The sequence below is a fragment of the Marmota flaviventris genome, chromosome 6 (assembly GCF_047511675.1).
Source record: "Marmota flaviventris isolate mMarFla1 chromosome 6, mMarFla1.hap1, whole genome shotgun sequence".
Taxonomy (NCBI): Eukaryota; Metazoa; Chordata; class Mammalia; order Rodentia; family Sciuridae; genus Marmota; species Marmota flaviventris.
In genome coordinates, this window is record NC_092503.1 from 76,439,780 (window position 1) to 76,511,868 (window position 72,089).

General features: G+C 39.4%; 1 protein-coding gene across 1 annotated transcript; it reads right to left on the reverse strand.

The window, feature by feature from the left end:
* Positions 1–15,972: 15,972 nt before the first annotated feature.
* On the reverse strand, positions 15,973–35,385 carry Mrap2 (melanocortin 2 receptor accessory protein 2). The gene is made up of 3 exons (XM_027928013.2): positions 35,259–35,385; positions 27,104–27,203; positions 15,973–16,366 (listed from the first exon to the last, which is right to left on the reverse strand). Exons 1-3 carry the CDS (start codon positions 35,383–35,385, stop codon positions 15,973–15,975), a joined length of 621 nt encoding a protein of 206 aa, XP_027783814.1.
* Positions 35,386–72,089: the final 36,704 nt, after the last annotated feature.

The following is a 72,089-nucleotide window of genomic DNA, read 5'->3' on the forward strand; positions in this document are numbered from 1 at the left end:
AAGAAACAATAAGAGAGGTAAATAGGGAGCCTACACCCTGGGAACAAATCTTTACTCCTCACACTTCAGATAGAGCCCTAATATCCAGAGTATACAAAGAACTCAAAAAATTAGACAATAAGAGAACAAACAACCCAATCAACAAATGGGCCAAGGACCTGAACAGACACTTCTCAGAGGAGGACATACGGTCAATCAACAAGTACATGAAAAAATGCTCACCATCTCTAGCTGTCAGAGAAATGCAAATCAAAACCACCCTAAGATACCATCTCACTCCAGTAAGATTGGCAGCCATTATGAAGTCAAACAACAACAAGTGCTGGCAAGGATGTGGGGAAAAGGGTACACTTGTACATTGCTGGTGGGACTGCAGATTGGTGCAGCCAATTTGGAAAGCAGTATGGAGATTTCTTGGAAAGCTGGGAATGGAGCCACCATTTGACCCAGCTATTCCCCTTCTTGGTCTATTCCCTAAAGACCTAAAAAGAGCATGCTACAGGGACACTGCTACATCGATGTTCATAGCAGCACAGTTCACAATAGCAAGACTGTGGAACCAACCTAGATGCCCTTCAATAGACGAATGGATAAAAAAAAATGTGGCATTTATACACAATGGAGTATTACTCTGCATTAAAAAATGACAAAATCATAGAATTTACAGGGAAATGGATGGCATTAGAACAGATTATGCTAAGTGAAGCTAGCCAATCCCTAAAAAACAAATGCCAAATGTCTTCTTTGATATAAGGAGAGTAACTAAGATCAGAGTAGGGACGAAGAGCAGGAGAAGAAGATTAACATTTAACAGGGATGAGAGGTGGGAGGGAAAGGGAGAGAGAAGGGAAATTGCATGGTAATGGAAGGAGACCCTCAGGGTTATACATTGGAGGGGGTAGAGAGAGAGGAGGGGAGGGGAGGGGAGAGGTGGGGAGGGGGGAGGGGGGAGGATGGGAAAGGCAGCGGAGCACAACAGACACTAGTATGGCAATATGTAAATCAATGGATGTGTAACTGATGTGATTCTGCAATCTGTGTATGGGGTGAAGGTGGGAGTTCATAACCCACTTGAATCAAAGTGTGGAATATGATATGTCAAGAAATTTGCAATGTTTTAAACAACCCACAATAAAAAATTAAAAAAATAAAAAAATAAAATAAATCAATGAAACAAAAGGTTGGTTCTTTGAAAACAATAAAATTGATAAACCCTTACCCAAGCTAACAAGAGAAAAAAACTTAAATTACTAATATTTTTTTATCAAAAACTAAATATCACCATGGACACTAATGAAATACAGATGATAATCAGAAATTATATTCAAAATAGTTGTGATTGGATAATAAATACTCCAATAAAACAGAAAGTCTTCAAATTTCTAGAGACATATGACCTACCCAAATTGAATCAGGAGGCCATAGAAAATTTAAACAGATCAATTTCAACAAAAATTGAAGACACCATCAAAAGCCAACCAACAAAGAAAAGCCCAGGACAGGCAGATTCTCAGTCAAGTTCTACCAAATGTTCAATGAAGAACTAATCTTCCTCAAATCATTCCATGAAATAGAAAAGGAGAGAACCTGGCCAAACTCATTCTATAGCGTTAGTAGCATCCTGGTGCCAAAACCAGACAAAAATACATCAAGGAAAGAAAATTTCAGACCACTATATCTCATGAACACAGATACAAAAATTCTTTATACTGGAAAATCACATACAAAAGTATATTAAAAAGATAATGTACCATGATTAAGTGGGGTTCATTGCAGAAATGCAAAGTTGGTTCAACATAGGGAAGTCAATAAAGATAATTCATCACATCAATAGACTTAAAGACAAGAATCATGATTATCTCAATAGATGCAGAAAAAAAATGTGACAAAATTCAGCTTCCACTCATGTTTAAAACACTAGAAAAGCTAAGGATAGTAGGACTATAACTCAACGTTGTAAAATCTATATATGTTAAACCCAAGGCCAACATCATTCTAAATTGATAAAAATTGAAAGCATTCCCTCTAAAGTTGGAACAACATAGGGATGCCCTCTTTTACCACTTCTATCCAACATAGTTCTGGAAACTCTAGCCAGAGCAATAGGGCAAAAGAAAGAAATTAAAGGGATAGGAAAAAAGAGCTCAAACTATCCCTAATTGCTGTCAACATGATTCTATATTTAGAAGACCCAAAAAACTCCACTGGAAAACTTTAAGAACTCAAATTCAGCAAAATAGCAGGATATAAAATCAATACCGACAAATCGATTGCATTCTTATATACCAATGATGAATCGGCTGAAATAGCAATTAGAAAACTATACATTTACAATAGCCTCAAAAAAAAAATACTTGGGACTCAATCTAACAAAAGAGGTAAAAGACCTCTACAATGAAAACTAGAGTACACTAAACACACAAGTTGAAGAAGATTTTAGAAGATGGAAAAATCCCCATGTTCTTGGTTAGGCAGAATCAATATTGTCAAAATGGCCATACTTCAAAAAGCACTATACAGATTTAATGCAATTCCTATTAAAATTCCAATGACATTTTCATACAAATAGAAAAAGCAGTTATGAAATTCATTTGTGAAAACAAGAGGCCCAGAATAGCCAAAGAAATCCTTAGCAAGAAAAGTGATCAGAGAGCATCAAAATACCAGACCTTAAATTATACTCCACAGCTATAGTAACAAAACAGCATGGTATTGACACCAAAATAGACATGAAGACCAGCGGAATAGAAGACTCAGAGACAAACCCACATAAATACAGTCATCTCACCCGAGACAAAGGTACCATAAATATACATTGGAGAAAAGATAGTGTCTGCAACAAATGGTGCTGAGAAAACTGGAAATCCATATGTACTAGATAGAAATTGAACTCCCATCTCTCACCCTGAACAAAATTCAACTCAAAGAGGATCAAGGATTTAGGCATTAAACCAGAGACCTGCACTATTAGAAAAAAAAAAATGTAGCCCCAAAACTCCATTATCTCGGTTAGGAATTGATTTCCTCAACAAGACTCCTAAAGCACAAGTAGTAAAAACAAGAATCAATAGATGGAATGGTATCAAATTAAAAAACTTCTTCACAGCAAAGTAAATAATCAAGAAGTGAAGAGAGAATATACAGAATGGGAGAAAATCTATACCACCTGCACCTCAAACGGAGTATTAATCTCCAGGACATACAAAAAACTTCACACCAAAAACACAAATAAACCAGTCTTATAAATGGGCAAAGGAACTGAACAGGCACTTCACAGAAGAAATATGAATGGTCCAAAATATATGAAAAAAATGTTTAACATCTCTAACAATTAGAGAAATGCAAATTAACAACCACACTGAGATTGCATCTTACTCCAGTCAGAATGGCAATTATCAAGTACACAAGGATCAATAAATGTTGTCAAGGATTTAGGGGAAAAGTTTCACTTATACATTGCTGGTAGGACTGCAAATTGGTGCAACCACTCTAGAAAGCAGTATGGAGATTCCTCAGAAAACTTGGAATGGAACCACCATTTGACCCAGCTATCCTACTCCTTAGTATATACCCAAAGGAGTTAAAATCGGTGTACTACAGTGATGCAGCTAGAACAATGTTTACAGTGGCTCCATTCACAATAGCTAAACTATAGAACCAGCCCAGTGGTAGAGCGCTCGCCTAGCACGGGCGGGACCCGGGTTCGATCCTCAGCACCACAGCATTGTGTTGTGTCCATCTACACCAAAAAAATAAATAATAAAAAAAGAAGAACCAGCCTAGGTGCCCTTCAACAGATGAATGGATAAAGAAAATGTGGTGTCCATATACACAATGGAATATAAGAATGAAATTATGGCACCTGTCAATAAATGGATGGAACTGGATGACTATCATGCAACATGAAATAAGCCAATCCCCCCAAAACCAAAGGCCAAATGTTCTCTCTGATATGTGGACACTAAAACACAATAACAGGGTGTAGAGGGAAGAATAGAAGTTCATTGGATTAGACAAACAGGAATAAAGAGAAAGGAGGAAGGATGGGAATTGGAAGGACAATAGAATGAAACAGACATAACTTTCCTATGTTCTTTCCTAAATACGTACCAGTGAAACTCCACATTATGTACTACCACAAGAATGGCAAGTTATATTCCAAGTATGTATAATATGTCAAAATACACTCCAATGTCATGTCTATCTAAAAAGAATTTAAGAAGGAAAAATTATATTATTACAAGGGGAAAATTAATATAATTTACTATAAAAGGAAAAAAAAAGAAAAGAAAAAGAGCCTGGGTGTACAGTGTTAGATTCCCCTCTGGGTTCTATCCCCAGTACTGGCAAAAAAAAAAAACAAAACAAAACAAAAAAACCATGAATAATTTCTTAGCATCCATCCTGATTGATCAAAGATTAGGTTCTAGTCCTAATTAACCTATTTCTCCCCCACTCTCTTAGTATAAATCATAGTAGGTCTGTTTTTCTTTCTCTATGTTTGCTGAAAGCTTCAATCACAACCACCTAAATAGTACAAATAAGGGAAAACAATTCTCTTTCCCACTCAAACCTAAGGATTGTGGTAAGAATTAAGGTTATTAAGGAAAAGTTTTTATCATGGAAAATCTATTCTATAGGAGGAGGAAAAATGTGGAGCATCAGGTTTATTAGAAAAAAAAAATTGAGTCCTTAGTAAGCTTAGGTAAAAAATAAATGGAGTACTTCTAGAGAAGCAAACAAAAATAACAGGTTAATTGTGCATCATGCACCTTCCTGAAGCCGGAAAGTGAAAATGTCAAGACCACAGTGGGAGTCTGGCCAAATCAACTCATCTCAGTAAAGGATGCCCTGCACTTGACCTCCTCCTGGACACTCCACCAATGATCCCACCTTGTAGTATTGTCATCTCAATGAGAAAACTTATGCAGCTACAGAGGACAGATAATAGAAATGAAACTACACATGCTTTTTGTATCTTCTTCTTGGAGTCTGGAAAGAATTTTTTGGGGAAAATTTGTGAGGTAGATAAAAGTGAAGTCACAAGGAAAAGAATTTTGAGTTATTTCTGAACGGCTTTATCAGAAAAAGAAAAAAAAAAAAACTGGGTGGAATGATCCCATCATCTTGGGGCTGTCCATGAGAACAATATCATCATGGGTGAAAGAAGCCCTAATGAGAAGGGACAAGTGCCCAGTCCCCTGGTTTGGGATCAGAGTCTTCACAGCAGCCCAGCCTTTCACAGATAGTAGGGACAGCAAAAGATTAAAAAATTAAGATCATTCCTTTGTCCCTTGGCTTCCTATGAACTCAACTCTCCCCTCCTCTCAGGCTCCCAGAGAACAAAACTGCTCTCAGGAACAACTATCCAGCAGGACAACAGGATTAACTTCTTTATCCTTCCTCTGTCCTGCATGGCAGCTCCTGTATCCAATTCCACGGTCCTCAAAAATTTCAATGTTTAAAACCAGTTTCTTTGCCCCGTACCCCAACCCCTGACTTAAAACCAGCTGTCCATTTCCGTGGGTTTCAATGTCTCCAGTCAGCCAGTTTTAAACTTTGAGGAATCCTTCACTTACTCTTCCCAATGCAGAAAGATCAAACCTGTAGCCAATTGCTTACAAACAATGCTTAAAGAGTCAGCCTCTGTGTCCACAAGTTCTGCGTGCATGGACTCAACAACACATGGACTGAAAATATTGGAGGAAAAAAAACTGCATCTGTACTGAACAGGCTTTTTCTTGCAATTATCCCATAAACAATACAGTATATCAAGTTTTATATTGTATTAGGTGTTATAATCTAGAGATACCGTATAAGGGAGGATGTGCATAGGTTATATGCAAATACCACACCATTTTATATAAGGACTGTAGCATCTGAGGATTTTGGAGTCCAAGGAGTGTCTTGGAACCAATGCCCCATTGATACTGAGGGACCACTGTATCTGTCTCTCCATTTCCATGACTACAGCCCTATCACCATTTTTTTTTCTTGCTTTTCCAGTAGGGGCTTACCAGATTCCTTTACCCCATACGTATCTCCTGCCAAACTGTATGCAACATTTCCAGGTTGTTATTCCTAAAACTCTGCCTGACCCATACCACCTTCTCACTTCACCCTGTTGTTCTTTAGGTGTTAACGCCAAGAAGCCTCTGTAACCTTGAAGGGTCGTCTCAGTTTGACCCTGGCCTTCCCTTCTCCATGCCATACCAGACCTCTAATCTCACATATCAATCCTCCTATATTAATTTTCCATTGCCGCTGCAGCATATCACCACACATGTAATGATTTAATGCAAAATAAATGTATCGTTTACAGTTCTGTTGGTCAGAGGTTCGGTGCTGTTCTCCTTTAAGTCAGAGTTTCTGCAACCTGTGTTCTTTATGGGAGCTTAGGACAAGCTCTGACTACTTACCTTGCCATGGTTCTAGAGGCCACGCACACTCCTTGGCTTGTGCCTCCCTTCGTCCGTCTGTCTTCATTCCATCTCTCTCTGAGATCCTTCCGCAGCCATGTTGCCCTCTGACTCTAAACTCAGCTGGGAAAGGTTCTCTGAATTTAAGGCCCTGCCGCGTGATGAGATTGGACCCACGTGGATGATACAGAATCTCTGTCCTATCCCCATACCCCAAGATTTTTAATTTAATCACACTTGCTAAGACCCTTTTGCTGTGCACAATAACATCTTCGCAGGTGAAAATCCTGGGGAGAGGAATTGTTCTGCTTACTACACACCCCCTCCTCCAAGCCATCTATTAATCTGCTTACTACACACCCCCTCCTCCAAGCCATCTATTAATCTGCTTCCAACTTTGCTTTCAGCCTCCCCTTTCCACCACCCATCTTCCTCCTGCCTCACCAGGTTTTCATGATTATGTCCTTCTCTTAATGAGATAAGTATTCAGCACCTAATGTCCTTCTGTGACACACATCCCTTCTGTGACCCTCTCTTTATTTCCCTAAAATCTTCCATAGGAATCAGTTCTATGATGACACAGCCCTTTCATGACTGAGAAAGAGGGGACCACTACAAAGCGGCCACAGAAATGGACCAAAAGGCGTTGATGTTATGGTGCTTAGTAAAATCAACCAAGATTTACTTTTGAATTTTACAACACTGTATTAACTATTTTAATGTGAGTTTTCTTTAACCATTAACCAAGATTCTACTTTAGTACAAAAATCTGGGAGCACTTCTGATAAATTGTTTACTAGCCTTTAAACAAACCTGACGCATTATTGAAGATTAGTGCTGTGCTGTAAATAAATAGGATTCACTTAGTCTCACCAGATGTCATGAATGTGGAACGACTTAGGAAGAACATAAAAAATGATTCATAAGTGACCTTAGCTTTAAATTGCTTGTAGAAAAAAAACTACACCGAGTGTCACATCAGCATAATGCCTGAGGACAATGGGAAGCTGATTTTCTTACTCATAGTTAATATAGTCATACTGCTAATTTGTTAGGCACTAAAACAATTTTCTCATTGTGTTTGTTCCTAATAAGTATGGAAGAGTTCAGACTAAACACATTCCCAGGCTGCCAGATCTCACTGGACTGTATTTCTCCCCTAAAAAGTATATGCTTATGTCCCAGACTAAAACTCTTCCTAATAACAGGCTTTCAGAGGGTGAAAGCATAACAGCATTTTTCTCAAAGAGAAGGGTAGAGTAGAGCTGGAAGACCTGTGAAATACAGTTGGTCTGAATAGACTTACTGCTTCCCTTAAAGATATCATTGATATCTTTAAGGCTGTGATGTTCCCCCAAGAGTACAATGATGAGAGAATACTTTAACAAGAGCTTGTTAAAACACAGCTGCATATAATCACATTCATGAGTCAATTAGAGTACGTTTGAATATTTGGAAAATAAGTATCTCATTATTCTTTGAAAGTGCAGTAGTGCAATAGAAATAATAAAGACTGAGACATCTTGGAGATATCAAACAACAGAATAAACAATTCTAAATCTGTTAGATTCCTTATCAATATGATGAAAATGAGCTAGTTGTCTTCCATGGGTCTCTTATTGCAAGGCTTACTGCAGCAAAGAATAAAACTCGCTGTTTGTTTCAGCAGACATAGAGAAGATGCCAAGATTCTGATCTAAAGAAATTTACTGTGTAGTAGGAAAGATCAGACATAATTATATAGCCAAATATGAATAGATACAATAAGAATATTGTGAAGTGTGAACAAAGCATGGGAGAAAGTATCTCCTTTCTTGAGATATTTATTTGGAAAAGGTGGCTTTGGACTTATATTTTAAGAAATGGGCAGAATTTGGGCAGAACTGGATATAAGAAAGGAAAGTTATAAACTGATTTTAAAACTCATATAGAAATGCAAAGGATGCCAAATAGCCAAAACAGCTATAAATAAGACCAAGGTTTGAAGATTTATTACAAATCTATGGTAATCAGGAAAAGTAGAATTAACATGGGGGGTGGAAATAGAACAGAATAGAATGTCCAACACATATACAGATTGCTGATTTTCAATAAAGATTCAAAGACAATTCTTTGGGGGGAAAAGGGTATTTTAAACAAACTGTGCTGGAAGTTAGAAACCCTCATATCTCATACATATAAATAAAAACTCAAAATAGATCCTAAACTATAAAATTTATATTAAAAACTAGATAATTATATCTATATGACCTTGGGTTCAGCAAAGATTTCTTTGACATGACACCAAAACTATAAACTACTGAAATTAAAAAAAAATTGAAGATTAGATGTCATCAAAATGAAAAAAGTTTGCTCTTTGGAGACAGAATTAAGCAAATGAAAATAGAAAGCCAAAAATCTTGAGAAACTATTTGCAGATGTGTTAAAGGACTTATTTCCAGACGGAGCTCTCAAAATTTAATAATCAGACATCTAATAATTCAATTATCCAAAAACTTGAAAAAGTACTTCCCCAAAGATACACAGACAGAAAATAAACAGAAGGAAAGATGCTGAATCCCATTAGTCATGAAGTAAATGCAATCACAACACAAGGTACTCGTAAACATGCATTTTAGAAAGCATACAATTTAAAAGATTAATGTTACAACATGCTGATAAGGAAGTTGAGCAAACTGAATCCACATTGACTGAGAAATGTAAAGTGGTGCAACCATTTTGGAAAATTGTTGGACTGTTCTTAAAAAGTTTAAAACCTATTTTCCATATATCCCAGATAATGCTTTTATAGGTATGGAAGAAATTAAAGCACAGTCTTTTATAAATACTATAAAATAATTAACCCTTAATAAGTTCAAGGACACAGAGGAGATGATAGACAAAACATGATATTTTCATCAGTGAAATATACTAAAATATATTTCTAAGAAACATCAAAGAGATATTTGAGAACTGAAGAAAGGAGTGTTCTTCCAGTTCTGGAGACATGATAGACTAAGCTGATTTGGATCTCATTTAAATAAAATTCTTAATAATGCTAGATAGAGCAACAACAAAAATGATACAGAGCTAAGCAAGAGGGAAAGAGAAGTTTCCAGGGGTCAATAAAGAAGAGACTTAAAGCCAGACTAGTCAGCTTATGAGCTGATGGTACAGCTCCCTAAAGAGCTGAAATTCTAATATCCAGAAAAGGGGCTAATCCCAGGTGTAGACCCTCTTGGTGCAACATTTCCAGGTTGTTATTCCTAAAATTTGCTTGACCCATACCACCTTTCCACTTGGTTTACTGAGACTCCCTGCATAAAAGCTATTGGAAGGGCTGTAATGGTGGTGTGGGGAGACAAAGATTAACTTTGAGGTCATTGTAAGGACTCTGGCTTCTGCATGCAATGAAATGAGAAGCCAGTGCAGGATTTGAGTACAGAAGTGTTATGGTTTGGAAGTGAGGTGTCTCCCAAAAGCTCATGTATGAGACAATGCAAGAAGGTTCGGAGGAGAAATGATTGGGTCATGAGAGTCTTAACCCAATCAGGGAACTAATCCCCTGATAGGGATTAACTGAGTGGTAACTGAAGGTGGGTAGGGTGTGGCTGGAGGAGGTGGGATTGGGGTTGTGGCTTTGGGGTATATATTTTGTATCTGGCGAGTGAAGTCTCTCTGCTGTCTGATCATCATGTGAGCTGGTTCCCTCTGCCACATTCTTCCGCCATGATGTTCTGCTTCACCTTGAACTCTAAGGAATAGAGTACTATCTAGGGACTGAGACCTCTGAAACCATGAGCCCTCAAATAATAGTTCCTCCTCTATGATTATTCTGATCAGATCTTTTAGTCACAGTAGTGAAAATGCTAGCTAAAACAAGAAGTAACTTACATTGCAAAAAGATCTTGGAGATTTCTGTATCAAGGATTTTTATAGAAGGGTTACAAGATTACTAAGATTAACTTAGCACAAAGGCGGATTAGAGCCTAAGAGACATTGCCCATTATTGTTGGTAATGGGTGCTATTCCTTTACTAGCCAGCACTCATTCCCAGCTACTGGGGATGTTGGCCAGTGTTCCCTTCTCTCAAGAATTATCCTTAATCAAAGCTGAAACTAAGTTACAATGATAAAAAGGGCATGTCTGCCACAAGAGGGGTCTGACTCTGTTGTGCAATTTGTGCCACAGAGCTTCCTGTGAGATCAGAATGAGTCTCATCTCTAGCTGAGATGACATTCTTTTTAAAAAATATTTTTAGTTGTAGATGGGCACAATACCTTATTTTACTTATTTTTAACTGGTTCTGAGGATCAAACCCATGCCTCACACATGCAAGGCAAGCGCGCTCCCACTGAGCTACAGCCCCAGCCCTGAGATGACATTCTTGCTAGCTTGCCCTGCCTGAGCTGCTGCCATCCCTCCCCTTCCAGTAAATCATTTCAATAGAAATCTTCATCTGAGGCTGCGTTTCTGTGGAACCTGACCTAAGGCTTAGGTAATTGTCTTTCTACTTATTATATTTTTAAAATTCAATTCATCCTCATCATTTCGCTGGCAAAGACTGGCATTTCCAAACTCCTTGTGGGAGGTCTTAGACTCCGTGGGTACAATTCAGACATACCTGTGTACAAACTCCCCTATTCTTATACTTGACTGTAGTCTGGTGTCCAAAGAGATGTTTTTGAAATGAAGTTTAATACTGTGTTAAAGTTTTAATATCCATCTTTATTAATTTTATTATGAATACACACTCAAGGCAATATGGGTCAAATTAGGTTCTCATTCATTTAAAAAGCAAACTATAATTACATGGACCACCCAACCCCACCTCCCAGGGGCCAGTTCTAACTCCTGAAGTAACAAGGCAAACTAAGACAAAGTCTCCTAAGCATATAAAATCTGTAGCCTATGTGAGGAATGAGAAAAATAGATTCTCTGATTGCATACAGTAGGAAGATGCAGAAAAGGAGGAAGAAGAATCTTTGCCCATAGACACCAGAGTGGAAAAGATTCTACAAATGTGAACATATCCCTCCTCACTATCTTTGAACTCCATGAGATGCCTTCCCCAGTCCTAGAACTTGTTTTCTCTTGAAATGGAAATATGTAATTCCCAAGTTGGGCATATTTCTTTAGAGTTCTCTCACTAGCTATACAGTTACAAAATGAACTTGCCAAGGCTTGCCCTCACCTGGAATCACAAGTTTTCACAAAATTTATTCAAAAGCCCTAACTTTTAGGAAAAATAGTATACTCTTTATATCCCAAACGGGTCTGCCTCAAGAATCAGCAGAGGCTACCAACTTTCTACCTCTGATCATGGGATGGCTGAGGTCACCTCCCTTAAGATACCTAAAAGCCTGGCCTACATAAAGGCTTTCTCTTTCTACCATGCACCATTTCTGGGTGGCATTGTGGATTATTGTCCTGCTATAAGATCATTTCAGTAGTAATGAAACACTTCATATACACAGTCTGTGTTCTGGTAATCTTGGACTGCTATCAAAAGTGGGGGAAATATTCCCTGAATTTAACCTGAGGTGGTTATGCATCTCGGAAAAATAATTCAGGAATGTTTAAAAGCACCCTAGTTCTTTTTGAGATTTCTTCAAAGTTGTCTTTTTCTAAAAAATCCAGATGACTTATACAATATACGTTTTATTCATTTTAGGTTTAGGAGCCAGTTCTCCAGGGAACTATCAGTTTCTATATTTCGTATAGCTTTTGTCTCAATTGTCTATTCATTGTTGTTTGGAGACAGAATGATCTTAGAAGATGGAGATTGTGTTTTCCTCCAGCAGAAATCAGGCTTGTTTAATATCTATTATTAAAAAAGATAATGTCTCCTTTAGGAGTAAAGTTCAAGTAGATTTGCTTGCAGCCCTTGCTAAAACATGAAGTCGGTTAATCTCAGGGCTATATTTGGAAGTGTTTTGAGGTACCATGATAGAAACTGCCTAGACTGCCTTAAGCAGACTGTCAGTAGCAGTATAGATGCTAATGAGTCTGTTAGTGAGGACTCAGAGGGGAATGGTAAGCATGGTAGGGGGAAAAAACATGTTTCATGATACACTTAAATCATGAGCAGACCATTGGTACAAATATGTGCATTAAAGGTGCTGCAGGTGGAAATGAAAGACATATGATTGGAGACTAGAGGAAAGGGGGATCCTTCTTTCATAGTGACAGAGTTCTTAGGAGATTGTGCCTTGCAGTTAATAATAATAAAATAAAATCCATGAACAATGAACATGGGATATTTAGCTAAGGAGATTTCCAAGCAAAGTCTTAAATATTAGGCCTGATTATTTTTTCTTGCTGCTTATAGTAAGATGAAAGATGAAAAAGATAAATTGAGGGAAGAACTGTGAAATGAAAAGGAACCAGGACTTGATGATTTGGGAAATTCTAAGACTATTCAGATCCCAAAAGACACTAAAATTTAAAAATTCACTCTCAGGGAATCATGCTAAGGAGAGAAAATGAAAGTTATGACAACTTTGCTAGAATTTTGAAAGGAATAAAAAGGTAGAATATCTGAATACACAAAGAGCTCTTTGAAAAGATTAGGAGTGTGATTTATGATCCTTTCATTTTAATGAGAAAAGTCTGGGAATAGAGATAAGCTTATTAGGAATGATCCATAGAGGAGTCTCCCTCTAAGAGAATGAGTTCCTGTGATATATTCAGGAGACCAGCAATGTTCTTGAAAGTGTTATACCAGTCAATACTGCCAACTGAAAGGCACAAAAGCAAAGGAAGTCTATCAGAAACCCAAAATTCTACATGAAGGAAACAGGCTGGTGAAACTACTCGGCTATAAACATGCACCACCTTTCAATAACAAGGAAGAGTGAGCTTCAGGCTCAGAAGATGCAGCCACAAGCCACAGGAGATTCCAGGCCTGTCAACCCAATGGAATTTCCTCAGTTGAACTTGAAATATCTTGGGACTGATGACTCTTTTGTTTTCTCTTTTGAATGGGAATATTTATAGCTAGTATCTTGTGCTTGTTGCACCTTGTATTTAGGGAGCAAATAAGTTATTTTCTAGTTTTAGAGGTCCACAGATGGAGATTACCTTTTCCAAGGTGGCTCAGACCGGAGATTCACCAATATCTGACTTAGATGGTTAAGATAAAAAAACTTGGGAATTTTTAGCTGATAAGATATAGTTAATGTATTAGGCTTTGAGCTGATGCTGTAATTGATTGAAACTTTGGGATGAGGTGAATATATGTTGCATGTAGAATGGACATGAATCCTTGGGGTAAAAGAAAGACCAATAGGGACTTCATGTGTCTGTTGGTTTCTAGAAATTTTTGCAGATATGATCAAGTGAAGAATCTTGAAATGAGGAGATTATCCTAGGTAATCTAATGTCATCACCATAATTCTATAAAAGCAGGGGAGGTACAGCTGTCAGAGACAGTGACAGAAGAGGTCACAGTGACATGGATCATAAGTCAAGGAGTATAAGCAACCTCTGGGAACTTAGAAATGTAAGAAAATGAATTCTTCCACAGAGCCTGCAGGTGGAACAGAGCCCTGCTAAAACCTTGACATTAGCCCACTGAGACTATTTTAGACTTCTGTACTCCGTAACAGAATACATTTGGGTTGCTTAAAGCCACTGAATTTGTCATAATTTGTTACAGCAGCATTAGGAAACAAACCTAGAAACCCTGTATATATGAAGCACATGCAGCCTGCTATGCTGTAATAAAGTTCTTGGTCTCTCTGACTAGGATTCTTGGTTTCTCTGGAAGCATCCATGACACAGTGACAAGCTAACTTATAAGGGGGTAAAACTTTAGACACTTCATAATTCTTAACACTTGGTTCATAAAAATGATGGTAAAATGTTTTTCCAACTTTTGAATATCATTTAGTCTTTTAATAAATATACTTCTAAATGAGATACCTTAAAATCAACCTTAATAAGAAATAGTCCAGAATTTGTATTTGGTTAAGTAAATTATGAATAATATTCATATTATAAATTAATGAAATCAGCATTCTTGCTTTTTTTCTTGAATAAAAATATTCATGAAATAGCCAGTATCTATTTTTAAGAATTAGTTAAATTAGGTTTAATTATAATAAATAATTCATGCTTTGTTCTACTGTTTAGTGATAGAGTCTTAAAGAATAATATTTCCTTAAAAGACATTATGGGAAAGGGATTTATTTTGGTGGAATAATTCCTAAATGAAATTCCATGCATGACTAAGGTTATTTGTATCCCAGAATGAGTCAGCACTACCTACTGCAAGAAATTAGGAGGCGTTACAGATGTGAAGTAGTTTTTTTAGGATAAAAAACTGGATGTGTGAAAATAAAGAACCAGAGAAGATTCCTGTGTGGTCATATGCATTTATTCTGTAGCTTAAACAAGACAGGTAGTGAATAAATCCACAGTGAAAATGCCACCAAGTGATTAGCAGCTGGCCATGCATACAGCTGATGGTGTTGTTTTCTAATGCGAGCAGTTCATTTGATTCCTTCATGAAATTAACTCTGTGTTGCCCTCATGTTAACATAATCCAGACTACCTTGGGTATCTGTTTGTTATGTACAACACCCTGACCATCTCAGTTCAAAGACAGATGGCTGTCATGTACACATCTGCCAAGTAACAGACAGCATGGAAAATTGTGTATATATGTGTGTATATGTGTATACATACATACATATGTATATAGGTGTTTACATGTATACACACAAACACATGTATGTATAGTTGTGGTGGTGTTGTTCTGAAGCCAATGGTACAGCACTGTGTGACAACAGATACACCAATACAGATACACAGAAGGTATTCCACCAACTCAGCTGACAACTTCCCTGCATTTCTTTGAGACAGAAATGCTATGTGAGGTCCCATGAGTTGGTACTCATTCCAAGGGGAACAGATCTACCCCCAGGTTTAAGCATGGGTGGCTGGAGAACCTCAGAAAATTTTGTTTTAGCACAACCCAGCAGTCAGGTTGGCCACAGTGACTGTGAGTCTCCTGACATCCTGGTAAAGGTCTCTGACTAAAGCATGACTCAGTTAAGGGTTGACTGAAAGATATAGAGACTTGAGAACTCCATAAGAGATAGGAGTGCCTAGTTTATACTGCTTTATGCATATCTCAGCTTGTCTTGGATGCAAAGCCATAAATTCACAGAATATTAGAGCTGGGATAGATCATCTACTCCAGACCCAACCCCTGAAAACTAAAAATGTGGCAGCCCAGAGAGGAAAAGCAACTTGCTAAAGGGAGAGTAATGGTGGAAGGGTCAGATTAGAAAGCAGTGTGCTAATCCTCAGGAGTGCTGATGTGAGGCATCTGGCCAAATTTTTCAACAAGGAAAATGAGATAGCTTAAAATAAACACTTTAATAATAATAAAAAAAAAACTCCCAAATGTGTTAAAAAGCAAAACATCAGCTCTCTTCTTAGGGCGTTCTCCCTTTCTCTCTTCTCTCTCACACACACATACACACACACAAACGCTTTTGGTGGATGGAGATATCATGCCATACAAAGACAGAACCCACATCTTCAGGAAGACACAGAGCATGTGTTAATCTAGGTTTTTGTGGGAGGATTGGGCAACTGGCTTATTTTCTAGAACAATGGGTGGTTCGGAAATCAGAAGATCATCCTCCCCAAAGGAGGAGCTCTGGTCTGTGTTCACAAAGTTGGGGATGTCAAACTTCATGAGCCTGTTCAGCTCCTCCTCTGGCTGCCTGCCTCTTTGGATGGCTTCCCGGAGTTGGACCTCGCTGTCGATGGCTGTGGTCTGGTGACAGGCTTTGGCCCTGTCCAAGTGTTCCACTTCGTTGATGTAGCAGTGAAAGAGAGACCGGGTCTCATCATTGCCCTGGCGAGAAAACACCTTGTCTGGCTCCAGAGGTTTCCCAAAGTCTGACACAAAACTGTTCATTCTGAATCTTTTCTCTGAAGACTCTGCATTGCTGTATAGAAAGTAAAAACAAAAGATTGCTTATGCTGCAGCTCATTCACGTGCAGGATCATGGTTTTCTATGTGTAGGGCATGCCAGCATATTTCCACCAAGCACCTACCAACGTCCCTTTAAGGACACACACACAAACATCAGAAATGAAAAATATCACTTTTGAATATGTACAAATAAACCCAAGACAAAAGCATCAAGATGAGAAACCCTGGATCATCTGGAAGACAGACAGCTTCCTAGGGAATCCCCCAATATTCTGCACATACACCAGTGTATCTCAGGGGATTCTTCAATCTTCCACATCAAACTTGCTTGAAGTGCTTCTTAAAATACAAATCACTGGGTCACAGATTCTCAGGTTCTTTGCAGATAAGCAAAGTAATGTATTTCACAGAATCTCCAAGGATCGTTACTGTACTAAAGTTTTAAACCACTGGCCTACATCATGCTGGCCTAAACAATACTTACTTTAATGAATGTATCATCTTCTTGGAGATTCCAGTTTTTAAATGCTCCCTTCCCATCCCCACATGAAAGATAAAGTGCCAAGACCAAATTCTCATGGATCCTATTTACAGGTCTGGAAAATCACATATCTATCTCTAACCTCCAAATTATCAAGAACCACCCAGATTTCAGATTGTCAGAAATCCTGGAAACTTTGCAATCCAGTAGATAAGGTATTTTATACAGCTCCACCTGCTAATATGATTGCCTGGGTAACATCTAGCCAGGAATTCTATCCAGAAGCCTGACAGTGATGGTGGTGGTTGTTTACTTGTTTGATTGTTTTGTTAGTAAGAAGCCTGGTTAACAAATTTCCTTGCCTGCTAATCTAGACAAATGTGTCAAGAAGATCAAGAGTACCACATCCACTGTTTCCTGTATTTAGAATTCACTATAGACTCTGGATGTGTGCTTTAATGCAAATTTAAGTTGCCTTCTTTGTCTTTCTATAAATAACTTTTCCTTCAATTGTCACTTCCTTGGGTTTAAAAGATGTTTGAGAAAGGGAATGAGTGTGCCAGCAACCCATGATTAATTAGCTAAAATGTCACCCAGGATAGGGGACCTTAAAGCATTTAGAAAGCATATGATTAAGACAGCTGGCTGCAGTGATGTACACTTGTAATCCCAGCAGCTAGGGAGGCTGAGGCAGCCTCAGTAAGGTGAGTTCAAAGCCAGCCTCAGTAAAAGTGAGGCACTAGCAACTCAGTAAGACCCTGTCTCTAAATAAAATACAAATAGGTATGGGGATGTGGCTTAGCAGCTCAATGGTGGAGTGCCCCCAGGCTCAATCCCCAGTATGCCAACCACCCCTCCCCCCACAAAAATAAGATTGCCAAAGCCAATGCCATTTCCAGATTCTGGGACCGAACAGCTGGGGAAATACTTTTCTGCCTGCCCAGGGCACCAGCTGAGCACAAAAGTAGACCCAGAAGCCCACTGTGAGAAGTGGGCATTCTTCAGACAAGCACTTCTTGAAACTAAGAAGTGGCCCACAAGCCATCTTTGCTGAAAGACCATCATGCCCCCATGAACATGCATGCCCTATAGGCTTTGTCTCGAGGATCTCTTATTGTGACAACAGTGCAATGTGTTTGATGTCCCCCCCCCCCCCGCCCAGAACAGAGAAAAGTTCATCTCTGTACTCTTAGTGCGGTAAATGTTAAATAATAAGTACATCTTCCTTCTCTTTTTTTCATTAACTGATAAACTAAAGGGGTCATTAATATCTCTCATCTGCAAAATCACCTTATATGGTTTCAGTTACCTGAGGTCTGAAAATATTGATGGAAATTTCCAGACATAAACAATCCATAAGTTGTAAAATGCCATTCTAAGAAGCATGATGAAATTTCACATAGCCCTGCTCTGAAGGACATGATCATTCCTTTATCCATTGTATCCATGTTTTGGATGCTACCTGCCTTGAGGCAGCTGAAGAAGAGAAAATGAGAATATACACATCCTCATGACTTTTATTACAGTATAGTATTATAATTGTTCCCTGCATTTCTTTGGGACAGAAATGCCATGCGAGGTCCCATGAGTTGGTACTCATTCCAACAGATCTATCCCCAGGTTTAAGCATAGGTGGTTGGAGAACCTCAGAATATTTGTTTTAGCACAACTCAGCAGTCAGTTTTGCCACAGTGACTGTGAGTCTTTTATTGCTCTGACATCCTGGTAAAGGTCTCTGATTAAAGCATGAGTCAGTTAAGGGTTGACTGAAAGATAGAGACTCGAGAACTCCACAAGAGATAGGAGTGCCTAGTTTATACTGCTTTATGCATATCTCAGCTTGCACTATTGTATTGTATTCTACTATTTTGTTGTTAATCCATGCTTAATTTATAAATGAAGCTTTATTGTAGGTATGTATGCATATGAAAAACAATATACACAGTGTTTAGTATTATTCAAAACTTAGCAAAACACATGCCCCATAGATAAGAGGAACTATTGTATATAGAAAAACTATGACCATGAACACTACTTGGTTCAATTCAGTTACTATGCCACCACTGGGTACTATTTTAAGTATAAAATAAATTCAATGAGTTTTTCTATTAATATATATACCCGTTTAACCACTATTCCAATCAAGACATAGAATATTTCTTACATTCAATTTCCACCCCTCAGGTAACAATATTCTGACTTCTACTCCACTGACTAATTTTGTCTAATTCTTGAATTTCCAGTCAACTTCCACCTCTTATAGGTAATGTTTTGATATTTATCACCACAGATTAGTTTAGTCTATTCTTGAAATTCATATAAATGAAATAATAAATGTATAGTATTTTGTGCCTGGATATAATGTTTCTAAGATCCATTCCTGTTGTTGCATGTGACAATAACCTGTGCTTTTTCCTACTGAGTAGTTTTCCATTGTATAAATATACTACTATCTGTTTATGCATTCTCCATTGAAGGTCATTTAGGTTATTTCCAGCTTGGAGTAGTTGTCAATAAAGCCATGCACACTATTGGAAAGTGTCTTCAAGATCATTTGACCCAGCTATCCAACTCCTCAGTTTATACCAAAAGGAATTCAAACCAGCATACTACAGTGATGCAGCTACATCAATGTTTATAGCAGCTCAATTCACAATAAACAAACTATGGAACAAACCTAGATGCCCTTCCACAGATGAATGGATAAATAAATGTGGTACATATACACAATGAAATATTACTCAGCCTTAAAGAAGAATGAAATTATGGCATTTGCAGGTAAATGAATGGAACTAGAGAATATCATGCTAAGTGAAATAAGTCAATCCCCAAAACCATAAACTGAATGTTTTCTCCAAGAAGCATATACTGATCCATAGTACAGGGGGGGAACAAAGGAACTCTGGAATGTGCAGAGGGGAGTGAGGGGAGGGGTGGGGCAGTAGGAATGGGAAGGAAGGATAGTAGAATGAGACAGACATTATTACAGACATTACATACATATATATTACTGGTGTGACTCAGCACCATGTACAGACAGAGGAATGAGAAGTTATGCTCCATGTGTTCTACTATCATGTTTAGCTAATTAAAACAAACAAACAAATAAATAAATAAAAAGAATATATGGTTTTTATTGCTCTTGAATAAATTCCAAAGAGTAGAATTACTAAACTACATGGTAAATGTATGCTTAACTTTACAAGAAACTATAAAGAGTTTTTCAAAGTTGTTGTTACAGTTTAGATTCTCACCAAAATGTATGAAAATTACTATTGTTCCACATTTCTGCCAAGTCTGGCCATTGTTAGTCTTTCTAATGTTAATCATTCTAATGGAAATGAAATGCATGTCTCTGATGTATAATAAAACCAATAAATTACCTTTTCTGAACGTCTGTACAAATCTTTTGCCCACCCTAAAAACTGAAATATTTTTTGTTATTATTGATTTGTAAAAGTTTTGTAATGTATTCTGAATACAAATTCTTTGTTACATATACATATTAAAAGCATTTTCTCTTAACCTGTGACTTTGCATTTTCATTTTCTCAATGATGTCTTTTGATGAGAAGAGTTCTAAATTTCAATAAGTGCAATTTTTCAATTCCTCTTTTATGTTAGTGCTTTTTATATCTTCTCTAAGAACTAACTGCCTGTCCTAAAGTCACAAAGATGTTTTATGTTTTCTACAACTGTGCTATGCCATACAGTAGCCACTACCTATATGACTATTTAAATGAATTCAAATTAAATATAATTGAACATTTAGTTTCTCAGTCATATTACTTACATTGAAGCTACTCAACATTCACAAGTGGCCAGTGACCACCTAACTGGACAGCATAGAATGCACATCTCATCACTGTGAAAAGTTATATTAGCATGGTCCTAGGATCTTTTACTTTGGGGACATGAACCATGTTGAATATGGGGTCAAGATTTATTTGCTGATATGTTGTACCTGTACCTGTTTATCCAGTAACTAAAAAATATTTTCCTTTCAATTGACCTTATAGAAAATTCATTATATTTCTAGTAACAAACATAAGAAAATGAAAAAAATATTCCATTCACATTGGCATAAAAAATAGAACACCTAAGAATAAATTTAACAAAATGTGTTCAAGACCTGTATACTGAAAATTTCAAAACATTACAAAAGTATATTAGAGAAGGCCTAAGTGTATGGAGAGACAGACCATGCTGGAGCATTGAAAAGTTTTGAGTAGAAAATCACATAAACACAGACATAAGCTAAATCAGTTTCCTTCTTTGAACAGCTGAAAGCCCTTCAGTTTTGGTCTATTTATGTTCATTCTTTAATACCTTTCAATGGTTGATTTTCATATTTTGTCCATATCCTATAATTGATATCTGTAAGATTATTCTGCAACAAGGTCTTCTACCATTACTAGAACTGGAACACACATGCCTAATTCCTCTTGGCCCTTCATGAATGATCTAAGGTGTCATCTCCTGTAAGAAGCCCTCCCTGATTCTCCCAATCTAGGTTAGGATGTTTCTCTCTGTATCATGCCCATTTCTTTACTTCTCTGTCACCCTCACCAAGATTGTACATTCTTGAGGGCAGGCACTATGTTTCTTACCTATGTCAAACGGTACCCAGGACAACACTAGGCATATAGTAGGTGCTCTAAACACTTTTGTTAAATGAATGACTGAATGCATCAGTCATAAAGAGATCTTAAAAGCCAAGCAACCCTTGCATTGACAGGATACCTCTTCTACAGCTTCTATGAGGTTGGAAATAAATTCAAGGGCATGCACAGTTAAGGTTTAGAAACAGTAGCAGATGAACCTAGGAGAGATGATTGACCCCAACTGTGCACTCCAGAACCCATGATATGAATAAGAATAAGAAATGTAGGGATGTCAACTGGCTAGCAACTGATAACTACAATTAAGAAATGAATATGAAGTATTGCCAAAAGTGATCTATAGATTCAATGCAACCCTCATCAAAATACCAATGACATTCTTCACAGAAAAAAAAAAAGAGTCCTAAAAGCCATGTGGAAGAACAAAAGACCCAGCATAGCCAAAGTGATTCTGAGCAAAAAGAGCAATGGTGGAGGCATCACAGTACTCAATCTCAAATTATACTACAGAACTACAGAAACAAAAACAGCATGGTATTGGCATAAAAACAAACATAAAGATGAATGGAATAGAAGACACAGTGACAAATACACATAGATATAGTCATCTGATCCATCACAGAAGTGGCCAAATCACAGACTGGAGAAAAGATAGCCTTCTTAACTAACTGCACTGGGAAAACTGGATAGCCTTATGTAAAAGAATGAAACTAAATTTTTCTCACCCTGTAAAACAATCAACTCTAAGTGGTCGAAGACCTCAGAATTACACTGGAAACACTGCAACTACTAGAAGAAAACATAGGATCAATACTCCAACATTATGGTGCAGGCACTGACTTCTTCAATAAGACTCCTAAAACTTAAGAAATAAAACCAAGAATCAATAAGTGGGAAGGTATTAAATTACAGCAAAGATAATAATTAAAAGCATGAAGAGAGCAATTACAGAATGAGAGAAGATCTTTGACAGCTATTTTTCCAGCAGGGGATTAATATCCATAATATATAAAGAACCCCCCAAAACACCAGAAAATCAAATAACCCAATCAATAATTGGGCAATTGATCAAAACAGATATTTCTCAAAAGAAGAAATACAAACTATCAACAGATACATGAAAAATGTTAAAGTTGCTCAGCAATCAGGGAAATGCAAATAAAAACTACACTGAGATTTCATCTCTTCAGTTAGAATGTCGATCATCAAGTATGCAAATAACAATTGGAAAGGATGAAGAGGAAAAGATATACATTGTTGATGGAACTGCAAAAATTAGTACAACTACTTTGGAAAGCAGTATGGTGAGACCCCCCAAAACTCAGAATGGAACCAACATATGACTCAGCTATCCCAAACCTTAGTATTTACCCAAAAGAACTAACATCAGCATACTATACTGATGTATGCATACCAGTGTTTATAGTAGCACAGTTCTCAATAGGCAAGCTATAAAACCATCCCAGATACCCATTAACAGATGAATGGATAAAGAAAACGGGAGATATATATATATATATATATATATATATATATATATATATATATATAGAGAGAGAGAGAGAGAGAGAGAGAGAGAGAGAGATGCCTTTTACTTAGCAATAAAAAAGAATGAAATTATGTTATTTGCTAGTAAATAGATGGAACTGGAGAATATCACATACTAAGAGAAATAAGCCAGATCAGAAAGTCAAAGGTCAAATATTTTCTCTCATTTGTAGAAGCTAAAGAGGATCTCAGAAACAGAAAGTAGATCATCAGAGTAGAGAAAGGAAATAGGAAGGAAGAAGGGGAGGGCATGGGGAAGAACTGGAGAACAAAATCTACCAAAGCATGCTATATCCATGTATGAATATACCACAATGAATCTTGTGTCTGCATATAATTATATTGCACTAATTAAAATAATAATAATAGAAGTGAAATCAGTTGAAAATTTCTTAGAAAATTGAGACTCACTAAAAATGTCAATACCTTTACTTCTGCCAGTTTCCTTTACTTACCCATTCTATATTATGTCGTCATGAAATTGAGATCTAACTATTGTGTTACAGGAAGTTCTCCTGTATCTTCCTAAGGTTTAAAAACCACTCCTGTTTATTTTGATAGAAACCTAAATCCATTTATTTTTTTACTGATTTGTTTTGTGAATTTGTACTCTACATTTTCAATTTGGACTTAACTTACTGACTTCAAGATCACTGAGCTACCCCAGCCAGAACAAAGACTGTTCACACTGTTCTGACTCTTGGCCTTTTCTTCTCACCATGGGCTGCACTGTGTATTCTTTGCACATGTGGAATTTTCTAAACCTGAACAGAAAGTAACTCACAAGAAGATCCATTAAATCCTCTAGTATCTGCATAGTGATTGTCATTACTCTCCTTGGCCTGCCTTCCCACACACAAACTTTCATCAGCTCCCCAATCTCTTTTGCCTGATATTCCTGACTTCCCACTCTCTTATCCCCTTGTCTACTTCTACCAGTCCCTAGCTAACCCTAAGGTCCAGTCACATGGGAACTGATGGCCCTTCGGTGTGCCTCTGCTTCTGCTATCCTTCTACCTAACAGACCAACCCACTCCTTTGTCAAAATCAAATTCCTTCTTCAGGATTCAACTCCAATGTCCCTACCTCCATGGAGACTCTGATCTCTCAACAGGAAGGAATATGTCCATCCTCTGTGTTCCTGCCATACTTTCCTGACCTTCTCTCACAGAATGCCTTATTTTCTGTCTTGAGTCAGAGCTATGTATATGGTCTTTTCTCTCCTATATAGTGACATGCATATTAGGCTCATCTTTGTATCCTTCAAGCACCTTGTAGTATTTAGACCTCAATCCATGCTTTAGGAAAGATTGTGAACTGAATAGCTGTATTGTAGTGGCACTCCCTTCTCCACAGAAAAATCTTAACTAAGTTTCTCCAGAAATCTTCACCATAATTGATTTTAGGACTATCCGCTAAAGAGTCTCTACAAAAGAGTTCAATGTAGTAAATTTTCTATTTTCCTGTTGTTCTATTTTACTTGGCCCTGGCCTGGAAAAAATCAGCACTCCAGGTGCTAAATGCCCGCTTACTAGTTTGTCACAAGTATTTATCCAGTATAGTAGTTTGAGAAGTGTGTTTGCAAATGCAAAGTGTAATTAAAAAAAAAAAAAAGACAGATCCTTTAACAAGGCCTCTAGCCTTGAGCTGGGGCTTCACAGAGATGTCTACATTTCTAAGACAAGAAAAGTTACCAATTAGGCTCCATGGTAACAGCTGACAAGGGGAGGGAAGAAAGGGGAGAAGAAGCTCTCCCCTTCTCAGACACTGTCCTTGATGGGTTAACTTGCTCAGAATAGTGAAAGAAAAAGCTGCTTTTATGTGAACCTCTGCAGACTGTGAACTTCTGAGTCCCTCCCCTTATACACTGGGAATAAAGTTCTGAAACTACCTGAACTCGGAATTCAGGGGGATTGATTGGTTACAGCAATAGCTTTGCCCTCCGAACCTGGCTATAGCTAAATAAGCCTGCATCCTGTTCCTATTTGGTGTTTTGCCTCATCTGTCTCCTGCAACAGTATCTGTGGGTTTGCCCAAAGCCCTGACTTCTATGAAAGGCACAGCAAACCCCCAGTTTGTCTTTCTGTGATGGAAAGACCAGTAAAATGAGGAGGATAGACTGCCCTTAGCCCCATCTGCAGAGGGACAACACAGGTAATGTTCTGAGTTATTTCCCTAGGGATCGTCCAGATTTATAAGGGTGTTTATGGATAAAGTGCTTGCTGCTAATGCTGAGTCTTTTCATGCTGAGGACTATTCCACCCACTCATGAAAATCAAATGCAAATCAGCATTGGAACACCTGGTATTTCCTGGAAGACATGCAAGCTAAACAGAGACCTACTAAGAATAACACTTTCTGTGAGAAAGTAATAATAACTATCAAAATTTATGGAGCCAAAGTCTGTAGTTAGTGCTTTAGGCTATGTCATGATCCCTAAGAGAGGTGCTGAATGAACTGTTGTATAAAAGGGGTTTTGGTTGCTTTCATGGAGTGCTAACTTACCAGGGATATGTCAGTCTATACAGAACAGGGAAGATTCTACCACCTTAGAACTACCCTCAGCATAGCCCTGAGCAAGCTGTAGCTGTGCACTCAGTAAACACTGCTTAATTGATAGGGAATTAAAAGCCACTCCTGAACAAAGGCTTACAGATGGAGCCAGGTATATAAAGGCATCAGACTTTCTACCTGTTCACAGTGGTAGACATCTTGGGATATCAGGACTTCTGGGACAACCACTCACTACATATACACTTTACCAGCTAGTCTTAGGGCCAAGACCATTATCGAAGCTTTTGACCACTGACATTTTCTTGCTATTAGCTCTAGTTGGATATACCCATCCTTTAAGGGAGCACTGTATTCAAGTAAATGACAATTTGAGACAAAATGTGATTCCCATTTTTAAAAAGTAAGGAGCAATCCTGTACTCACCCCTAAATTAATAATACCCCTACCTAGATGAGGGGCACATTGCAAAGGCTACAAAAGGAGGGTATTTGAGATATACAATGGTTAAGGCTTGATAAATTTTTAAGAACTCCAAAATATTCCACATCAAAATGTAATCCAGGCCTTTCCCATCACTCTCTACCTGGCAGATTTATGATAATGGAGCGATAATGCTCTAACAAGGCAGCATTCAGAATTCAGAGCAAATGACTCCTCAGCTGAAAAGCAAGAGGACTGGTTCTTTATACTCTCTGTCTATATAAAGTATCCAGATGAGAGCTTTTTTTTTTTTCCTTTCACAACAGAAATTATTCCAAAGGAAAACTGATCCTAATCAAAGCTGTTTCTTAGGCTTAAAAGCTTAACAGTCAGGTTTCTAACAGTCTTTCCCACTCTGAGGTCTGCTCTGAGGACCCTGTGGTCCCATATACCTGATTTTCTTCTCTTTAAAACACAAAGCAAGACCACCCTACCAGGGGCAGTCAGGTGGGCATGGCTAGTTCCGACCAATGATAAGCAGCAAGAGGAAGGGGTGTGTGCCACCTTGGAGAACACCAACCCAGGAGGCTGAGGGTGGAGACATGCTCTGTCTCTATTCCTCACTGATTATTTTCCTTTCATTTAAAATGTTTGTTGTGTAGAGGATTTTTCCAACCCCTGGTGTCTAGGGATAGCTGAGGGATAGGCAGAATTGTTCCTTTTGCCCTGGCATTTATTACAATTCCAGTGCAGGCTGAAGAATAAAGAACTTGCCAAAAACTCTGTGACAAGACACAATCATAAAAGAGTGTTGCTGCCAGGCAGTGAGGAATAGACACCAAATATAAACATGTTAGGATTTGTGTGAAAATACTTCCATTTACTCTCCCAGGACTCCCTCTACTCTCTTCATCATCCTTCTCTGTGCTCTGGGAAACTGGCCTTTGAAGAAGCCTCCGGTTATTGATTGTGTTCAGTCAACAAAGACCAATGGTAAGAATGCAAAGGAGAGGGCAGAGGCCACAGCCAGAGGAAAGTGGGATCCCACCTCATAGTAGAAAGTCCATAGCCAACCCCCTTCTTACACTCCCTGGAAGCAAACCCAGCATGGTACTAGATTCTGCTTCTTTAGGTCCCTCTGGAGTGAACGGACATTACAGACTTACTCTTGGTGTGGGGCGCCTGTCTTGGTCAGCAAGGTCAGCACAAAAAACATGAAAATCACGAAGACTGCAAGGCCAACCCAAAATCCAATCACGATGGAATCTGCAAGATGGTTAATACTGGGATTAGTATTTCACAGGAGCTTAAAACAGAACATTCAAGGAATACAAGCTTTTCGGAGATGCCTTAGTCCATGATAGGAAGTCAACAATCTCATTGCAGAGCATGAAAGAGAAGGAAGAAGCTGTGGCCTTCAGGTTTCCATCTCGGATAATGTGGCAATGCTTAGGCTTATAGAAGCTCAGTTCCCACATCTCAGTGAAGAACCCAGGACAAAAGAAAGGTCACCTAGATTCTACTTTACTGTATTGAATTAAAAAATACATGAGTTTGCAGAGACTGCTATAGAGTTTAAAATGAATGGATTCCAACCCACCCAATTGTGTTTTCACTTATGTTCATGCTGGAACAATTCAGGTCCCTGTCATTTCTTGCAGAGAATGACTCTCAGTCTCTTGAGTGTTCTCCCTGCTTTCTGTCTTCTTGAGTGTTTCATCAAAGCCTCTGATAAACCAGCTCTCTTAGGAAGGACCATCAACAAAAGTAGACCCGACTCACTTTTCCAGATTGAAAGAGTTTCTGCATATAGAGCACTTCATATAGTGTCTGGCATCAGACAAATTATCTATGTTACAGGTGCAGGCTGTCATTAGAATTATCATCCTTTTCTCCCAGTTTACCTCACTTTAATTCCTATTTGTTTCCAATCAGACTAAGGGACATTGTGCCACTGTATTTACCTTAGCTCTTGGCCACAGCTCCTCACATCCACACCTGTAGAGTTTCTTACCACTACCTGTGAGCAACTTTGCCAACCTGGAGCTGATGACAGTCTATCCTTTAAAGACTACCCTGATGCCATCCCCTTCACAAACCCTCACTCACTTCCCTACCTGATGGCTTTCTGCCTCCTCTGAAGCCCATGACATTTTCTTCTTTGTTCTCTAAACAGGCCTCTCCTTGGTTCTATCTTGAATCATAGTCATGAGACTATGAGAGACAATCCCTGATTCAGAATTTTCAATTTTATGATGATGTGAAAGCAATATGCATTCAGTACTAACCCCAATGGAATTTTGATCTTTTCCTAGGCTGGTGATATGCTATATGACACTCTCTCACTTACAATGTTTTCAATTTATGGTGGGTTAATCAGGATGAAACCCCATTGTAAGTCAAAGAATGTCTGTATATATTTTGGGGACACAGTGATTAGACAAGATTGTCTACAGAGCCTGGCACATATATACTAGGATCTCAAATCTGAAAAGCAACAAAGTTGAGTCATTCTGCGTTCTCCCTCCCTTCCTTCCCTCATCCCTCCCTTCCTTCCTTCCTTCCTTCCTTCCTTCCTTCCTTCCTTCCTTACCGGGGACTGAACCCAGGGGTGCTTAACCACTGAGCCACATCCCCAGCCCTTTTTATTTTTTATTTATTTTTATTTTTTATTTATTTTTTTAAAGAGAGAGAGAGAGAATTTTAATATTTATTTTTTAGTTTTCGGCGGACCCAACATCTTTATTTGTATGTGGTGCTGAGGATCGAACCCAGGCCACACGCATGCCAGGCAAGCGCGCTACCGCTTGAGCCACATCCCCAGCCCCTTATTTTTTATTTTGAAATGAGGGTCTCCTTAAGTTGCTTAGGGCCTCACTAAGTTGCTGAGGCTGGCTTTGAACGCGTGATACTCTTGCCTCAACTTCCCAAGTAGCTGGGATTATAAGCATGCACCACCATGTCCAGTTCATTCTGAATTTTCTGAACTATACTAAGAAGATTACTTTTGTGGGAATACAGTAAGAATAATTAGCATTTAAAAATGATTAGAGCTTTTATGCTAAATGATAAAATACAAATGAATTATTCTAATTAAATTATTCATATATAGCATTTCTTCTAAAGTTAAAAAAACAGCTCAATTTACTCTGCATAATTCATACTTTCCTACTACATGTCTACTGCCTAGAGGTTAACAATGTTTATTCAGCACTCTGGATGCAAACTAATGTATTATTCCTAGAGTCTTAAATGTAAGTACCATACAAATAATAATGTCTTTATACTTTGCCTTTTAATATAGTGGAAATGAGGTGTAGAACAAGACATCCGGACAAGGACCAAAAAACACATGTACTGCATGTACTCAAGGGCAGTACATGAAACAATAAAATCTCAGTTTTCTGGGCCTGGACTATGTAGAAGCATTGTGCAGATAACATTTCTATACAGTGTACTTTATCAACTGCTGTGAAGAAAAAAGAAAATTATAAAATTATATAATTCTAAAATGTTATATTGAAGTTCTCAACTTATAATTTAGTCTTGTTTGGGTGGTTGATATTTTTCAAATCTGTCACTGAGAAGATATACCTATTAGTGCCCCATTTCACACTGTGAATAGTACACTAATCCCCAGCAGGTCTCTACTTCCCTAGTCAAGCAGGAAGCAGAGGTGGAGGATCAGGTGCATTTAACATGGTCCAGTTTCTACCCCTTCTCTCTGTGCCACAAGGAACCAATCAAAAAAAGCAGCACTGCCAGCGCCTCGGGAGGCTGAGTCAGGAGAATCACAAGTTCAAAGTCAGCCTCAGCAAAAGCGAAGCACTAAGAAACTCAGTGAGACCCCATCTCTAAATGAAATATAAAAAAAATAGAGTTGGGAATGTGGCTCAGTGGTTGAGTGCCCCTGAGTTCAATTCCTGATACTCTCCGCATCCCACGAAGGAAAAAGCAGCACTAACATGGGGCAAGGATGGCTCACAGCCCTCAGAGAAGTTAGGCGATGCAGTTACGGGTTACAGAGTGGGGAAAAGTAGGGGCATGGTTAAATTTTGGGAATTCCTGAAATGGAATAGCATTTGCAAATATTTTCATAATAATGTGGTATCCATGTTTCCCTAGATAGATAGAATTCTTTAAGTAGCTCTGCTTATTCACATTCCATATCATACAAAATTCTGCTTCTTCAAATTATTTCCACTAATTTCCCCTCAACCTCATTCTCTGCCACATGATCAGGTCCAGGGCACTATCTCACCCTGAGCTCCTTAGGATCTCCAGGGAACACTGGAGATCCTCATCTCATCCCAGGAACATTCAAATTATCTCACTCTATTTCAATGGCAAGTTTCAGGCAGAGGTGCTCGTCTTCCACAAAGCATGCTGCTGTTAAGAAGTCAGAACAGAGGTGTACCCGCAGTGAGGTTCCAATGAGGCCAGGTGGCTAAGGAAGTCAAAAGAAGTGTTCATTCTAAGGGGTCCTACCAAAGCCAAGTCGCCACACATTGCGGTGTCTACGCACAACTGGGAGACTAATTACAGTAAGGGGGCAGAACAAACTGCCCAGGGAAATTCCAAATGGAATGTGTCACAATAAAATAATTCCCCTTAATCACAATGAATCCCACTTGTACATATAATTATAATACATTTAACATCATCATCATCATCATCATAGAAGGAAGATCAGTAAAGTAGAGCAGCAGATGAGGGGGAAGAAAGAGAGGAGGTAAAGGGAAAGAGAATGAGTGATCAAATTATGTGCATGTACAAATATGGCATAATGAATCCGACTATTATGCATAATTATAATATACTAATTAAAAATTAAAAATAAATAAAATAAAATACCTCCTCTCAACCTCAACTTTAACAAATGGAATGAAACAAGAGAGCTGAAAGCTGATATGATTTTTTTTCTCCCCCCTAGGGTAAGACTACAGTAATCATCCTATTTCACTGTGCCCTTTTTCCCACCCCCTAGGACTAAATTATGATCTTTTTATTTCATGGTTGTATAAAAAGTGTTAATATACTTTATCTACAAGGGGTTCAGAACATCAAAGCTAGAACTGTCCTCACACAATTCTGGTTCCTAAAGAGTTAGGGTCAGTTTTGTGATGAATTCCAGGCAAGGAACCAACAGAGACATGCTCACATTTGTCCCAATGACACATTTTATCCTACAAATAAAATTTGCAAGTGAGGCTCTGCATCTCACCCTGAAGACCTGACTTCCTGCTGACTCATTTATGCATGTATCTGGCATTATCTGCAAGTTGGAATATGGAAAAAAGTATAGAATTTCCAATGGTTTCAATTTTTTAGCAGAGTAGATTCACTAAAACGTAGGTTTCTACTCATTGGTTCATAGGCTTTGCTTCTGTCTCTCTAAGAATACACTGTCTTTCCCAGTCAAACCTTTCATTAGTAATCGGTTTTTCTCCCTCTCTTTGTAGCAAGCTCATGAGAGATTTGTCTGGGTGTACTATTTTTGTAATGTTTCTCATTCTTCTATTCTCATTTTTCTTTTGAACTGATTCTATCAGACTTTCATCCCTACCATTCCACTAAAACTATTTTTAAAATCATTGCCAGTAGCTTGTACATTGTAAATCCAATGGCTGTGCCTCAGTCCTCCACCAGCTCGACCTAATGGTAGCATTTGACAGAGACCATTATCTCAGCCCTGAAAAACCCTTTCTTCAGTTGGCTTCCAGAAAACCACAATTGCACAGTTTTCTTACTCTTTCTATACATTCTTCTCAGGTTCCTTTGCTCCTTTTTTCTCAATTTTTCAATTTCTAAACATTAGTGTACCTTGGAGCACAGCTCTTGAACCTCATCAGTTTTCTTTTTTTTTTTTTTTGGTACCAAAGATTGAACTCAGGGCCCTTAACCACTGAGCCACATCCCCAACCTTTTTTATATTTTATTTAGAGACAGGGTTTCATTGAGTTGCTTAGGGCCTTGCTAAATTCCTGAAGCTGGCTTTGAACTCACAATCCTCTTGCCTCAGCCTCCCACCTGTGATGACAGGCATGTACCACCGTGCCAAGCCCTCATCAGTTTTCGATCTACTTAACAACCCCCTCACCCAGTTTCTTGGCTTTGAATATCATTTTCATGCTGATGATTCCCAAATTTTCACCTTTACCTCACATTTTTCCCTGATGTCTTAGAAGTGTCTTATTTTAACAGGTCCACACCTCAAATCCTGAAGTTGCTCTCTGAAACCTGCATCTGCCTTACTGTCCCCTGTCTCAGTTAATGGCAATTCCAACCTGCCAGTTCCTCTGATACAAATCTTTACAGCATCCTTGACTCTTTCTCTTACACTCTTTGGCAATCCACTGACAAATCCTATCAGATCTATCTTTTAAAAACATCCAGAATTTGTGCATTTCTCACCAATCTACTGCCTGTACTCTGGTCAAGTTACCATTGCCAGCTGTCTGGACTATGGCAATAGCTCCTGACTGTTCTCTGCTTCTAATCTCGTCCCTTTCATTCCCCAGTTGCAGAGTGAGCCTATTGAAACCTACGCCAGATGCCATTCCTCTGCTTCAGATCCTTAAATGACTTCTCATAGTAAAAGCCAAAGTTCTTAGCATGACCACTAAGGTCCATGCCCTGGTCCCCCTCATCTCCTGATGTTCGCCATAGCATCCTGCTGGCCTCCTTGTTGTTTCTTGCATATTCCAGTTCATTCTGACTATGGAGACTTTTTTTTGGAAGGTTTTTCCTTTGGATGTTTCATAGTTCAGTCTTGCATTTCCTTCAGGTCTTTTCTAAATTCTCTCCCTCTCACTAGGACCTTCCATGGCCACACTATCTTATATCTACCTCCACACTTCACTTCACTTTCTCCATTCTATTTGCCCTCTTTTGTCACCATCCAATATAGTTTGTTTATTTAGGTTATCTATTGTATGTCTCTCTCACTAGACTGGGAGCTCTGTAAGAGGAGGTATTTTTGTCCCTTTTCAGTTCTGTCTTGTATCCCCAGAGCTTAAAATGGAGCTACATATAAAAGATGCTCAGTACGTGCTGAAGGGATTAAAGAACAGATTTCCACTTTGTTGATACACCAAATGTGTGTCAGATACATGCCTATCTCCAATGCATCATAAGGTTTAACATCAAATTTAAAACTCAGGGCAGTTGGGCTAGGGGTGTAGCTCAGAGGTCGAGCACTTGCCTAGCATGTACAAGGTCTGGTGTTCCATCCCCAGCACTGCAAAACAAACAGAACAAACAACAAAAACAACAACAAAAAACCTGAAGGCAAAAGGAAATTTCATAATGACCTTTAGAGATTGTTTCTCAGAAGAAACTTCCTTTGAAAGTATAAATCTTAATTTTAGTAGGCAGAGGAACTTAGTCTAACTAAAGATGTGCCTATTTACAGAGCACAATATAGGTAGAGGAAATGAAGATAACTGGTATGGTCATTCTTAGCCTTAAAAAGTGCTTCCCCTTGAAATGTTCCCGTTCTAATCTTTTCACCTAACTAGTTTTATATTTTGTTCAACAAAACAATGTGTCATGCTTGAAGGTGAGAATCATAGCTTTTTAAAGGGTAAGCAACGATAGCCATATGAACATTATAATAGTTGACTTAATCTTCTCCAGGTCCTATATATCTGGGGGGAGGGTTTATTTTCCAATCTTATCTCTGTCTCATGCATTCAGGTTTCTGTTGTTAGCAGCCTTTACTTGAATCAGATCTGTTATATCAGAAGAGTAAGCACTTATTTGGGCATTCTTGTATTTTCATGATGTGAATGTTGAGACAGAAACAATCCTCATTAACGGTATAGTTAGTAAAGTAAGCATGTAATGTGTCACAGCTCTGCCTATGTTTTATAGAATGTTTTTTCAAGCTATAAACATTTCTAGATGAAGTGATTATTCTCAAAAAAGATTTTCAGTTGTCTCTGGAAATGTGCCAACCAAAATTATAGCAGCAGGCCTGCCCATCTGTGCCCCTTGGACTAAGAGAAAGAGGAGCAAACACAAAAATAAAGTTCAGGTAGAAGTATACATTACAGGGAACTATGTAGCAGTTTTCCCAGTCATTTATATTTCCCCTATAATTCCTAAAAAGTAAGTGTCCTTTATGTAAAGGTTATCCCAGAAAAACAACAGATTAAAGAATCTACATGACTCTTAGAGGGTGATTTCACACCAAGACCATAAGAGTCATTATCAGATAATTAATGTCAGCCATTCTCCCCCATAAATACTGGGCAAATGCCAATAAAGAAATGAGGAAATATATTGAATTATTACTAGGGGAAAATGGATATAAAATTTAGTTAATGATTTTTGCTTAAGGAAGAAAGATTAAAAGTCCTTCTTGCATTAAATGGGAATAGCAAATGGGTGTGAGGATCACAAATGCCAAAACTGGTGAGAGGGGGAAGTGGCCAAGAAATAAGTGAGCAATGAAGGCATTTCCTTTGCTACATTTGCATCTCTAATTCTGATCTCTCTTGTATCTCCTAGTGTCTCACAATAGTCTGGACCAGCTAAGAACCTAAAATATTTGCAGTGCTGTGCATATTCAATTTGAAACAACTCAGTCTCCCAGGGATATTGATGAAACTTCCAAACAGGACCTGGAAGTGGGCAGCAGTTCCTGCCTATTATATCAACTCTACTTAGCAAAACAGGATGTTTCATGCTGGCTACTCAGCACTGGTTATGAAGGGAGATGAATAGTAGCTTTTCACAGAATTATCTTTCCTTGTTTTGAGCTGGATCATTAATTGCCGCAATAACATGAAATACAACTCATGCCTGTAGCACCAAGTTGGAAATGATGGCAGGCTATTCTTGCCTGTCATTGTGAACACATATAGACTCTTCTCCACAGATCCAGAACACCAACTGGGTTTAAAGGATGCCACTGACTATTTGTTACAAAAGAAAATTCTTCAAATAATAGTTCCAGATTCTATCTTTGTACACATTTTTTGTTAGTTCAAACATTCATAGTTTGGGGGAGTTGGCATAGAAAATTCCAAAACAAGCAAGCAAAAAACCTCAGTCTGACATTGACACTGACTCACATTCTCCAACTAAGGGAATATTATCTCCAACTAAGTCCTTCATGAATCAGAATCTCCATGGCCCCCATATCATACCATCTCTGAGCAATTCCCCATGTGTGGAAAGGGCATTTTGTGGGGTTTTAGAGGTAGAAGACAGAGTTCCACAAGACAAAAATGTTCAGGAAAGGTAGTCACTGGGGATTTCACAGGTTAAGACAAATATATATTATGCATACAAGGGGAATTGTATAAGACTTACATTTGTGAGCCTTCAGTCCTTCAAAGGAAACCGGTCCAATCTCATAATACTCATACTCCCAGGTGTAATCAGAATTAGATGCGGATTGCTGGGAGGTTCTGTTAGAAATTAACCTCTGGACAGACATCTCCACACTGCAAAAATGGAGAAAGGCAAGTGCAGAACTCGTTAATTCACTCATGACTGCACGTTATCCTAATTATTCTTGATCACACACAGGAATTCAAGGGTAAAAAGCTAAAAGAATTCCTATCCACTTGGTCAGGGAAAGGTTTTCACAGGCTGCCCACACCTCATACCATGAGCACATATTTCCTCTTAACTCTTCAATATTCTAGAATATACTTGAAATCAGACAGTAAATCTTTTTTTGATAAACTTGACTGGCATGCAACTAATGTTCAATAACTGTGTGTAGAAATAAGGGGAAGGAGGGAGAGTGTATATAAAAATCTGAGCTCACAATTTAGCCCCCCCCCCCCCAAGGCCTGTGTGAGTATGTGAAGAGTCTACAGAGGACAAGCAAAATCAGTGTTGTAAATAAAATATCTCAGTGTGTATGTACTGAGCGCCTACTCTGCAACAACAAAGATGCACAGCCTAATGAAATGGAATGGAAAAGTAAAGAAAAGAGAAATGGAAAACAAAATTTGCACAATAGGAAAAGATCCCCATTGGAGAGCTCCTTCTTGTTCATTGTTCACTCCCAGTATCTTCATTGTTAACTGTGATTATTTGGGGCAAGAAAATTCTGACTTCTTTGAGGCATGTTGAACTGTGTGCCCAAGACTCCCAAGGTGACAAATCAATACTACTTGTATCCCAATACTGTATTTAAATAGCTACCATGTGCAAGAATACACCTTGTGGGGGGAAGGTAAAGATGCCTGAGACAGACAACAGGACACACAGACCTTCATTTACAATGGGGAAATGGACAAATGGACAAATAACTGTAATGTAAGTAAACATCTGAATGAAATAACAGCCCAAACCAAGATTCACTAAACCACCACTGTGTCCCACACTTTAAGAGATCACCATGGGTCAGAGTTATCCACCAAATCTTCTTTGGGTCCAACCCCCAAGATAGTTAAGGCAAAATCATCACCACCCTTTTGCCCCAAGGTATGAGTCTCTCCTTTATCTCTTCTTCTTCAACCCCAGACCTGGGACCCACAGAAAAAGATTCTAACTACTCAACATCATATTGTTCAAAGGATGGGGAGCCCTGGTCCTAAGATGCATAACTGTCAGGAATTGGAGCATGACTCTGAGGCCTCAGCCAAACAAATCTCTCCTCTGAAGGTAGAAAATAATGTGCTAACTCTCATTTGGGAAAGAAAGTTATACAAATTGCAAGGAAAGCTGACCTTTACTTTAGGTAAGCAATCAGTTGCCTTTTCAATATGAGCAAAAAAATATGGTTTCATCTTTGGCCTTTTTAAATATTTGAACAAGAGGTTATTTCCCTCGATGATGAAATAAATTTCTTCAGGAAATGAAAATTAATAACTCAAACCTAAGAAGCACTGTCCTCATTTAAGGGCACTTTCTCTAGCAGAGAACTGTGGGGGAGAAGAAGGAGTAGCTCTTTAGCTATATAGTTCAGAGATAAATGGTGAAGTAAGATAAACACAGTCTGCAAAGGAAAGCATTAACAATCCCATGCTATATAGGAAAAGACACAGAATTTAAAGCCGGAAGACCAGGGTCTTCATATTTACTCTGCTTCCATTTGCTACATCATTGGACAAATCTCACTTAGCCACATTTTCCTCACCTGTTGTCAGGAAGTGCTATAGTCACAGCCACTAATAGACACCATCATAGCCCACTAGGCCCATTCCTCAGCCTCTGGGAGTTCATGTTAGTATTTCCAAAAAGAGGACTAAGTAGTTTTTCTGCTTCCACTCTTACCAATCCCTAGAATCCATTCTCCACTCATCAGCAAGTGACATGATATTTTAAAAATATAAATTGTCATTGTTGATCTTTTATTTGCCACTTTTAATGGCTTCCCATAGCCCTCTGAACAAAGTCCAAAATCCTTCAAATGTCCTATATGGTCATAACATGGGTCCTGCAGTCAGTCTCCTCTTACCTTGAGCCATTCTACTTCATATCTTATCAAATTATAATGTTTTATTACAGTTTCTCAAATACTTCAAGTTTTCTGGCACCTGTACATAGGCTATTCCTGTAATGAGAATGTAGAGGCTATCTTTGCTAAAAATTCTATTTCACTTGGGCATGAAAATGTAAAAAAAAAACTTGATATCTTTACCTCCATCTTGCATCTGTCTCATTGCTTAATCAGTCACCTTGGATTCCAGGAATAATAGGTCTGATGATAAACATCTTGTGATAAGTCAAAACTACCACCCAGGAAACAGCAACTTTCTGATCACAGATAAGACCCTGCCTTACCAACCCTGAGATAATGATTGGCCTGACCACAGTCAGACCAAGACTGCTTGACTGTGCACACTTCTAGTGCCCCCCCCACCTCCACCATTCATTCATTCATATATATATATATATATATATATATATATATATATATATATGTATAAAAATCTGGGAGTTCATGTTAGTATTTCCAAAAAGAGGACTAAAAACTCTCATCTCCTTGTCTTCCCAATATATCTTTTTTCCTGATTTTCACCATTACTTTTTCCATTGTTTATTTTTTTGTTTGTTTGTTTTATTTTGTTTTGTTTTGTTTGGGTAAGTGGCCAGAGCTGATTTGTTGGGACCCCAGAATAGGACCTCTGGCCTAGGACTCTGGTAACATTCCCTCTGGCCTGAGTGTTCTTCCTATCACCCTAACTGTAATTCCTTCCTCCTTCCTGCACACTCTCCTCATTTAGATCAGGGGCTGGAAAAGCTGGCCCACTATTTGTGATCTTGTACAACCTACAAGGGAAGAATGTTTTTATTTCTACATGACTGAAAAAATCAGAAGGATAATATCTGTTACACAGAAAATTGTGTGAAATTTAAATATCAGTGTCCATAAATAAAGGTTTATTATAACATAGCCACCCATTTGTTTTTGCATGTTCTATGGCCTATTCAGCATTACAACAGCAGAGAAGAGTAGCTGTAACCAAGATGGTATATACCCAAAAGCCTAAAATATTTACCTTCTGGTTTTCATAGAATGACATTGCCAACTTCTGCTATAGAGCCATAAAAATAAGTACCTTTGCTTGCTTTTTGACTAGGAAAATAAAGATGGTAATAATACTTACTTCATGGGATTACTGAAAAGATTAAGTGCAATGTTGCATGAAAAGCAAATAGCAAAGACTCAGGTTAAGATTAATAGAATATAGACAGCACTATTATTATTAGCCGAAAAATGCTGGTCTGAGACAGAAAAACCTAGGTTTGTTCTTCAGACACCACCAAGTACCCAGACAGCCAATTCCCATCAAATTTACCATGTGGTTAATTCATCTATGTATTCTATGCAAATGAATAAAATTATAGTAAAAATAATAAATGTGTCCAGATTGTTTGAAAGCTATAGTGACTAATAATGACATTTGGGATTCATGCAGTTCCACCAAATGAGAAATATGGTAATAATATTCTCTCTCTCTCTCTCTCTCTCTCTCTCTCTCTCTCTCTCTCTCTCTCCCTCCCTCCCTCCCTCCCTTCCCTCCCTCCCTCCCTCTCTTTTGGTAAGGAAAATAAGATGAAGTTTCATTAGATCATACCATTTTTACTGGAAATCAACATAACAGCTAATGAAATAAGCAGAGCAGAGGGAGACACTAAGCTTTGTCTAAAAGAAAAAATAGAAAAAGCATACAAAACAAAGAAAATAAAGATGGAAAAGGTTGTCAGTCCTCCATCTAAGCAGCACACCACAAACACCAGAGCTGCTCCATGCATCAGGACACAGTGGTGACACCCCCCTTCTGTGACTGCCAGGCATGTGGGTCCAGCAGGTCATTCTACTGTCCTCTCAGGTCCGAAAGCATCAGTAACACCATCCTCACAGGGCTGGTCAGGGATTAGTTAAAAAAAAAAATATGTCTGTGTCTGAGAGAAAGCTGTCAGAGAATATCAACTGCCTTCCTACCACAGAAACAATAGTTTTTCATACCTTCTTTTTCTTTTCTGTGCACTCTTTCCTTTCATTTAAATAAACCATAGGAATAGATTAGCAAAGGGTGTTACTAATGGGTAAGAAAATTCAGTGCCAAAGTCCTGAAAGTAGAAAGGTCATGGGAAGACAAGTTGAAAGCCCTGATGAATACCTGGACAGAATGAGTGGAAACCAGAGGCCCAGAGGTCCTCCAGGGATGCAGAGTGACATGCAACGTCACCTCTCTCTAACCAGCCACCATTTTGGTAGGTTTCACATGAAATAAGGGGCTTTTGCTTTCCCTGGCTATTTCCTCTCAGTTTTTGAATCTGAAAGATATGTTCTGAAGACAGCCTCTGGCCTCTCCTTTAAAACAGTCATCTAGTGCCCCTGAAAAAGTCCAGGACACGATATTTTTTTTTTCATCCAAGTCTCAGGTTAATCAGCTTAGGCCATCAGAGGCACAAGGACAAACAGTGAACAGAAGACTGTGGTAAGGCAGTATTTTGTATCATGACCATTACTGATAGCAAGGGGCTGCCTTTCTGAGCTTCACTGAAACATAAGCTGGATCTATTTGTTATTTGGAAATTGCCCCCATGTCTGGGTAGCAACTCCCAGAACCCCACATCCGTACTACAGCAAAGTGTGTCTGGCTCACTTGCAGTGAGGGCGGTCTGACACCCAGATTCACCCTCCAGGGTGCTAAGAGCTAGCAGCTGCTCTCCCAAACACAACAAACGAAGGCAGCAGGGCTCTGTGAGCAGCTGCCCTCTGTGCCCTGCTGCAGTGCATTCACCCCTGATGAGATTTTCTTCATGTCAGATTTCTTCACAACATTACAGTCATTAAGAATAACTTCTTCGACAGGAAACATATCCAAAACAAGCTTCTTGGAAAAAAGAAAAAAAACCACACACATACACAAAAACATCTTGGAGCAGCAGAGAAACAAGTTGCTCTTTTGAGCAGCTGAAAACTCTGTTGCCATCAAAAGCATGATGAACATTATGGTTGCATCTTAAAGCCACGCCTGAAAAGAAAGTTTACCTTTTCTAGTTGTTTACAGGGTAGTTTGAACCAAGGCAACCCATGGAGGAGCAGGGCTGGGAGATCTCAATCTCAACCCAAGCAGAAAAATCATGTTTAGCAGGCGCCAGACGTCTTTCACCAAACCATCACCCCTTCTCCTACCCACATCCCAACACTCTCATTCCTTCTGATTATTCAACCTTTCCTCTTGTTTGTTAGCTTTTTTTTTTTTTTTTTTTTTTGTCACTGTGACCAAAAGATGTCACAAAAACAATGTAGCAGAGGAAAGGTTTATTTGGGCTCCTGGTTTCAGAGATTCAGTTCAGATAGACTGAGTCCACAGCTCTGGGCCCAAGGGGGAGCCAGAACATCATGATGGAAGGGCAGAGCAGAAGAAGCAGCTCAGGACCTGGCAATGGGAGCAGAGTGAGTTCCACTCACCAGGGACAAAATATAATCCCCAAAGTGATACCCCAGTGATCTAGCTCCTCCAGCCATACCTGCCTACAGTTACCACCCAGTTAATCCATATTGGTGGATTAATCCACAGCTCCCTGAATTTGGGAAGAAGTATTCAGACGTGTAACTTCCCATGGAATGAACAAAGGCTCTTGATCAATGTCCACCATGGATTATGATGATACACACACCAAGGGGGCTGTTTCTTTGGAGTTGAACAAAGTTTACTTTCATGTTAAAGGGTAGTTGTTCAAGAGCTTGCCAACTCAGGCACAGGACTGGCACACCAAGAAGCTCTCAGAAATGAGTGCACTCACTTGCATGCATATAAACACACACACACACACACACACACACACACACACACACCATACCTTATGGTGCAGCTAGAAAGGCACTCAAGAAGCTGTTGGTCAATGCCAGAGATGCAAAATCCTATCTATAGTAACCAGCTTGTAAAGATAAGGGCATTCAGACTGGAGATCAAAATTCCCTATCGTGGGGCTGAGGGAATGACTCAATGATAAAGTGCTTGTCTAGCATGGGCAAGACCCTGGGCTCACCACCCAACCCCCCAAAAAATATCCCAATTGAATTCATTCAAACTTATTTCTTTTCAATTCCCAATCTCCAGAAGTAGGTATGCTACCCAAGAATACCAATTTCATTTCTGGCCTGGGCCATTAAGTTCTCTGTCACTAGTTATCTGTCTTCATTTATTTCTGCCTCTCATTCCCAAGTACAGCTAGCCATCTGCAGCACAACACAGAAAAGCTACCTTCTGACTTATTACTTGTTCTCTCTTTTAGCAAAGACACCTGAGAAACCAAAGACAAAGTTCAGACAGCACTGGGATAGCTGAGCAGCCCAAGGTCAGAACTGCAGAAATCCAGCTTCCGAAACTTAATTTCCTCCTTTCACAGAGGTGTGATCAGACACCCAAGATAGTGTGATCAGAACTGCCAGTGCCCTCAGCTTACCCATGTCCAGGTGGGTAGGTACACACACAGAGAATCTGAGGCTGTAAGGTTATGAGTTGGCTCCCAGCTAGACCAGAACCAGCAACTCCATAAGGCAACACATGCCAGCCAAGACCCAGGAATCAGCCCCCGCAGCTCCTCCCAGGGCAGCACCCCTCAATGCAGATGTGTTCCCCACTCCACTTCTCCTCTTCACAGTTCTCTGTGAACTACCACCTGCTACTAGCACTTGCCACTTTGATTCCCAAGTCTGCCAATTCCTTTTGTTACAAGGAAAAACCTCAAAAAAATTAAATTTAAGAGTTTGATAAGAAATCACTCAGCTCTCAGAAATAGAACAGGTCTACAACTTCACTAGCAAAGTGGTCAGGCTGCATCAATGGACAGAGAAGGGAGGTACAAGGAGAAGAGGGAGAAGGTAGGTACAAGGACAGTGGAATCAGTTATAGCTTGGCATTTTTGCCTTCTTTGTACCAGCTGGCTGACTATGTGCAACTGAAGCTCAGCTGCTGCGATTGACTAAGACTCAGCTATTTGTTATGAGAGTATACTCCTAAATGAGGCTCTGCTAGTTTATGTACTGTTAGGTTGCAGTTCCTTCCATAAGGACCCTAGTGGGGAGGCATCCTCAGGCCAAATTTAGTTTAACACTTTTCTGTGAATCCATCTAAGTCAGAAAATTCACAGAATGTGGATTTTTTTTTTCTTCTCCAGTTAGAGGTCATGCTTCCAGGACTTTTTAGAGTAACTGCAATCCTTTTATTTGAGCATGGTTCTTCTTTGAAGATGGACATTCTGGCCACTAAATTGAAGCCAGATATATCACACACACATGCACACCCTGGGCTTCCCTTTCTCAAATTTCTCGATACTGTCAAGTTCTATACCATTCTCTGATATTTAATAGAAAGTACTTGATTGCCCAGAAGATTCCAAAAACATGGTAACTGACAGCTAACAGAGAAATTTAAGATATATCTTCCAGTTTATCCCTACTTCTCCAGAAAACAGCAGCAACTTATTTCCAGAGCAGGACATAGAACAAAACATATTCCCAAGCCTGAAGAATTCACCTTAAAATCATCATCAATGCCAATAAAACAGCTTCCAAAAGTAGAACAGGACTTAAATTTCACTCAGCAATTCAGCCCCACCTGAAACAGAGACCCACTAAATTATCAAGTGGGCATCCTTCCTCCACCAACCAGTGCCTCAGGTTAGACAAGTAGTTTGGACTTCATCAGCCCATTCCTCCAGTTATGCCCTGTGTGCAGTAGTAAATAGGCTAGAAAGTGATTTTTTTAGTTAGTGTCTCCTGGCAATAGTACTCCCCAGTTCACTCCAGAAAATGCTTATTACCTAAACTTAGGCCCTGGAACACCATGACTATCAATGAACTTTGGAGATATTTTGGATACTGGTAACAGATCTTTCTAATACACCACAGTAATGACTATGCTACAGCAGTGTTAACCAGTCCTCCATTGGCCTTCTCTTCTTCTGGCCTCTTTTCCTGCAAACACCGTCACGACAGAGGCTTCCTCTGCTTTGCTCACTGCTGAATTTCCAGCACTCCACATGTTAGATCCAAATGTTGTTCCTCCCCAAATTCATGTGATGAATTGATAAAGTGATTTTAAGAGAGGGGGGCTTCAGGAGGTCATGAGGGCTCACCCATTGGAATATGCCCTTATAGAAGAAGCCCAAGTGGGCTCCCGTGGCCCCTTCCACCATGTAAAGACAGAGCAACAAGGAACCAAAGATGAAGCAGTGCCTGGGCCCTGATCAGACACCAAATCTGCCTTGATCTTGGACTTCTCAACTTCCAGAACAGTGAGAAATAAATTTCTATTGTTTATAAGTGACCTAGTCTAAAGTATTTTGTTTTAGCAGCATGAACAGACTAAGACACTGCACAAGGCCTGGGTCATAGCATGCATGCAGTGGAATATGTTTTTCATGATGCTAAGAAACCACAAAATTATCTTCTTCTCTCCTTTCTAACCCTGAACCTGAGAGCAGTGGTTTCCATTCTAATACAGACATTGGTTAGATGAAGAATATCATGCCACATGGGGATAGAACACAAGAAAAAAGCTGTTAAGCTTTTAACTGCAGAGGCTTTCTGGAGCAAAGAGGCATGGTTCTGAGATGCACTGGAGGGTGTGGGCTCCCTGCTCCTGGCAGGTAAGTAAGGACTGCACCTTGGCCCCCAGCTCTGCAGCTTCAGGCAGCTGGATTTTCAGTCTTGCAAGGGTGCAAAGGCCTTTATGGAGTGAGTCACACTGATCAAGCACAGGGAATGATTTATAACCAGAGCATTCATTTGTTGAATTATAATAAGGAATAAAATAACCAAGGAGACCAAAGCACATGTTTTACACAGTGGGAACAAAATTTAAGATCAGAAGATTAGCTGGTGAATGTGGAATCAGGACAAGGGAGTTACATAATAAAATTAAACAGGACCCTATTCCTCGGCCCCACACATGGGCCATTACACTACGTGTCTTCCATCTTAACAATGATGTCCTCTCACTGCCTCCCCTGGGGAGGCTGGGATCCCTACCACAGAGCAATCAAAGCTTTAACTCCTGCCTCTTTCTGGTCTTTACTTTTCCTGAGCTGTACTTCCACCTGTTGAGGGCCCTAGTGGAAACCCAGGCCAACCTCTCTATTACAGTCAGGTTTTCTGAGTTGCCAGGACCGCCTGTTTATTTTTGCTCTATTCCTGAGCCTTCAATAAAAGTGGGTTTAAAATTAATAGAATTAAGTCAAAGAGTCAACTATCAAAAAGCAATCCTTCATAATGAGATATTACTTCATACCCATTAGGGAGGTTATCATCAAAAATTGGAAAATAGCCAGGCTCAGTGGTGCACACCTGTAATCCCAGTGGCTTGGAAGACTGAAGCGGCAGGATCCCAAGTTCAAAGTCAGCCTCCGCAACATAGTGAAGGCCCTAAGCAACTTAGTGAAGCCCTAAGCAACTTAAATAAAAAGAGATTTGGTGCAGCAGTTGTATTTCCAGAATGGTCAGGGCCCAGCACAGATATTCTCTAGCTGTCCATGTCTCTGTCTCTAATAAAATATTAAAAGGGCTGGAGCTGTGGCTCAGTGGTTAAGAACTTTAGGTTCAATCTCTGGTACAAAACACACATACACACACACACACACACATATATCAGACAATAACAAGTGTTGGCAAGGATGCAGGACATGAACTCTTGTGTCTCACTGGTGGGAATGTAAATTGGTACAGACACTATGAAGGAAAGTGGAAAGTTTGGGGTTCCTCAATTTAAACATGGAATTACAATGTGATCCAGCAATTCCACATCCCAATAAATGCACCAAAGAACTGAAAGCAGGGACTCACAGATATTTGTATACCCATGTTCACAGCAGCATTATTTACAACAGCCAAAAGATGGAAACAACCCAAGTATCTATTGATGGATGAATAGATAAACAAAACATAGTATATACATTTAATGTAATATGACCAGTCCTTAAAAAGGAATGAAATTCTGACCATGCAACCACATAGGTGAACTTGGAACACTTTGGGATAAGTGAAATAAACCAGACACATGTTACATAATTCTACTTAGATGAGGTACCTAGAATAGTAAGATTTCTAGAGACAGAAAGTAGAATGGTGGTTTCCAGGGTCTGGGGTTGAGGGGAGATGGGAAGTTATTGTTTAACACATACCAAACTTCAGTCCAGAATAATGAAAAATGGATAGTGGTGATGGTTGCTCTATGATGTGAATATCCACAATGTCACCAAAGTATACACTAAAAAATGGTAAATTTTTATGCTGTGAATATTTTACCAAAATAAAAAAATTCTAAAATTGTTTAAAATAATAATAAGTAATTGTAGTGTAGTTCTTCCCAATCAATGTACTTAGGGAGAGGGTAGTCGAGAGCTCGCTAAAGCAAAAGAAGAGTACAGTAGGGAAAGATGGCACAGGGAAAGCCAGGCACTTCTCCCAGGGTGGGTTTTTCCTCCTGCCAACTTTCGAAGATCTGGCTTTGCTTCTTTGAAAAGCCCTCTAGACATCCTTTTTCAAGTAAAATGAATAAACTAAGCTATGAGGAACTCCCTTGTCCACCATAGGAGTCATGGGCAGCTAGAGAATATCTGTGCTGGACCCTGACCATTCTGGAAACAACTGCTGCACCAAATCTCTTTTTGATAAGCTTCACTTTCTGTTGTCATTAGCCCACCATGTTTTAGGAGAATTCTGCTACAGGTTCTTTCCGAAGCTTTCAGGTCCCTCTCAGGGATTACATTTAAAGTCAGAGGCTTCCGGCTGGCAAAGAGGAAGCACCTTTATCTCTTTAAATGGGCTCTGTTCTCTGGAGAATATTTCCTAGAGATCAACTGAATTTTATGGACCTAGAATAGGGTTGCCAACATTTTTATTTTGTCAAATAAGGAATACTTTTTTTAAATGACTGTCATTAACAATGATCATTTCATAGATGATTTTCCTACCTTCCAGGTACGGAAGATACAGTTTCACAATAAAGGCAGCCCACTCCATGAAAAGAGAGCTGACAGTCTGGCATCAGTATTGTCACAGCATGTAGACATTTCCAAGTGGATCTGCATTACATTGCATTTGTCTTCTACATTCATCAAGAGCCACCTATTATGTCTTAAATAGTCACCTCCCCCGAAAGCAAAGGAAAAGGACTGACAGGGAGTTGATGAGATTCCTTCCAGACCTATTATTCTGTAACTTAATCAAATACCAAGTTGCTTTCCATTTGTGTCATTAATTCAATGTGTCTATTTGTAAAAACTATGGATGTATGTGTGTACATGTGAATATGCATGCGTGTGTCTGGTATTTTTATGGGCTGTACTGTGTCCCCCTCAAAATTCATAGGTTGAAGCCCCAACCCCCAGTTCCTCAGAATATGACTGTATTTGGAGATAGGGCCTTTAAGGAGATGATTAAGTTACAATGAGGTCATTAGGGTAGGTCCTGTTCCAATGTGATTAATGTCCTTGTAAGAGGAGGTGACTAGGACTTAGAAAGGTACCAGGTACATGCAAGGGGGAGTGAACATGTAACTAGCAGCAGGATGGTAGCCATCTGCAAGCCAAGGAGAGAGGCTGGGAGCAGAGCTTTCCCCCCTTAAGGCCCTCAGAGGAAACCAGCCTTGCAGACATCTTGATCTTGGATTTCCAGTACCCAGAACTGTGAGAAAATGAATTCCTGTTATTTACGCCACCTAGTCTATGGTATTTTATAAAAAATAGCTCTAACAAACTCATGTAGGTGCTGAAATTAATTTCTGAAAAACAATGTTCTTTGATGAATTAAACTGCCATGAGAAATTAAACTGTCATTTAACTGAGTTAGAAATTCCATTAAATTGACTTTAGTGTCCCAATCACTCTAATTGTAACTAAACAACAAATATATTTTTGAAAAGGAAACCATTTCCCAAGAGTTATTAATCCATCCCACTATATACCACCTTTAACAAATACATTTATTAATTAAACACATCCTTTAAGCACAAGAAGCTAAAATTAGTGTGAATTAATTGAGATCAACAAGGATAAACACAATGAGCTTACCTATGAAAGATTTAGTGGGGATCAAAAGGTCAAGGCCTGTGCCTTCCAAGAATTAAGGCTTATATCTGAAACCATCCTCTCCCTTGTTGAATTTCACCCTCTTGAATACACATATACATGCTTGATGACACAGACAGCAAGTACAACAAGGTCATTAAGAAAGACGGGGCTCATTGAGGCACAGGAACCTGAGCTAGGAGCCTTCAAAGATGATCCTCTGAGCCTTTGCCCATCATTTCCTGCCAGCCAAACTAAACTTCTATCTCCCTTCTTTCCCTATTCCTGCCTCCTCTTGAGGGCAGGGCCCAGCCACCTCCTCCACGGAGTCCTGCCTAACTATTTCAGCCTTCAAGGATCTCTTCTCAAATCCCATGACATGGATTACTTAAATCTCTCATTTTAATAACAAGAATATAAATCAGACTGTCTCACTGAACCCTCATACTGATTTATATAGCTGCAGTTTTTAAACATCATAGTCATATGAAAGAAAAATTCTTTATTAGACTTTTTTTACAGTACCAGGGAATTAGCCACTCTTTAAATTTTAATTAGTGAAGTTTTTGAAGCATGTGGCGCAGTAAGATTATGAAGAGTGTGATCAGCCATATCTAAAGTCACTTTGAAGATGACTTGACAAACAAGTCTAGTTTGTATTTCTTGCGGGTGGTATCTGTCTCCAAGCAGCACATATCATTCTCTACAGCCCTGAGCTAAATCATTCTTTTGACAAGCAAGCAAAAAAAGAGAGAGAGACTGGGTGTTTCTATCTCTGTTCCACAGAAAAGGAAATATAAACTAAAACAGAGGTTTAACTAAGCTTGAGGCAGAGCAGCAAGAAAGCTCATTTTCTTTTTTCTTTCTTTTTTTTTTTTTTTTTTTGGTACCAGGGAGGATTGAACCCAGTGGCACTAAACAAATGAGTCACATCCCCATCCCATTTTATTTCTTATTTTGAGACAGGGTTTTGTTAAGTTGCTCAGAGCCTTGCTAAATTGCTGAGGCTCGCATTGGACTTGCAATCCTGTTCAGCTTCAGCCTCCCCAGCCACTGGGATTACAGGTGTGCACCACAGCACTCGGAAAGAAAGCTCACTTTCTAATGACCATCTTATCTTCCTTGGTCTAGAGTTCTGAAACTAGGGTGTGTGTCTTTTTTAGTTCCTCAACCTATCCCAGTCACATTTACCTCAGTACAGTGGCTGATGACAAGCAAACCAGAGCTGGTGGAGCAAGCACAGTGCAGGCTCCAAGTACGCCAAGGCCTCCTCAACTTGCAGGGAGATGTGACCAGAAGACAGTCAGAGAGGGTCCTTGTAAAGTAAAGCCTGGAAGTAGGGTCCCTCACCTTGGTTATGTCTGAGGATACCAAATAGGTCCCTTAGTCTCTGAACATATCTGATTCATCTCCTGGAGCACAATTTTACAAGTAGACTTGATGGATTACTTTCTATGTCAAATAAGTAGTAAAGGTATGTTATAGAGCAAACTGCAAATGTAAAGTGAATATTCATGATGAACATACACCATGTTTCTTATGACATGTGAAACATATACCATATACATGGAACATATATATCATGCTCCTGGCACTCTTGGCCTCTACTTCAGACTCCAAGGAATATGAGTTAACTCTCCCCTCCCATGGGGCTAATTCAGCAGAAGGTAGGTTTATAAGATACAGTTTCTATGTCTTTATCTTAAATTTCTGCTTCTCTCCTCCCCCTTTTATTCTTTCAACCAAGGTAAAATTATATCTGTTAGAACAACATAACAACATAAAACCTTGTAGAGAAACAGGTAATGTTCACAATCACATCCCCTCATATTTGTCTCAATTATTCTTTCTTGATTCACCAGGCAACTTAGAACCAGCCCTGAGGATACACCACCTCAGCCACCCTACCTTCCCGTGGTGTTTCTGCTGTACCACAGACATGCCTCAGAAAAATAAATGCACCTCTAAGGAGAGTAATTACTTGAAGCATAACAATTATTTTCACTTGAAGGGTTATGAAATTTTACTAATGTTCTTTGTTAAAGCAAAAATTACATAGGACTTGATAGCAGAAACATGAGCAATAATTATATCCAGATTTTAATTTCCATGTTTTTTTCCCCCCAGTTGGACTTGAACTTCTGGGCTCAAGCTTCCTGCCTCCCTTCTGAGTAGCTAGGAGTATAGGCATATGCTATTACACCCCACTTAACTTCCATAACTTAAGCATTTCATAAAGGCATTCTCAACTTCTGCATTTTTACTATACATCTCAGCAACACTATAATAGATAAATAATCACATTTGCAAGTAAAAAAGCAAAAACACATACTTCCCCCCTCTTTCCAATAGGACAAAGCATTATTCATATTTCAGTCAAGAAAAAAAATTGTTTTGCACCCTGATATAAGCCAAAAATAACATGATTATCTTATCTGGAAGTTGGTCCACCAAATAAAAAAACCTTAAACATTTCCCACTTCTGAGAGAAAAATATCCATTTTTTTCCATGATTATTTGCTATCCTGATGTCTGAAGACAAGTCATGACTTTGGGGAAAATAAGATCATGTGAGAAAATTGTTTCCAACTAAGAACAACAGAATAACATACAAATGAGAATATTGGTAATTTTGTGGAATTTTTCCCTCAAGTATTTATTGTAATTTTATTTGATGGGCCAGTCTTCCAAAGAAGGACACTTCTGCTCTCTGGGAAAATAAATGTTTTCTTTTTTAAACTGCTTCTGCCTTTAAATCTTCCTTTGTCAAAAGTAAATTTATCATTAAGCAAATAGCATGCTATCCTTTACTAAGTTAATCAAAGCATAGATGACCCATTCTCTGAGCTGGCACAACTTGTGGGGCCTGATCAAATGTCTGTTTTATTTTTGTTTTCTACCACTCCATAAAATGCATTCAAGGGATTTATTGTCCCTGTCTTCCAATAAATGCTGAAGCAGATTCCTTGACTCTTCTGCTCAACCACTTCAAAGTCCCAAAAGAATTAAAATTTCCTGTCTTTAGACAAAAGGAACTCTGACCTGATTATAACATGAAATTGACCCACTCTGGACAAGGTCCTGCTGTATGCTGCCTCCTGAGAGACCTGGGAAAGCTGGCTACTTCTTCTCCACGTCCACTCAATTGCTGGTAGTTTCTCACCCTTCCAAGATCAAGTCAGGAGGACAGGCCAGCATTAACCATCTCTAAACTCTCTCTTCATGGGTGCCTGAGTGATGCTCATCTTCCTTCAGCTGGCTGCTCATTCCTTCCTCTGCCTCTGAATTTCTAGAAACTAGGGTCTGGGATGTTCTCACCTTCTGACAGGCCTTCCCTCCTCGGTGGTCCTACTTGGGCCCCAGGAAATCTTCAGGCATCCTTTGCCCCACCAAACTTGGGAAAGTGAGTGATCCAGTTGCCCAGGCCATAATATGAGTCCCCAAAGCAGAAAACACATGTACAGCTCAATTCATATCACTTAAAAGCCCCCATCACCAGGTTTCAGATGAAGGAAGCAGCAACAGACCTTTCTGAAGACATCTCTTTATCAAGGTCTTCAAGGTCTTTTCTTTCAACTTTTCCTTCCTTTCTTCCTCCCTCCCTACCTCCTTTCCTCCTTCCTTCCTTCCTTCTTTCCTTTACTAATTTTTTTTGCTGGGGTGGGGGTGCTGGGGATGGAACCCAGGACCTCACTCATGCTAGATAAGTGCTCTACCACTGAACTATATCTCTAGTCCCAACCCTCATATTCTTGAAGTGGCCAGTGGGCTCAAAATTACTGAAAGTTTCTCAAATATCTATTCTGACACTTCTACTCCCTTTGGAAGTTCAAAGAAACTGAAAGTGTGCCTCAGTCAAAACTTTAAGTAGTACCCTGTTTACACACACACATTTATGATTAACTTCCAATTATTTTTAAAGTTCATTTTTGCTCTTGTGTTTCTGATAAACTAGAGGAAGTTGAGTACTGAAAGGGCTTTCAGAGATAAAATTCAACACCTCCACTCACCCAGTGGAGAATCCCTCCTCTGTGCAGTCCAGACAGAGCACTCAGCTTTGGCTTGACTGCTGGTCCTACCTCTGCTACTAGGAACAAATTGACTCCCTGCTCCTCAGATATCTGAAGACTGGCCTCAATACTTGGCCAAACTTTTCTCTGCCAGGTTATCACTTCCTGTTCCTCCTATGGCTTGATTTCCAGACTCTTGTCATCTAGGCCATCATCCCCCAATACTTTGAAGTTGTCCTCAATCTCTCTAAAGGTGCTGCCCAGAATGCAACATGGGGTACAGTGGGCCTGGGGCTCCTTTCATCCAAATTCCACAGGGAGGAAGCAGGGGTAGTAGTTAAAGGCTCAGGTTCTAATCTCAGCTGTACCATTTATTAACTATCTGACCACAGGAAAGTTATTTCATCCTTTTGTGCCTCAGCTTCTTCATCTATTAAATGGGGTTGGGTTAAAATTGCAAAACACTCCTAATGGTGCCTGGCACTTAACAAGCTCTATACAAATGTCTGTAAGAAAAGGCATGTCCTTATCAATGCAACCCAAGTTTGCTTTTGAGCAGCAACTTCACACTATGATTCATTCAGGACTGGTGGTCTATTGAAAACTACAGATTTTTTCTTTCACATGAACTGCTGGGGTTGCTTTATCCTTTACTTTTAAATTGACTCTTTGAACCTCAATGCATAACCAGACCTTCAACCTACAGTGAGCCTAATATTCCAATATTATTATCTCTTGTCTACATATAATATGAGTCTCATAGATTACCCTTTCAGATTTGTAGTTACTGCCACTCTGATCAATGCCCCCTCTATGTCTTTCTCTTAGTGAGAGTGATACCATGAAGGAGAAGGGACAGGGACACAGCCCTCTGCATTCCACACTTTCCCCTCCTTATTCTTAGGTGTAGCAGAAGACTGCCTAAAGTGCTTCTGTGAGGGCTGGGCACCCCTTAGACTGTCCACTGATGGGAGGAGCCAGTAACTGACTTATCTGTAGGTCCCTGGCTTTGGAATCTCTACTGGTAAAATGGAAATAACAGTCATCTTGCTATGAGGACTAGAATCTGTGCATTAGGAAGCCCTTGGCCAACTTCTTTTCTCCCTGAAGATATTAAAAAGTCAAAAATAAAGAATTAACAGGTGAATTCAGATTGGTGACATACCTCAGCATCTGGGAGCGAATAGAAATGGAAGGCGACCCTTTGCAGAAGGTGGTGATCAAGTCATTTGCAAGATAGAAGACAACCCCAACCCCCGCTGTGAGAAGGGAGGGGTTAGTCTGAAAGACTGAAGGGTGGTAGCTAGGGGTGTGTATGCAGAGGCAGCAAGATAAACAACACACACACACACACACACACACACACACACAGTTCACAAAACAATACCCCTGCTCATGCATTGTACTCTGATGTTTTCCCTCAGATTGCCTTTCATGTTTTAGAAATGCTGGTTGCAATTAACTAAACTCATTCCATTATCCTAATGGGTCTTAACTCATATTTAAAAAACAATGGATGTGGCACACTCCAATCCACAGCCCAGTAGATTGCTAGGAAAAGGAAAGAAACAAGTTTGGTACAATTTATCTCTGTAAATGCTTTTCTCAGTGATCCATAGCTATCTTTTTAAAGAATTTATTCTGGAATGTCACCAGGACTCAATGATTCTTTGAAAGGTTCCTGGCCCTGTTCTCATGTCCATACCTGTGCAAAGGTGACTAAATGCTTTCACTGCTCGAGGATGTCTGTCACTTGAGCTTTGAATAATCTAGTTCAATTTCAGGCTTTAAGATCCTCTCGAAGATGTTTAGGCTGGATTTTCCATCTTGAAAGGAAAGATATTGATTGGAAGCAACACTGTCAATCCTGTTAACTGTTAATATCACCTCACCTTCCATAAGCAGTGGATAATCTCCTTATGGAAATAAAGGATTATTGAGGGCACCTAGCTTATCACAGTCTCCCCCTTTCCAGCACCTGTTCTTGGTGATGTACACAAGCACACCAGATTCACAGTGCTAGTTTCCAGACCCCTCTTCCGCATTTCTAACTGGGGCAAAATCTATTGAATATCTCCATCTAATTTCTTCACCTGTCATGGGAAATGTTGCTACTTTGACGATTTTCCTAAGAATTAATTTATGTATGGGAGTCCCTCTTTCTTCCCTGGAGTATCATGGACACTTTTCTCCAAGCTTCTTTTGCTTTTAAAACATTATTGACTGCTTCATTGTTGTCAGATTAAATTGATTATAATATCTGAGATTCCAAGTCATGTAAAACGCTGTGGAGACCACAAAGTCTCAAAATAGGTTTCTAATGAGGCTTCTTCCATTCATTACACAGAAAGGATGGAAAAGAAAGGCGGGGCGAAGCCATAACATCCCTCTAATTAGTAAGATGACCCGCAGGCAGGCTCCCCAGTCTGCACAAACCAACTGTCAAGCCAAGATTCATTCTGGGAACCTTACCCACTGCGACAGGCGCGCTCCTGGGGCCAGGGAACAACGCATTTCGCCTGGAGGCTCAGGGTCTTCCTGCCCAGGAGACTGTCTGAGTGGCAGGATAGCGCGGAGGCAGGCAGACCCTGGCAGCGAGGAAAGTTTTCTCACCTGCCCAGCCGAGCTGCAGGAGAAAGCCCACCCAAATGCGGAGCGCCCCCAGCTTCCACCTTTTCAGACGCCCTCAGGCAGCACCAAGCACATCAACCTACTGCAGAGAATGGGCTCCACACTCTTCCCCTTGATAACCTCGAAACCCTGATCTTCTCTTCCCACGCCATTCTCCAATCCCCCCAGCCAAACTAAAAACCACCCCAAAACCAAGCGAGTCTTATTAACTCGCCCGCAACCACACTGGTGCGGCGCCCGGGCTTTGCTCGGCCTGGGTACCCCGTCCCGCCCGGGGTTACCGGCTGGCGCGCCCCGGCCCGCGGGTTCCTCCGAGGCACAGCTCCTCCGAGGTGCGTGAGCTCCGCCGCCGCAGCCTCCACCGCCTCCTCCCGCCGCCTGGGGCTGGCGAGTTGTTCCCTGCGCCACGGTGCGACGGAAACGCGCGCTCCCGATTGCGGAGGAGGCGGCGCTGGGCGTGGGGTCCCGGACTGGAGCGCCCAAGACACCCTTCCAACCCCAGGGCGCCGAGGGCGAGAGGATGTGAGGTTTGCAGAACTCTTTCTTGGACACGTCAGTCTCTCGACTTTGTATCAGAACCTTCCCCGAGAAAAGGAAAAAGAAGAATCTTAGGGACGTCGTGGCCATCCTTCGCTGGGTGGTGGTTCCCTAGGGCCAACTTTGGGTAATAGGAACTCCTAAACTGAGCAAGAGGGAATGGGGCAGCACGAATTGAGGTTTATGAAAAATCATCAGCACTAGAGGCAAGTTCAATAAGGTCCTTCATAGTGGGCTGCTTAATTACTACTTTGATTTTAGTGTCTCTGTCTGCCTACAGGTGCAGGTGCCAGTGGGCAATCAAATGTCCTCCCAATGGGTTCCAAACGGATAGGACTGGGCCAAGAATACTTTCAAGTTAGCAGGCTTGGCTCATTTCTTCTTCCTTCCAGCAAACATTTATTGAGTCCATATTCCATGTCAGACACTGATCTGGGCACTACGGACACAATTTCCTAGCACTTACGTTCTGGGAAAAAAAAAAAAAAACAGGCAGTAAGCATAACAAATAAATAAAATGCTCTCTGCATAAAACATAAGGCAGGAAAATGGGATAATGTTTGGGGAATCAGGTAAAGTTTTTAGAAGGGTTGTTAGAGATGGCCTCACAGTGGAGTAAGAAGTGAAGAGAGTGAGAGCAAGTCAGGCTGATACCTAGAGAGAAGCCACTTGCTGTGTCAGGCACTAAGATGTTCTTTATTGTATGATCATTTATTTTATTACTCATAGGTGCCATATAAGGCAAGTAGTATAAACATTTCCATTTTTTGATGAGGGAATTGTAGCTTAGAGAGGTTAAATGAATTGCCCAAGATCACATTAGTAAATGAGGGAATTTTCTCTAAGCCCAGGAAACCTGGCACCCTGGAACACTAGTTTAACTATGATCATACTGCAGGTGGGTAATATACCAGAGCATTACACAAGTATGCTAGCGGTAGTATGAGTTACTCAGTCTGGTGACACCAGGAAAGGATTTCTGGAAATGACATCTGATTCACTGATTTTTCTTAAAGTAGTTTCATTATCCCATGTAAAATGAAATATTTTGAAAACCATCTTTACAGCATATGTGTGTGTTTCTCTGCCTCATCCACAGAAGTTTAATTCTAAATTATATAATTAGTCCATCTGTGATGAGAGATGTTAGTGGTTCTCAAATCTTTACAGTGATTCATTCTAGTTTCATATTCCTGTTTGTGGGGATGCTATCCATCACCCATTCAGTACAGTCTACATCACATGTCATCAGGGTAGTGAAACTGTCTGAGAGCAAAGCCACAGAACTACCACTGCTAAGAGCCAGCCACGGGACAGGTCAGTCTCCGCCTTAGCTATATAGCATCATGGGGCTTCATTCTGGTCAGAGCACCAGGGGTTCATGAAACAAAAAGCCAGGACACTGCTGTGTGGAAAAAGCAGGTCATTAACTGTTAGTTTCAGAAGCCCTAACTGCAGCATCCAGAGGAGAAACATCATGTTCACATGTCTGCCCTAGATATCTCGCCTTCCCATGGTGGCATTCATTCCTGACTTATTTGCCCAGTGTCAGTAACATCTTTCCTGTCCTTTTCTACTGTATTTCAGGGTTTATCATATATATCTTAACACCCCATAGGCTTATTTTATATTCACTTTCTCCATAGGTTCCAGCATAATGTCTTGCATCCAGTAGACATATAATGTGTCAGTTGTTGTTAATAAACTAATCTGCAAGAACACAGATTCACTGATATTTAATTTTGTCTTTTCCTTCCTAAATAACTTTACAGCCTATAGAAATTTAGGGGAAAGGCTAAGTTATAGGTAGCTATAAATATTGTCGATATAAATGGACAATAGATTGCCTTGAGGTAAATTCTATTTGCTGCATTTTGCAATTAGAAAACTGAGGCTTAAGAGTACTTTGCCTAATATCACAGTACTAGTCATTGATAGAACCAGGATTTAAATACAGGACTGTTCACCTCTAAAATGCATGTTTTTGAATTTTTTTTTTTAAATCGCAAGCTCATACTTCCTTTCATTCAGTCATGCATGTATTCATGAACTCATTTATCTTTCAACAAATATTTGCAAACATTTATTGTGCTGAGCTCTGCACCAGGCACCAGGAAAACTGCAAGGGTTAAGACTTAGTTCTTGCCCTCAAAATTGCTTATAATCTAGTAAAAGAGACAAACAGGCAAAGAAATGATCCAAATTTAATATTATGATCCTTATAAAAGAAATTCTTAGAGATCCTAAAGCAACTTTTTGTTTCACCTTTGGTGATAGGAAGTGAGAAATTACAGTAGGGAGAAGGAGAAGGAAGGATATAATTTTAATTTTGAAGAATATATAGTAATTTGTTATAATGATAATGACGAGAAGTAGACAGAAGACAGAGGAAGAAGCATATGCATGCAAAAACTTGGAAGCATCAAAGAATAAAATGCATTCATAGGATGGCTATGACATTAAGGAGGACTACAGCATGGCAAGAGCTGTGGGGAGATGAAGCTGGAAGGGCAAGCAGGGCCAAATCGCAAAGAGTGCATGGAGTAGCTTCATGGAGTCCATTAACCCCTGAAAATGCATAAAAGGACATTTATGTCTATGCACGTCAGCTTTTCAGGGAAAAGTTTCCATGCTTTAGTCAAAGTTTTAAAGGGATTCACTGGCCCAGATTTTCAAAGGTGGGGAAGTCCATTTTTTACTCTTCCCATAGTCTGCTGCTTGACCCATGAAGCACAAGCAACACCATTGCCTAGGGCAGACTAATTACCTGAATTTGGGACGGATGCAAGGCTCACCCCTGCCAAATTACTTGCAAACATGCAATGGGACTGTCATCCCCAGGGCAGAATAACTGGACCCCTTGCCCTCCTAGCACCTTCACCATATTCCCTCTAAGTGTAAAAGGAGGGTGTTGTTGGATGGATGGAAGCCCACGAGGAGGGAGTTGGCAGCTAAGAACATGTCCTGGGGAGGCAACAGGATGCAGGACTACAGTGAGCCAGGACTCTGAGCCTTCAATGAATGTTCTGTCATCCCCACAAATGATGGAGGGGAAAAATAAACTATGGGCTGAATTGTGTCCCACCCCAAATTCATATCTCCTAATAGCCAGGACTTTAGAATGTGATTATATTTGGAAATGGGGCCTTTAAAGAAGTGATTAAGATCAAATGAAGTCATATGGGGCAGGTAATCCAACCTGACTGGTGTTCTTAAAAATAGAGGGGATTAATACACAAAGAAACACCAGGGGTATGTGATCACAGATGAATGCCCATGGGAAGGGGTAGCAAAGAGTAGACATTTGCAAGCCAAGAAGTAAGGCATGCCACAGAACCTTCCCTTATGACCTTTAGAGGAAACCAACAGTGCTGGCATCTTGATCTTGGATTTCTGGTCTCCAGAACGATGAAGATAAATGTCTATTGCTTAAGCCACCCAATCTGTGGTATTTTGTTATGGCAACAGCCCAAGAAGACTTACAGACTCACAGAACAGCAGTTCAAATATAAAGTTTTATGAATTTCAAGATGGTAACCAAAGATTTAAATCCCAACTGCATGTCCCCTCTAAGCATGGAGTCCTCTACTATTGCACTGGTCACATAGTCATGAAGCCAGGTATTATGAATATGGGAATGAAGATCTAGATACAACTTGGAATCCACCCATGGAGAGGTGTAGTTGAAACTGGGAGGATGGGCGAGATTGCTACCTGGAAACAGGAAGTGAGACGAGAGCTGATGTCAGAAAAAGCAAGTAGAGAAACAGAAGGTGAACGAGAGAAGGTAGAACCCAAGGAAGAAATGGCAATATTGTCTAAGGCCTAAGATCATGTGAATAAGAATCAAAGCCCATGGGTTTAAGTGTGGAGGCCACATGTTGGGAACTGGGGTCAGATAGCTCTTGGCAAGGATACAGACACAGACCACTCATCTAAGGAGTCCAGGGGAGGAAGGAGTGGGACAGGACTGTGGGCCTGTGGGAGGCCAGGAGCCAAGAGGGCTCAAATCCATCCCACACCCTGTTACCAAGGCTAAATTAGCCTGCTGAAACGGCCATTGGGATCCACTGGCCTAGCTCCTAGTATTGAACTGTAGCTAGAGCTTTTTTTTTTTTGTTTATTATCTGAATGTCCTCACTAGCTCTATGAGGGAAGTAACTGTTCTGTCTCAACCAGCATCAGGGACAGTGCCTGGCACATAGTAGGCAAAGCACATGTGCTGAATAAATGAATGGGATGTATAGTCAAGGAAAAGACACTGTTTGGTTTTAGTCTTTGTTTGTTTTAGAATGGAGATTTAAACATGTTTATAAGTTGAGAGTAAGAACCCAGAAAGGAGAAAGAAGTTGAAGTCAGAATTCAAAGAGGAAATAACAAATAAGAGGCTAGAGAAAAGAATAAGAAAATAAATCAAAGGAATTTTGGAGGGAAAAAATAAACCTGAATTATCCTTTGGGAAATTTATTTATTTATCCATTCAACAGTGAGTATCTTGCATTGTCCTGGGCCCTTCTGGGGATTGGGGAATTTATTTGAAAGGCAGGATAGATAGAGAAGAAAACATAAGATACATTACTTTGCATTTGTTCAAGATGACACCATGTAGTTAAGATGCTTTTCTTGGGGGGGAAATTATATATATATATATATATATATATATATATATATATATATATATATATATATATATATATCTCAATGATATATATATATCAATGAAACACAAAAAGAATGAGAGACAATGGGACTAGAATCAAGAGGGAAGCTCTGAGTACATGCTCAAGCACCCAGAGGGCCCTGTGTGTAAGCTTCTTAGGGGTTGCTCCACTCTGGTGTGTGATCTATGGAATAAAAAGAAACAACCAGAAAGTAAAAGCATTTATATATATTTATATATATATATATATATCAATGATATATATATATCAATGAAACACAAAAAGAATGTTCCCAAGCATCTGAGTTAATAAAGAAAGATTTAGAAACAGAATGAACTGGGAGAATACCCAGAGGTACTATTTGAGAAGTGGACAGAAGATAAGGAAAAGGAAGTAGAAAATAGGGGGACGTGGGCTCTGAGTGGCCTTCTGGCAGTGGGCCAGCTGGCAGCTCTCAGGATCCAGACGGCAGAGGCTCTGAGTTGCTCAAGACCTGTGATGGCCCCATTTATTTGCCTATTGATTAGAACCTATGCCAGCAGCCTTGCAGGAAGCAGTAAAATTGAGACCTGTCTCAAAGAGGGACACACTGCAAATACTTAATGTGTCTAGGATGAAAACCTGGCTGTGTTTCAATGAGTCCAACAACAAGACAAGGGCCAACTGAAGAAAGTAACAAGAAAGAAAAACTGGCATTGTTTTCAGATGTTAAAATAAATAATAAGACCCAGTTGCCCTCTGTCTTGATTGTTTTCTTTAGAGAACAGGAAAATCTATCATCTGTCCAGATCAAAAGCGAAATCTCACACACACAAGTGCACTCCAGCACACACATGGGGTCTTCTAGAAATGGAAGAAAACACACAATTCTCTTCAAGAACACGGGCTCCTCCTCCTGCTTACTTAAGTTTCAGAAACTAAACAGGAGGGCAGATGTTCAGAAACCTGAGGCCTCTGGTGTGAGGATCACAGGCTGCAGCTGACCATCCTGATCATGAGCCTCCCACTCCATCATGGCTGCAGCTCATCACCTATTGTTCCTTAAATAATCTGAAGCCTATCCCTCATTATATTCTTTTTCTTTCTACTTATTCAACTGGCCTTGGTTTTATACCATTAACTCTTTCCAAATTAGCACAGTCATTCCTGAATATACATATACATATCTGATGCTTTTACTTTCTGGTTGTTTCTTTTTATTCCATAGATCACACACCAGAGTGGAGCAACCCCTAAGAAGCTTACACACAGGGCCCTCTGGGTGCTTGAGCATGTACTCAGAGCTTCCCTCTTGATTCTAGTCCCATTGTCTCTCCAGTGGAACTGTACAGACATCCACCCACAGAGTGTGTCACCAGGCAGACCAAGTATCTAATGTGTTTTAGTTCACATTTGGCATTCAGACAGGAAGATGGAGCTTTGAGCCATTCTGAAATGTCAACTAGAATACATTTTATACTACCAGAGAAAAAGAGAGAGAGAGAGCCCTGAGCATACCAGGAGAAACAACAACCTCACAGGGATCATGTATAGCCCCGGGCTTTAACACTTGCATATTTCTTTTCTTAAAATTGAACTGGTGCATTTTTAGAGTGAATTTCTGGCTTCTTATATGTTTACTATTACACAATAATGAGAAGCTTCAGTGTATTGGCTCTGGGCTCATCCACTCTTTGACAGCAAATGAAAAAGAGAGACAAGCTTGTCCTTGCTCCTTGTTTCTTGTTATTCCTTATATTGTATCATAGCCAATAAAAGGCATGCCAGAATGGAAATGTTATTCCAAAATGGAAAAAAACATCAAGTCCAGTTCTAAAGCTGGTGGTTACAGCCATGTGGGTGTTGTCCCACTTGTAGTCTTGCCCCCTCTTTTTTTTTTTTTTTTTGCATGCCTGTATACCTGCCTGGTAACCCCTAGCAAGGCGGCCATGTCCTGTCTGGCTCTATCTTCTCATGGAAGCCACCTTCCCCTTCCTGGCCCCTTTGCCTCCAGGGAATTTTTGTACTCGCTACCCTCACGTGCATTTTCTGGTTTCAGCTTATGAGCCAGCCCAGGTATCTCCTGCCATCGTAAAACACAAACTGATCCAGCTGCAATCCCCAGAATGCCAACCACAGAGCTGACATGAGAGCTGGCCACCACAGAATACCTCCAGGCTCTTCAGTACTGCTGGTCTGGAACCCATCCATCATATTCCACATCCTCCTTAAAGTAAAAAAGGCAAATTCTTTTATTAAGTTGTACATTTATTTAATAAATTATTTTGAGGGGCATATATCACAATTAAGACATTGTTTCAGATGCTATGGTTCCAAGAGTGAGCAAAACAGACAAAATTCCCTGCCTTCATGGAACTGACAAATACCTCACACATTTTTAAAAAATCTTTCACAGCCATTTTCTTTCTTTTTTTTTTTTTTTTTGACCCCATGATAATTGCTTTAGGAAGCAGAGTAGTTCTTATACCTGTTTTGGACAAGGCATCTGAGGCTTAGAGTTTCAGTGACTTGCCCAGGAAAACACAGTGAGTGTTGAGGAAGAATGAAAGCCCAGCCTGCTGGCTCCTGCTCCAGTGCTCCATGCCTGCCTCATCACCGGAGCCATGACCCCTTGCAAGTGGCACTGGCAACTCATCGTATTTCCTAAAAATCACCACAATTTTTGCATTGCAAAGAGAGTGATTTTCAGAAACAGTGTTCATTTCAAGCCAAATATAGTATAATTTCTAAACTATGAGGTTCTTAAAGATGAATGTTATATCTCATTTATTTTTGAAAACTCCATACCTGGCACATAGTGTGTCCTTCATAAGTGTTTTTTAATGGAGAAGTGCAACACATAAAAATCAAATACTGTTCTCATATTGTGTTTTTAAAGTATGCTGTTCTTGTGAAGTTACAACTTAGAAATGGAAAACTATGATGTTTACTACGATGTTGAAGAAATTAGAAAGGTAAGATAGAGATCTGTGTATCAGTAACAGAAATGCTTGGTAAGAACATTTCTGTATTTTCTGTTTAATTAAATGCTGGCCTTTAGATTTCTAATACTTTATTAATTTCTTTATTATAATCACTTGATTGTATTTACTTGGAAGTAGGGTTATCTTGTGAAATCACAGACATTCTTTGCTATTGGAAAATAAGACAGGAAGAACTTCTTTTCAGCAGGTTTCCAACAGGTCTCTGTTTAGAGGGAAAAGTCATAAAACAGATGGGAGTACACACCCTGTTCAATTCTCATTAACTGAGGACAAAGCCAAGTGAAACCTAAAGTAGAAGAGGACACACACACACACACACACACACACACAATCATGCATGAGATAGGTAAACTAAAATGGACCCACGGGGAGGGAGACTTGGCAAATGGAGACCTCTGAAAACATGCAAGTTATGTGGAGCTTGGTTTTTTGGTTAAAAATAAATAGAACATTCAATGTGTGCTTCTAATAGATCGGATGTAATATTCAAATGTCACCCAACTGAGGAACTTATGCAATATGTCCAGAAGTAGTTCAGGGCTAGACTGTTGGACCAAAGAGGAATATTCTGACCTCCAAGTGTAGGGTGGTTGCCATGGGATTGGGTTGCCAAGAGACGTAATCTCCAAGAAAGTTTGTAAACATTTTCTGAATCAGCAAAATCTAACAATGGCTCACCTGCTTATGATCCTATCCCGAACCCCTGAAAAATCATCACCTTCAAAAGTGCTTTTCCTTCAGAACCTATTCACCTTCCAGAAGGCCCCACCTCTTACTATTATTACCTCGTGTTTTAGGATTTCAAAATATGAATTTAGGGAGAACACAAACATTTGGACAATATATGTGTGTTATATAACATAAATATGTATTTACAAATGTATAAATTTATAAACATGATACATTTATATATTATATGGAACATATGAAATGGAGAATATTTGATGAAAGGAAAAGGTAGAGGTGAAAATAATTTATAACACATATCTACCTAGGTAAAAAGGAAAACCTGAAAATTCAATACTGAAGACAGCTCTAAATTCATGAGAGTCTGTGTCCTGGAAAAAACAATTATTCGTTCATAACCCACTTGAATCAAAGTGTGAAATATGATATATCAAGAACTATGTAATGTTTTGAACAATCAACAATAAAAATTAAAAAAAAAAACAATTATTCATCTTGTTCATTTGTGAAATTAATTAATTAATTAAAGGAACAAAACTGTTTGAAGGATGAAGGTAATTCAGGGGATGCAATTCAGTAGGCAGTAAGAACACAGGTCAGAGTAACAGAGACAAAGCCTGAATCTTTGTTCTGCCACTAACTTGATCTCACCTATAAAGTGGGTTTAAACAGTGCCTCCAGGATTATTACAACTGTGAAATGAGGCCACGTGTGAGAAGAGCTTAGAATGGTGACTGTCACAGAGTAAATGCTCATCACAGGACATCAGCTGTTATTTTTGGTTATGCGTGATATTTGCAACAATGGTATGGCCGGCTTCCATTCTGTGGAGAAAAGATAAAATTTCAAATCTAGACCTTTGATTTTTGAGCCCCAAAATAAATAATTTTGGTACTCTGTGCAGGTCAATGGACTTACCTGTGCTCCTTTTTGTGAAAAAGCATCAGTCATCCAATCCTCATGACAACAAATTCTGCTTTAATTCCAGAGTCACATAAAAAGTAGAGTCAAGAATGGCCCACTTCAAGGGAGAATTGCCTCAGAATTTGAATGAGTTTTGCCTCAGGCTTTCTGTGAAGCTAGAATATCTCCCAGGAGATGCTGATGCTGCTGTTCTCTGCCACACATGTTTTACTGGGTTGTTTTTTCTGTACCTGGAAGCATTTTCTAGAACTGAGTTGTTTCCTTCTCATAAAATAAAATAAAAATAATATAAAAGCTGGCTGATCAGTTCTTTAAAGGAACTAAAGTAAAACATAATGAATAAAATAAATCTCCAGGCAAAAGCATTCCTAACTATAAAAGGAATGGGGGAGGTCTCATGTCAAGGCTCCTTTTTCCTTTGTTGAGAACAATGGTGGCCCTGTGAAAGTCTGGATTCAAACATGGAGTAGTGCTCTCCCAGGCTTTGCAATTGAGCAACTGCCTTATCTCTGGGAAGGACATGATTAAGCAGCAAGTCTACAATCCATTCACTTTATTAAGGTGTCAGAGTTGCCCCAGTGCAAATAGTAAGGAAGGTGGTGACTTACCTTCATTTCTTTGTCAAGATGTTAATGATGAGTCTTCTGCCAAGCAAAGTAAGGAAATAGCTAGTGGGGAAGTCCTGAGGAGAAACGTTGAGCTGTGTGCACCAGGTTGCCTTGGACTGCTTCTGGGAAACAAATCTAGGATCTGTGAATGTCTGGAGCAAGTCTCTCTGTCATGGTCCAGTAAGCTACATAACTAGCCAAGAATAAAATGGAGCGATTTCATAAACAGTGTTCTGTTAAGTGATTTGAGCTGCACATATGACTTTGATATCTCCTGTGTGCCTCTGGACTAGAGTGGATCAATATTTCCAGAGAGGGCCTGGACAGCTGAGCTGATAGTGCTACTCTGGTTCCCATGCTTCTCTATTCCTTGTGTCCTTGAAATTATTAGTAAAGCTTGCCACTGGGTACGATCTCTGATTTACACCAGTCTGATTTGAATCCCCATCCTGGTGACCTGTCCAGAGTCTGGTGAAGGAGGAGAGAAGAATTAGTTCAGGTTTCAAATGGAAGGCACCAGGCTGGGTGGGGAACTGTCTGCCTTCTGAAGAAGATCCATGAACTGAAGACAAGTACCCCTTTTGAATCCTTTGCATGTCATTCTATTTCATTGCCCTTGATTTCTTACAGATGCAAAATAAATTGCCATAAATTATTCTTGAAATTTCCTCAAAGGATGCTGCTAAGCCCATAACATAAGATGTTATGGGCGAGGCTCTATGGGAAATGACTAAACAGACTCCATTTTACCCTGAGACTCCATATCATGTAAGAAATGCTTCTCCTGTGGGAAAGCCCCACCTCTGTACCCATTAATAGTTACCTAGCATATCATTCTTGGCAACACAAAATAGCAATTATTAAACAGTGTAAAATTGTTCTCTTTGGTTTCCATTTTTCTTGGGCAATGTACCTTGTCAGAGATTGATTGTCTAGATGTTAGTAACCATTCTCTAACATGTACTGAACTAGGGTCATTTTGATCCCCTTCCCTTTTGCTTGCTGTTATGCCAACCTGGAAAGTCCCATGGGAAATACCAATGTACTCATTGCATTGTCTCGCTAACTGCCCAAGTCAGCTTCTGTACCTGATTGCTTGTAGCTATGTCAACCCAGATGTGGTTTTTGCCTTTCAATATCCTAAAATGCTCAGGCTCGGGCTGTTCCTTGCAGAGACAGTTATGGGTCCTGAGGGGAGCAAGTGCCACCTGGCTAAATAAAGACTCTTCAATTTGGACAAAACTGGGACTTGGTGTGCTTTCTGACGAGATCGGGCGCGTTCAGGGTGGTATGGCCGTAGACTTGGTGTGCTTTCTGAGCGACCTGTCCTACAACAAAGAAAAGGGATGGCTCCACCAGACACTGTCAGTCTTGCCAGAGGGATGGAATGCTTGAGGAAAAGTATTTAATTAAGCAAGGCAACAATGCAAGATAGGAATGCCCAAATTTTCCAGGTGGCCTGTGGATCAGCAGGCTCCTGGGCCCACACTTCTCTATCCTACATCCAGCTCTGCCTTTAACCAAGAAGTTGCTCACCACTTGGCCTATAAAGTCCACCTTTGTCCTCTGACTCCCAATCATTTCAGTTTTCTACCCATTTCCTCTTGTTTCAATTCCATCTGGGCTCAACCTTGGTGAGAATCCTGTTTTTTTTTAAGAAAAAGAAAAAAAAAAAAAAAACAGAGTTCACAAAGTACTTCCTCATCACAAAGGGAGAATTGGTTCCTGTTGGTTCTCTTGAGTATTCTGCAATACATCCCAAATGAATCAGTAAACAGCATGTTGCCTGATTAAATTTGGAATATGAATGTGCATGTGGTTGCCGTAATCACCAGAAACAGTTATTAGTGGAGTGGAGATGAGAAACTGAATGAGCTGTCATTTCCCTCCCAGGACCAGGTGAAATCATTTAACTCATAAATCAGACAAACTAAGCCATGTATGTTTTTATATGGCAATTAAATTGTTTGAAAACCAATTCTTCCCTCCAGCTTTGGAGGCAAACTCCGGGGCTTATAGTGCTGATTAGAGAATAGAATTTCTGCCAGACTCTAATGGATGTTCCACCAGATTTTGAAAATGGAATAAAAACGAGTCATCAAAGAGCAATCAACTGTGGGCTACTTTTCAGATGTCTCCTTAGGCAGGACAGGCTTAATTCTATACCAGATGCAAGGTCTAAATCAATAATTCATGTTTCTTTTCCTTAAATTTCTTATAGAGATGGTGTATTTCTGCATACTCCCAAACAAAGTGTAGAGTGATTACAACAAAATAAGAGGCCTTGCAAGCTAAGGTAGCATCCTTATTTTCCTTCCCCAAAAGACAGTTGCTTGTTTAACAGACATTTATATGGCATTTGCTATATGTCATATACTCTCATGAGTATCTTATAAAGATTAATTTGTTTTGTCCCAGAGAAAATAGAGGCTCTTTCCATGTGCCAAGCCCACATGAAGAATATTTGAGAGCACCTTCTAGTTAGCAAAAAGAAATTAGAATGGGACAGAAAATATAATATAGCTGGGACTAGAAAACTCTGCAGTAAATGTTAATTCAGAACATCTCAGACAGACTGAAGAATAGCAATGTGTCCCACATTTATTGAGCACCAGCACTAGACAATGAAAGTAGAAATCAAAACTAACATTATTAACTGCCTTTGTGTCCCTGGCTCTGAGCTAAATTCTGATGATATATCAGTGAATAAGATAAACTCATTGTCTACTTCACTGAGGAAACAAGCTTTAGAGAAGTCTGCCAGTAAATAATTAATTAAAAATATAATTATAAATTATTCAGTACCATAAATCATACTTCTAGTTTAGATTTTGTCAAATACTGAGATTCTCTGATGTAGCAGTTATAGTCTCAGGAGCTCCTTAAACCAGTCTAATAATTCCTCATTTTAGAGCTTTTCTAACATACATGATATTGAGCACTAGGTAGTTGAATTATAATTTCAGGGTTGTTATTGCCTATAACAGAGAAAATTGAGTAGTTTCACGGGCAGTGTGCCATGGTGTGGTACAGTGGGGGATTCTGAGTGGGGAGAGATTCTTCCCTCCAAAGGTACTAGAGAGTCAGAAAGCCACATCCAGAGCATCCTGGAGGGGGACAAACTCTCCCTTAAAAATCAACTAATGGGCTGGGGTTGTGGCTCAGTGGCAGAGCGCTCGCCTCACATGTGTAAATCACTGGGTTCAATCCTCAGCACCACACAAAAATAAAAAATTAAATAAAGATATCGTGTCCATCTACAACTAAAAAAATATTTTAAAAAAATCAACTAACAATGGACAAGACCCTAGGAGTGCGCACACGCACATGCACAACACACACACACACACACACACACACACACACACACCTGACAAAGATTCAGTACCTAAACTAAAAGAAGAAGGGGGAAAAAAGATGGTAACTTTGTAATAAGGATCCTGAGAAAAAGACAGAATTAAATCAATACAGACAGTGAGAACGACAACTGTCACAGGGACATACATGTGACCCCAGGCTGTTTATCCTTTTAGTGAGAAGAAGGTGGCAGCTGGAATTGGGACCCTCCTTATAGTCTTTGAAGACCATATTACTTAATGGATCTACATGTTCTTCTTAGGAAGAATGAACTTTCTCATTTCTTCCTCTCATCTTTATTCATTCCTAAATACATATCTGGAGAAGGTAGGCCCTTCCTAAGCAGAATGAGCCAGACTAGGTAAGCAAAACACCTGCTTTACTAGGTCTGTGTTCTCTGTTCTTGGTTTTATTTAACAGTAAGTAGCAAGTGTTTTGGAGAGGGACCATCTCATCTTTCCTTTTCTTCTGAACTCTGCTGTTTTCTCTCAGAAGAGCCCTTGGGCTCCAAACAAAAGGGTCAACGCTACAGTCTTGAGTAGTACTTACAATTAGTGCTTCATTTTCATATTCTCTAGGCAAAACCCCAAAACATTTTATAAGAAGTTCCTACGGAATGTGTCAAAGTATATACAATAAATGATAAGTGTGCCAAACAGCATGCCAAGACACCTAACTAAAGGATCTATCCCTGTGAAGGATCTTGGTGTTATCCATAGTGTAGGGAGGAAATGCTTTTGTCACAGATATAGACTGATGACTGCAAAAAATCTACTCAAGGAAAAGCTCTAGGGGCCTTTGTGTTCAGTGGCCCTGCCACATTTCAGGATTTAGTTAAACAAGGGCAGCGTGAGCCAGTGGGTTTGCTACTCTGAGGTAATAGCAAAAGATAGGAAGGGGAGGCAGGAAAGAACATGTGAGCAGTGCCCTGCAGTAGTCCAAGAACGACTGCCAGACTTGCATGCTAGGAGCAGCATTCTGAGAGGCTGCCCTTAGGAAAGCAAAGTAAGGCTGGTGAAGTCTAAAAGGCAATAAAGTGTCTTTAAAAAAATAATAATAAAAGCCCAGGCTTCCTGCTGATGGAGCTGACCAATTATTTGCTTTCTAAATGAACCAACTTTTTCCCACTCCCAGCAAAAATCAGTTGTTCATAACAATATCTGACTTAATTATTATTGTTTTATGATCAGTCTGGGGATTCAGAATTACAAATGGGCAATGTGTTGCAAATGGGATGTATCAAAAGATAAAAGGATCTTGAAAGAAAAAGACATTATGGTCTCAGAAGTTGTTTCATGTCATTCCCATTTGAAAAGCAAACCATGAAGAAGAGATTTTTTTTTCAAAAAAACTTTATTCTAAAGGATATATGAGGACTTCTATTCACTATGTGTAATAAATATGACTAAAGAAAAATTATTCAATTAATATTTCCTTTTCAACTGCAGCAGCATTCATACTGAAAAGGATTTGGGGAAGAAAAATTTTAAAACATGCAATTAATTGCATAGTCTCTGATTAATTTAGGGCTTTGGATTTGGAAGACTGCATAGTTTACTTAGACCCCAGGTAAAGAATGTCCACAGCTCTTCCAATATTGTGCAAAGATGGTTCCACTGGATTCCCCTTCAGCTGTAACAATGGCACTTTTACATCCTAGCAGAAACATACATTCATAGTTTGCACTGTTTTTACTAACCTGGGCCATCCTAAGCAGCCAGAGCATTCATTCCCCTAGGGCTGCATATGTCTTTGTAGGACTGAATGTGAGGCCCCTAGAACAAAATGAAAGGAAAAAAAATCAAGTGGGTGATTTTGATGCTGCAGTTCAAAGCACTAGTATGTCTTTTGAGAGAGCCACAAAGATAAAAAGAATTAGAGATTCCCAAGGGTATATCTGCTGGCAATAGAAGAAAACCATTTTACAGCAATTGTAAAAACTAGAGAAAGAAATTGTTGTAAAGCTCTTTGTCCTGCAATCTCAGGCTTCCATCATTGCTCAGGTTGAGCTTGCTTTTGCCTAAGCCACAAATCTTGCAAGGCCAGGTAGTATCAATTATTTCCTTTGAGCCAATTTGTAATTGTGTTTAACTTGATTAACAGCAAGTAACCCTAAAGTCTAAGAAAGTTCCAAGTCCACTATCTTATTTCCCAATACTCAGAAATACAAATTCCAAACTCTGTGGCCCTAAAATAAATAATAAATAAAGAGGAAAACTACCAAAAAGTTTTACTCTTTCATTTTCACCATTTTTTCCAAGTCAAATTCTAAGGACTCTGTTATTTAAACCAAATAAAATCAAAAGAAATTCTGCTCCTCATTCTAAATAATTAAAAACACCATCTCATTTTTTTGTTTGTTTCTGAAAAGAACATTATATCAAAGTTTTATGTGTATTTGTGCTGCCTTTCTAAGTCCTAAGACTGGGGTAATGTAAGTTGAAAGGAAATGCAGGACAAAAATAGAAAAACAAACAAATAAAAAACTCATTAAAAGTCAGCCAGAAGCTGACTTAAAAAGTCTGTCTGGCTTTTTAGACAATTTTTTTCCATACCAGCTCTTGCATTTGAGGCAAGAGTGCCTAGTAGTAGACAGAATACAAATTTTACCAAGGGAATTATAAACCTCTTTCTCTGAACAAAATCAAAATCTAACCCAGAATGTCTTGCTGGAGTCACCAACTAACTGTGACCCATGCAGTAGTTCCTGCTTCTACTGGTGAATCTTTACCCGTATTTTTATTTTACAGTCTTTTCTAGCTGAAGCTGAAGGCATGATTGATGTACGGTATGACTCTAAGAGCATGAAGAAATGAGCAGCCAAATAGAAAAGAAGAAATGCTTGCTTATGATTACAATGATCTTTGAAACTATCATTTATAAAATTATATGCTTATAAATTTATAATGTATAAGATTTTATAATTTTGGCCAGTGTATGTGTCTCCTAGGGCTGAAATAACAGAGTTTCAGAAACTCGTTGGTTTTAAACAACAGGAATTCCTTCTTTCACATTTCTGGAAGATAGAATCCAAACTTGAGGTTTTAGAATCTAAAATTGAGGTGTCAGCAAGCCTGCTCCTTCTAGAGGACTGTGAAGAGTCCATTCTGTGCCTCCTTCCAGATTTCCAGTGGTTCCCTGATCTTTGGCATTCTTTGATGTGTAGATGCAGCATTCTAATATCTGTCTCCCTTGTTACATGGTATTCTTCCCTTTGTGTCTGTGTCTCTGTTATCTATCCTGCGAGTCCCATTGGATAGGCGCCTACGTACTCCAGGATAACTTCACCTTAGCTTATATCTTAATGATATCAGCAAAGACTTATTTCTAGATAAAGATACTCCAACATATGCTTTGGAGGGACACAATTCAAGTCAATATGGTCTTTTTTTTTCTTTCTAATTTTAACACAAGTGACCTTTAAGAGGAGGAAACCATTTTGTATAAACTGGTTTTTGGGTGCATTTATCCCTGAAAATAAAAAACCTTGATTTATGAGATTTGGAAGTCAGCAATTCGTGTGTTATATAAGAGTCCAAAACTTGAGCAAGTGGCTTTAAAAAGAGATCCCTCAGGAACATTCCTTTTTACTACATTAAAATAATCCAATTGAGTTTCTATACCTGGGAAGTCTAGAAATATCACATTTGATGTTCACTTCTACCATTAATTTAGGGTGTTGGAGTTTATGCAACCCAAATGTTGGATGCACACTTCAGAAGTTTTACACACCAAACATGGACCACTTTTGGTGAAATTCCACAAGATTTCACGAAAAGTAGTTTTTTGGATTTCAAAATACAGATTATGTATCCATTACCTAAAAGGCATAGGACCCAGAGTGCTTCAGATTTTGAAAATCTAAACATGAAATTTATTTATGTTTCATATACATTTTTTTTTAATTTTTTATTGTTGGTTGTTCAAAACATTACAAATTTCTTGACATATCATATTCCACACTTTGATTCAAGTGGGTTATGAACTCCCACCTTCACCCCATACACAGATTGCAGAATCACATCAGTTACACATCCATTGATTTACATATTGCCATACTAGTGTCTGTTGTGCTCCGCTGCCTTTCCCATCCTCCACCATCCCCCCTCCCCACCTCTCCCCTCACCTCCCCTCCTCTCTCTCTACCCCCTCCACTGTATAACCCTGAGGGTCTCCTTCCATTTCCATGCAATTTCCCTTCTCTCTCCCTTTCCCTCCCAACTCTCATCCCTGTTAAATGTTAATCTTCTTCTCC

Coding starts and splice junctions, on each gene's coding strand:
- Mrap2 (XM_027928013.2), bottom strand. CDS start 35,385: ATGTCTGTCCAGAGGTTAATTTCTAACAGAACCTCCCAGCAATCCGCA. Junction 27,204..35,258: donor AGGACTGAAGGCTCACAAAT/GTAAGTCTTATA, acceptor ACCATCTTGCAG/ATTCCATCGTGATTGGATTT. Junction 16,367..27,103: donor ACAGGCGCCCCACACCAAGA/GTAAGTCTGTAA, acceptor CTTTCTATACAG/CAATGCAGAGTCTTCAGAGA.